The sequence below is a fragment of the Pseudorasbora parva genome, chromosome 9, assembly GCF_024679245.1.
Source record: "Pseudorasbora parva isolate DD20220531a chromosome 9, ASM2467924v1, whole genome shotgun sequence".
NCBI lineage: Eukaryota > Metazoa > Chordata > Actinopteri > Cypriniformes > Gobionidae > Pseudorasbora > Pseudorasbora parva.
The window spans coordinates 16,031,794-16,089,061 of NC_090180.1; the positions used below are offsets into that span (position 1 = coordinate 16,031,794).

A 57,268-nucleotide genomic window follows, 5' to 3' on the forward strand; every position below is an offset into this window, starting at 1 on the left:
AAAAAAATAAAAAGTTGAGTTAACTTAAAAAAATAAAAAGTTGAGTTAACTTAAAAAAATAAAGCAACCAGCTGCAAAGCTTTTTTGAGTTTACTGAACTTCAGGTCCATACAGTTGTGTGTACTGATTTCTTAAAGTTTGCTCAACCTCCTATTCAACTTTCAACAAACTCATAATGACTAGTTAAATGTACTTACTGAGGAAGGTTTACTCAACTTAAGCCAATAGTTTCAGTGAACTTTGAAAAATTAGTTTGCACAACTGCAACCACTGAAGTTGAGTAAACTCAAAAATGCTTTGCAGCTGGTTGCTTTATTTTTTTAAGTTAACTCAACTTTTTTTTTTTTACAGTGTGTGCTGAATTCTCCTCTCTGAAGAATGCCCTCGGGGGCTGGAAAGCGGGTGGCGGATTGCCTGTGGCGGGCGATGCAATGCAAAAGGCAAAAAGGTGAGGGTCACATTGGTACTTGTAGATCAGGTAGAGTGCCGCCCATTTCCTGGATGGTCCAATCGATCTCAGCGTTTTCGGCGCGAAACAAAGTTCTTTGTTCGGCTGAGTTCCTCCACCTGGCTATTATCCGGGGAAGATATGCTCATTCATTTTTCTTTACAACGCTGGTATTTTTGTAATAATGCATGTTCTGTAAATTCTTTTACAAGATTCGGTACAATCGAATTTTTCTGATTACAAGGATACCATGGATCATAAGTCTGAGATCTGGGAATACACAAATACAGGCTTTCCACTGTCTGTTGGCCTACACAGCTTGAGTTACATTCATATAATCCTCCTAATTATTCCAGACACATATAAAAACACTTCAAGCAGAAAAGTATACATTTAATAAGTTTTTGGGGTGGCTTTTAATCATACATTCCTCTGATACTAGTGGAACTCTCTATGTGTGTGTGTGGGGTGTCAGATATCGTGCAGGGCCATTTGGGGGGCAATAAAAGTCACTACGGGGCCTGCTTGTTATCTCCCAAGGGAGATCAAAGAGTGGTTTCAGACATCGTGGTGCCATTTCGGTCATCAATCGTATTAACCTGATCTGATAACGCGCCTCACGAGAGACGAGAGACATCTGGCCGTCTGCCAGATGAACAGACATCGTCATTGTGGCTACAAAAGGTAAACTAAAACAGTTATAAAAAGAATAAAAAAAATGATGCATAGATAAGATGCAATCAGTCGGACGTGGCACAGTGCTCATTCAGTAAACGCACAGCTAAACAGATGTTTTCAGTCTGGATTTGAATGTGGCTACTGTTGGAGCGCATCTGATCTGTTCAGGAAGCTGGTTCCAACTGTGGCTGGCATAAAAGCAGACTCTCCTTGCTTTGAGTAAACTCTTGGTATTTCTAACTGATTTGATCCTGCTGATCTGAGTGATCTGTTGGGTTTGTATTTAATCAGCATATCTGCAATATATTGAGGTCCTAGCTCATTGAGAGATTTATAATCTATAGTAGTACTTTAAAATCGATCCTAGATGTAACTGGAAGCCAGTGTAAAGACCTGAGGACTGGTGTGATATGGTCATATTTTCTGGTTCTGCTCAGAATCCTGGCAGCAGCGTTCTGAATGAGTGGCAGCTGTCTAATGGTCTTTTTGGGAAGGCCGGTGAGAAGGCCATTACAATAGTCCACCCTACTGGTGATGAAAGCATGAACCAGTTTCTCTAAGTCTTGCCTGAAAACAAAGCATCTAATTCTTGCAATATTTTTCAGATGATAGTATGCTGATTTAGTTATTGCTTTGACATGACTACTGAAACTCAGGTCTGACTCCAAAATCACTCCAATATTCCTGACTTGATTTTTTGTTATCAGACCTTTAGCCTCAAGATATGCGTTCACCTTGAGAATTTCATCTTTGTTCCCAAATGTAGTGATTTCAGTTTTGTCTTTGTTTAACTGAAGATAGTTTTGGCACATCCAGTTGTTAACTTCATCAATGCATTTGCACAGGGAGTCAATTGGGCTGTAGTGCAATTAGGTGATAGTGCTAAGTAGAGCTGGGTGTCTTCAGCATAGCTGTGGTAAGCAATATTGTTATTTTTCATTATTTGGCTCAGTGGCAGCATATACAGGTTAAACAGGAGTGGTGCAAGAATTGATCCTTGTGGGACTACTCATGTCATGGACGTTCACTCAGACTTATGGTCACCTATACTCACATAATAACCTCTCCCTTCTAAGTATGATCTTAACCATTTGAGGACCATCCCAGAAAGCCTGACCCAGTTTTCCAGCCTGTCAAGAAGTATGTTGTGGTCAACAGTATCGAATGCAGCACTGGGGTCGAGTAGAACCAGAATTGATGTTTTGGCTGTATCAGTATTTAAGCGAATATCATTTATAATCTATGAGCGCTGTCTCTATGCTGTGATGCGGTCGGAAACCAGATTGAAAATTGTCAAAGAATCCGTTTGAGTTTAAGAATTTGTTCAGTTGATTGAAAACAACTTTTTCAATGATCTTGCCAATGAAGGGGAGATTTGAGATTGGTCTGTAGTTGCTCAATATGGAGTTATCCAGATTTTTCTTTTTCAGAAGAGGCTTAACTATTGCAGTTTTAAGGGCGGTTGGAAAAGTCCCATAGAGAAGTGAGGAGTTCACCACTTCTAGGAGATCTGCTTCCAAACAGTTAAACACACTTTTGAAAAAAGAAGTGGGGAGTGCGTCAAGAGCGCAGGTTGATGTTTAAAGCACCTTACACACTAAAATACTGTGTCTTCTAAAATTTTTCCGTCAATTGTTTCGAAATTAGACATAGTAATTTTCTGAGGTTTTGGTCTGATCTGTCTGACCCCAGAGCAACTCAAGGATGTGCTGATTGCCTTTCTGATATTTTTGATTTTCTCTCAGAAGAAGGAAGCAAACTCGCTGCATTTGCTTTCTGAGAGCATTTCTCTTGGAATGTGACTCGGGGGGTTTGTTAGTCTGCCTACAGTAGCAAAAAGAGTGCGTGTGTTGTTTATGTGTCTGTTTATAATATTTGAGAAGAAGGTCTGTCTAGCTTTGCCTAGTTCAACATTGAAAGCATGAAGGCTGTGTTTATAGATGTTATAATGGACTATAAGTTTTGTCTTCCGTTCAGATTTTCTGCATTGTCTTTTCATTATTTGAACTGCTGTTGAGTTTCTCCATGGTGCCTTTTGTTTGCCACTCTTTTTCCTGACTTTCATAGGAGCAATATCATCAATTACACTCTTAACTTTTGAGTTAAAGAAGTCAAGGAGAAAATCAACAGAGTCTGCAGATATGCTTGGTGTTAGAGATAAAGCCTTCATAAACAGCACATTAGTGTTCTCTTTTAAGCATATCTTTTTGACAGAGACAGATCTAGCTTCAGTGGCAGGAGAGATTGATATGTCAAAGAAAATACAGAAATGATCAGACAGTGCCACATCCTTAATAACAATCGATGAAATTTTAGACCCTTACTAATAAGTAAATCTAGAGTGTGTCCACGATTGTGTGTGGGTCCATTTACATGCTGTGTCAAATCAAAAGTGTTAAGAACAGTCATGAGCTCTTTTGTTGTACTGGATTCAATATTGTCTATGTGAATGTTAAAATCCCCAGCAATAGCAAAACAGTCAAACTCGGAGGAAATGATTGATAACAGTTCTGTAAATTCCTCAATAAAGGCTGGAGAGTACTTTGGAGGCCTGTAAACAATGATAAGCAGGATGCGTGGAGCACCTTTTAACACAATACCCAGATATTCTAGAGACAAATATTCACCAAATGACACTTGCTTACATTGAAAGACATCTTTAAAAAGAGAAGCAACACCCCCACCTCTCCTAACTGCTCTACAAACACTCATAAAAGTAAAGTTAGTAGGGGCTGCTTCATTTAGGACTGTTGCACTACAGTTTTCTTCTAACCACGTTTCATTTAGAAGCAAAAAATCAAGGTTGTTTGTGGTTATTAAGTTGCTGAATAGAAATGATTTGTTCTTAAGTGAACCGATGTTTAAAAGTGCTAACTTAACAGTATTAATTTTTTCACCCACATTAGTCTTAGTTTGACAAGTGACAGGCAGCAGATTATATTGGTTTGTTAAACGGCTTGACAAGGCCTTAGACTTTCTTTCACGTAACAGAACAGAGATAGAGAAAGAGGCAGGCACACTGGCTTCCCACTTGTTTTATAAACATTTGATAAAGTTACTGTTATCATAGCGGGGACCCAAAACACATTACTGAGAGCTGGAATCAATTATTTTTGGTTCACCAAAAACAGATGGAGGAGGGTGTGGGCCCTGGCGTTGTGACCGAAGAAATCTCACAGGAGGAGGGGGAGCTGGGCCCACAGGCTTTGGTGGGTGTGGGGCTCGACGCTTTTTGGTTGATGTCTGGGGGCTCGCAGCAAGCGAGTGTGATAGTCTAGTTCCAACAAAAGAAAACTAGACTATCACACTCGATTGCTGCGAGCAATCGAGTTTAAAGAGACTCTTTAAGAAACAGTTTAAAGAGTTGCCCAGAACCATCATGTGCTGAAAAAAAATGAACCCCTCCCCCAAAAAAAACATGACAATCTGTTAATTAGACCTTTTATCCCATCGTTTTGCAGGGATTGTTTGTTGCTCTCTATGTCTTGCCAGTACTGGATCATCTCATTAGGTTGAAGCCCATGTGAAGTGATCAGGTTGCTGTACTTACAGCGGGAGTAGGGCACTCGCCAGTTATTAAACAGATCATTTGGTGTTGCTTCTGGCACTATCTTTAGTTTAGCTAGACAAATACCCACATAAACATCTTCTAAATGTATCCTGGGTATGATCAGAGACGCCACATATACCCTCTGAGCCACGTCACCTGAGAAAACATACCCAGTTCCCGAACAAAATATAGGGTAATAGCTGCAAGAGTACTCTTCTGGGGACATATACCATTTGCTGTCTTTGTATCGAACTGGAGAGAAGCCACTCATGATATATCCTGTGAAATAGTTTTTTGTGTGTTGTCCTTTGGGCTTGAGTAATTTCTGTATGAGATATTCGGTATTGACAAACATGTCAGTATCTGTCTTCATGACATATTTGGCCTCTGGACAATACTTTGTGATCCAATACATCCCCATCAGCGTCTTGAGGGTGAGGTTGTTGTAAGTGTCCATGTAATCTTGCTGAATGATGTCATGATGCTGTCGACTTTCATCCTCTATTTTCTTTCTTTCTGTGTCATCATTTACACCTAAGAAGAAAAGACGGATGAAACCCAAATCTCCTGCCATACTTTCATTGCCCCACGTCTTCCTGATGGCGTCCCTGGCTTCTGATTTTTTGGGCTCAACTGCAATCAAAAGCACTAAGAAAGGAGCTTGCAGCAGACATGCGTTCGGCTCATTAAGGATGTACTCATAAGGCTCAACTTTAAGTGACCTCTCGTCTCTCATCTCTTCACTTGAACTGATCTTCAAAACATCCGAAGCTGAGATTACATTTTCATTTGATATTAGTGTAGGGGCCACTTTTAACTCTCTCAGCCTGTTTGGATATAACGTGGAGTTGAAGGTTTTCAAGGTTTGGAGCCATTGAGTAGCAAACCCATCCTGGTAGATTTGACAGGGCTGCTGCTGGCCCTGAATAATGAAGCTTCCCACAACCACAAGCAGAAGAAGGAAAAGGGCAACCTTGCAGTATCTGCTCTTCCTCTTCCATCGCATCATCTCTTTGGGTTCTTTGGATTTGTCAAAACTCTTTATGATTCCAGATATGCATAAACCTGCAAACAAACAAAAAAAGAAAGAGGATGATTTTTTATTTATTTAATGTTACTACACTGTAAAAATAAATTTGTCTCCAATTAAAAATGTTCTAGTGATTTATCACATCTAAATATTTCAGTTGGCCAAATTAAATTTCTGTGAATTGATGCACTAGAAATTGACAATTTTCAATTGGAGACCTGATTTATTTTTTACAGTGTACAGAAAATATGCAATATATTTTACAAATTTATATTATGGGTTTATACATGGAATGTTTTTTAAAAGAGCTAAGTGTACTATAATCTCGGTGTCAAAGTGTGTTTTGGGTTGTTTCATGTTCATGTTTTTAAGTTTGCCATGTTCACTGTCATGTACTTCAAGGTTTTGTTGTGTATTCTTTTGTCATGTGATTCCCATGCCCTCATGTGTTCTTTGTGTCCAGTCATTAGTACTTGAGTATTTAAGCCCTCATCTTTGTCATTGTCCTTTTATGAAAGGAAGAAAAACAAAGACATTGAGTTATCAGTTAGTTTGAGTAAGAATGAAATCAAGAGTATTATTAAGAAAAGGTTGAAGGAAAGATGGCAAAAACAATGAGATCAGGAGAAGAAAGGTCAATGGTTTTACAGGATTCAAAGGAAAGTTGGAGAGATGAGAAGTGCAGGGAAAAATTGGAGAGATGAGATGATATCAAGGATGAGATTTAGACACACAAGTTGGTAACACTTTATAATAACCTTGTGAATGTTTTTGCTGGGGTTGGGGCCTTAAATTTGAGTATATAAATAAAACTAGGACAAGGACAAATAATGATACATATTATCAAATTTGCTGCAAATGCAGAAAAACTTAATATTGCTTTTTTGTCATTCATAAATGTCCCTGGCAGTAAAGCATTGATGATTTTGAGCTAGGATGCAGTAAATTTACTTCTTTTAAATGCTGTCATTATTTACTCACTCTCGTGTCATTCCAAACCTGTATGACTTCTATGAAACACAAAATAAGATGATTTGAAGAATGTTGGCAACCAAGCCATTTTGGTTAGGCTACCATTTGAATATTGTATGAACAAAAAATTATTTTATTTTATGCTACATAGAAATAAATTCATTTAGGTTTGGAATGACATTAGGGTGAGTAAATGATCACATTTTTGGGTTGACCAATCATATTTTTCAAGAGTTAACACATCATTTAAGTAAGACACTGATATCTATCTTTCATGAGGCTATTCAATTTCATTAAATCTATTAAACAAAGTTAATACAACTTTTAAAGAGGAATATATATATATATATATATATATATATATATATATATATATATATATATATATATATATATATAGATATATATATATATATATATATATATATATATATATATATATATATATATATATTTGTCCTTAATTCATGGGATCCAGACTTTAAAACAGTTTTATAGACTATAGTTTAACTTTAGGCCAGTTTCATTTAAATGTAAGATCATGGTAGTCACAGGGTAAAAAACTTAGACTGTACAAACCATGCTTCTCATAATATGGCTATATGGTTTCTAAAACTATAGAAAACATATATAATAAACTATTATATTTGTAAGTAAAAAAAACACCTGTAGAAAATATGAAAACAGCCTCTATAAAAGTGATTTATATTCTGCAATATTAATTTAAGTAATATAGCAACATTTTTAATAAATGTTTCTTCCAAAACACCATATTTATTCGCTGTTAGTAGCTGCAATGTAAATTGGGGTTCTGCTAAAGTGAAACGTTAGTGTGTATTGCCGTTTTCCACTTTACCTCGTCATTAATGTATGCTCGCGGCTGTTTTCAGCTGATTCAACACAGAACCTGTAATGTTCCCATATCACACAATTGTACAAAACAAAAGTCGGAGTCAAAATGCCGTATAGAGCAGCATTTAAACGCAGCGTACATTCGTCAGCGGCTGCGTTGTGCGGATATTCACCTTTTGCAGTTCCATGTGCTCAAATAATAAATAAATAAATAAATAAATAAAAGCGCCTAATATAGAGGGGAGGTCTCTCGCGCTTCGGCTTGTCAATTCAGAAGACAAACCAATGGGCCGCTGTCGCTGCATGTTGTCAGTGGTACAGTTTTTTTTTTTTTTAAAACACTAAAAGTACGTCGGCCCACCGGGCAAATGCCCGGTATGCCAGATTACCAGTCCAGCCCTGTTTGTATATATTAATGTGGTAGCCTGCTGTGTTTGGTGAAAGACACATTTAGTTAAGCCAAGTAAAGTCTAGCCAAGTTTTTTTGTTTGTTTTTGTCAAGCCAAGTCTTTGTTTTATGTTTAGGGATATTTTGGGTAACGCTTTAGATTACCGCCCAGAAACTACTGCATAATTAAAGTGAATTTACAGCATAATTTTCCGTAATTATAGTGTAACTATAAAGTAAGTACATGTAGGTATAAGAGAACAATATGTAATATTCGGGGAATAAAGGGGTACTATCAGGAAAATTAACAAATGATTTATTTAATGAGTATTTTTTTAAATTAAGAGGTAATTATCCATGTAGTTTTGGGGTAGTTTTTCAGAGTTTTGACCAGAGTTTTTCAGGGCGTGCACGTCACGCTTCAAACTAATGTGTTAAAAGAGTGAAATCAACTCTCGAATGCACACGCAGATGACTGCTGCTCAGAAGTGATATAGTCTAAAGTTTAAAAAATGTAAAATCTTGTTATTTTTCTTACAAACACTTATCGTGTCCCAGACACGCCAGGCTCCCACGTCACAGGCACACAGCGATCACTATCACCTGAGTATTAATCACCCACACCTGCAATCCATCATTACGCCAATCACCAGTAGCACAAAAGGCACACACACGCACCAAGTCACTGTCCGGTCTCGTTTGCAATAGGTACTAACCTCTTATGCTTACCTTAAGGACTCCCTTGAAGATACTTACCCGTCTCCGGTGTCTTCTTCCCAGTCTCCAGCGATCTCCAGTGTCCAGCGTGTGTGTGTTTAGTGTTCTCCATCGTTCCTCTCCAGAGCCCTCTCCTACGATCTCCAAGTGCACCCTGAGAACTCAAACCAAGATCCATCACCAGCATATCAGCATTCTGTCAAGTTATTAGTCTACTGGTTGCTCAATAAACCTGATTCTCTGTAGACTCTGTACCCCGTAACAGAAGACCGGACCATAACCGCGAGCACCAGTATGAGTCAGCCGGATCCCTTTCAAGATCTGTTGGATGCAGTATGTTTATCGTGTCCCAATTGAGCGGCAAGGCACTGCGCTGGGCGGAAACACTGTATTCACAGGATAATGCCATCGTGCGATCGCTGTCCAGTTTCATTGCCCACTTCAAAGATGTATTCCGAAAGCCAGCCTGGGATGCTTCAGTGGGTGAGCAATTGTATCACTTAAAGCAACATGACATGTCTGTGAATGAATATGCCCTACAGTTTCGGACCTTGGCCGCCGCCAGCGGGTGGAACGAGCAGTCTCTTCTAACAACCTATCGCCAAGGGCTAGATCCACGTGTGCGGTTGCATCTCGCTGCATACGAGGATACCACCGGGCTTGAACGCTTCATCCAGTTATCCATCTGCTTCGCCACTCGTATGCAGTCGTGTCTCGAAGAACACCAGGGCCAGTACATGAGCCTGCCATCCCTCTGCCGACCAGAATCCGTCAGCCCTCTAGAACCAGTATCCGAATCCATGCAAGTGGAGAACGCACGGTTAACCCCAGCGGAACGGAGGAGACGGCTTGGGCAAGGGTTATGTTTATATTGTGTAGCGATCACTACATCACCAAGTGTCCCACACGTCCTCCTCGTCCTTTGGTGAGTGTGATCTATCCTTCTTCTTACAAGAGTCAGCCACTGACCACAGTTGTGAACCTCATTACTGCCGATGTCTCATTGCCAGTCACTGCCCTCCTCGACTCCGGTTCCGCTGGGAACTTCATCTCCGGTGCACTCTGCCGTCAGCTCCACCTCAAGATGACTCACACTCCGTCCAACTACCAGGTTGAATCCATAACCGGGAAGCCACTAAGTAGACGCAAGGTTGGCCTTCTCGCTGGTCCCCTGCAGCTCCAGATCGGCATTCTTCATGTGGAAGACATCCATCTACTGGTTCTGGAGGATTCCACTGCTGACGTGATCTTAGGGCGCCCATGGCTGGAGCAGCATAACCCTGTCATCTCTTGGAAGTCCGGTGAGATCCTAAAATGGGGCGATCAGTGCTTCTCCAGCTGCTTGTCTGCACTCCCTGTTCCTTCCACGTCTCGTTCCAGGAGTCTTCCCTTCTGTGTGAAGTCCATCGAAAGCCCAATCGAGCAGTGGTCAGTAAAGATTCCACCCTGCTACGCCCCCCTTAGCGATGTGTTCTGCCCTCATCGGGCTTCCAAGCTACCTCCCCATCGGCCATGGGACTGTGCCATCGATCTGCTTCCAGGTGAGCCAGTGCCCAAGGGGAAGATCTATCCCCTATCCCTGCCGAAGGAGAAGGCCATGGAGTTCAGAAGGCACTCGACCAGGGCTACATCCAACCGTCTACGTACCCTACTGTGTCCAGCTTTGCGGCTTGCGACCCTGCATTGATTACCGGGTATTAAACAAGATCACAGTGAAAATTCCGTTATCCCCTTCCTCTCGTCTCAACAGCGCTGGAACATCTCCGTGGTGCCACTGTTTTCACCAAGATGGACCTCCACAGCGAGTATAACCTCATCCGGATACGTGAGGGGGATGAATGGAAGACCGCCTTTGTGACCCCTACTGGCCACTACGAGTAATTGGTCATGCCCTACGGCCTGGCCAACGCCCCCTCCGTATTCCAGGACTTCATACACAAGGTGCTCCGGGAGTTTCTCCACAAGTCCATATTGGTGTACATCGACGACATCCTGATTTACTCCCGGAGCTTGGCTGACCATCGCCACCACGTTGCAGAGGTCCTGCAACGCCTGAGGGAGTTCCAGCTATACTTGAAAGCCGAGAAGTGTTTCTTCCACCAGCCCTCAGTGCAGTTCCTTGGATACAACATCGATAGCAGTGGCATCCGGATGGATGAGGGGAACGTGGAAGCCATCAGGACCTGGCCAACTCCATCCACGATTAAAGAACTCCAACATTTCCTAGGTTTTGCCAATTTCTATAGAAGATTCATCCAGAACTACAGTATCATCTCCAGTCCACTTACCCACCTCCTGCGCAATAAGCCCATGTCTCTGTCCTGGAACCCTGCGGCCACAAAGGCGTTTGAGGACCTGAAGGAAGCCTTCACCACCGGTCCCCTCCTAGTACATCCAGATCCTACAAAGGCCTTCGTCGTGGAAGTCGATGCATCCACCACAGGAGCGGGAGCGGTACTCTCGCAGCAACAGGGGACACCCAGTCGACTCACCCATGTGCCTTCTTCTCCCGGAAGTTCAACCCGCCGGAGGTTAACTACGACATCGGGAACAGGGAGCTGCTTGCCATCAAGCTGGCCCTGGAAGAGTGGAGACATTGGCTGGAGGGGGTGAGCCCCATCACCTGGTCAGAGGAAATCCTTCCCCCCTCCAATGCCTCCGCCAACCCCCGCCGGGTTGCACACCAGGACTCCAGTACATCCCACGGACACAGCGCACTCCACTGATTCACTCCGCTCACACATCATTGGGCACTGGCCACCCAGGGATCAATGAAACCCTCTCGCTGCTACGAGACTGCTTCTGGTGGCCCAATATGGCAGGAGAGGTCAGAAGGTATGTGAGAGGGTGCTGGGAGTGTGCCATTTCGAAGAGTCACCTCCCTGCCGGTAAGCTCCTTCCTCTGCCCGTTCCTAATCGGCCATGGTCCCACCTAAGGGTGGATTTTATCACAGACCTCCCTGTGTCCGATGGCTACACCTGCATCCTTGTTGTTGTGGACAGATTCTCCAAGTCCTGTTGGCTCATTCCCCTGAAGGGCCTGCCCACGGCCATGGAAACCACCGAGTTAATGTTTAATGTGATTTTCAGATATTACGGAATACCAGAGGATATCGTGTCGGACTGAGGACCACAGTTCATTTCCCGGGTCTGGAAAGCATTCCTGTCGCTCCTAGGTGTGACCGTAAGTCTCTCTTCTGGTTATCATCCACAGACAAACGGGCAGACGGAAAGGAAGCTCCAGGAGATCGGCAGATTCCTCCGTACCTTCTGCCACGGCCACCAGAACTCCTGGACCCAGTTCCTGGGTTGGGCCGAGTACGCCCAGAACTCCCTTCGTCAGGCTACCACCGGACCTTACGCCCTTCCAGTGCGTACCCGGATACCAACCCCCCACTGTTCCCCTGGTCAGGGGAACCATCGGATGTCCCAGCGGTCGACTAATGTCACAGACACGCCAGGCTCCACGCCAGGCTCCCAATAAATATCGTACCGTAAGGTCAATATCGAAATTGAATCGTACCGTGAGATTTTGATATTGTTACATCCCTAATAATTACCCCTTAATTAAAAAATAATACAGTATAAACAATTTGTTTATTTTCCTGATTGAACCCCTTTATTCCCCCAATATTACATATTGTTCCCATATACAAGTATACTTACTTTATAGTTACACTATAATTACCGAAAGTTATGCTGTAAATTCACATTAATTATGCAGTACTTTCTGGGCTGTAATCTAAAGCGTTACCATATTTTGTTCATAAAAACTGCGCTTGGGTTCTTCAAGCTTGTCTCCAGGGGACTTGTTACATTAAGAATTACAAAATCTATTCATCAAAATCTTATTTGCTGTGTAACATGGAGTGTTATGGAATTTGGCAAGTTTTGGATGAATGAATCAAAAGTTGGTCTATACACTTAATCAAATTGTAATCTGTCATCTACACATATTAAACCACAAAAAGACTATTTAAATATGAAGTCTGTGTGAATGCATATTTGTTATCATACAGACAGCACATTCTCTTTTAATAATTGTTTTAAACATATTGTTCTGTTATTGCAAATCTGTTGCTATAATTACCTTGAACAAAGCTGACAAACATTTCCTTTATTTCCTACATTTCCAAACATTACATTAGACCTTTATTTCAAAATATATTGAATAGTTTTAGCAAATCTTATTTGCTAGTTAAATCTACAACACTTGCCAAATATTAGATCAAATGAGAGCAGAATCAACTTTGCTCTGCTGTCTGCAATCGTGTCAAAGATCAGACACATTTCTACGTGCATCTTGAAAAGCAGACGTTTTTAAGTGTGAGGTAAGGATTGCTTTGTTTTAAATTGTTTAAAACATGGTTGCAGAGTTGATCATGAACTGGTTGTTTACCATACCAAGATAAACATTAGCTACTATTTTCATTCAATCAGTTATTATCCATTTATTTCCATTGTTATTCTGTGAAAGGGGTGGCCACTTTGCTCTGTCTTTCCTTAAAATGCTAATTCTTTTAAAAATTCTGTATAGAGTTATTTTCCTAGTGATATAACTTTTATATAAATCACGGGTGCCCAGTGCTGCTCCTGTAGGGTCACTGCGCTAGACATTTTCACTTTAACCCCAATTAAACACTCCTGAACCAGCTAATCAAGCTCTCAGCATACTGGAAAATCCCAAGCAGGTGTATTGCAATTTAAGTTACACTCTGCAGGACAGTGACCTTTCTAAGATATATATATATATAGGAAAGTTCAACTGCAGTAGCCACTCAGATACAGCATTTTACACTACAGCATTGTAGAATTAAAACACTTCATACCCAGATGTCAAATGTAACAAAAATGACTATGTGAGTTTAATGTCTCGGGGAATAATTAACTCAAAAGGGATTTAATATTCATGAATTTATGAATATAATTTGCTAGTCGTTCATTACGTATTAAAATTTTCCGATAGGGAAATATGTTTAATTAAATACAAGTAACCCTTTACGGAATTGCTTGAAATTATCTTACTAAGTTTGTCCTGCAAATTAGTTATAGACTTTCAAATCAATTCTCAATAAGGGATTACTGCTTTACGAGCGCATAAGAAACATTAACTTTACTGATCAGGACAAAATCAATATTTCAAATGGTCGTACAAGTTACTTTACTAGAATAGTAGCATAAGCAGTTAGGTAACGTTAAGGATCGTAAGTTTCATTGACTTTGTGTATGTGGAAGAGTAACAGACTCAATTCATTAAATGTCTCTTGGAAGTTTAATAAACACAGACTAAAAATAATAACACTACAATTCACACAGAAAGTACACACTAAATATGCAACAAGAGAGTAGGAATATAGATAGTAAACGAAAGAATATGGTACATAAACGAAAATAATTAATAGACTAAAATTAGAGAGCTAAAGAGGGAGAGAGAGGGAGAGAGAGAGAGAAAGAGAGAGAGAGAGAGAGAGAGAGAGAGAGAGAGAGAGAGAGAGAGAGAGAGAGAGAGAGAGAGAGAGAGAGAGAGAGAGGCAGCTTCACTTCAGTTACACAGAGATCTCACGGAGTTAACTTGTCCCAACGGGAAAATAACACGACCCTTTTAACAGCCGTTTGGATTTTAGAAATAATAATACTTGCTTTAGTTTTGGCTTCTCGCGTGTGTTCCGAGTTCAAATGTCCTGCATGTCCGGCGGTTCTTTCCGAGGTCGGTGTGGAGCGGCTGGTCGCTCTAGAAATGGGCTGCGTTCTCCCCTCCGAAAATGCCCTAGGAAGTTGGTAGATCGCTCTGAGGCGTTCGATGCGACGAAGAAGAGAGACCAAAGAAATGTTTCCACTTGTCTTTTAAGAGAATTAATCCACACCCCTTCTGGGTTAGTTTACCCAATCCAGAGGGTGAATTCTGAGCGGGAAAAATTCTCTTTGTCTCGGTTTACGACCTGCTTTGCATGTTTATGAGGTGTCGTAAAGGGTGTCGATTTTGATTCGGCCACAAACCTGTCGAAGATGTCACTTGCCCAGACTCGTTGGCATCGGGCCCCTAATTTATATGCGGCTAAAAGCTATCCACCCTTTACATCAACATTGACTCATCTTTGATCCTCATGTGAGAGACCACAGACGCTACACAAACAATTTACTCAAGTCAATGAACAGCAATAATAAAGCCTCAGTCTTGCAGATTATTAACTAATAAAAGTTTTTTAGGGTTTAGTTACCCTTTAAAAGTAAATTACAGAATATATTACAATTTTTAGTTTTGGTTGGATCTCTTTAACACCAACTGTAAATACGACCACAGATGAGGGTTTTAATTTTTTTCTTGTCTCCTACTTCTATATCATAATCAGCTTTATTGGCAAGTACAGTGGGTTCACAAAACGTCACATGTACTATACATTTGTCTAGTATACTAAGGAATTTGTCTAGCTCTTGTGTACACTAGACTAGAGCCTTTCTCTTGTCACTAGCTAATTGTGAATACACACATCACAGACTGAATGATTTTTCATGTTTAGCCAGAAATAAAAGTAAATTCGTGTTGGCATCCACACACACACACACACCAAATTAGTTTGACTTACTTCATTTAAACCAGGATTGCTGGAAAGAATGGGATAGACCAAGCGTCAGATGATATCTGGTTTGACGGTTTGGATAAATGTTGTTTGTCTGCTCCAGCAGTCCCACACCTTTTTTATAGCTTCCCCATTTCATTCTCTTCCTCCTCCTATGGTTTGCCACTCCTTTACTTCTCATCGCTTCAGTTTGCAGCTTGTCGTCCTGTAGATTTCATAGATGTGTGATTTTAGGAGGTCAACGATTGACCTTGCTTTAGATGTTTCCCTCATTCATAATTTCAATTTCTAAAACCAAAATAACTGCCTCTCTTGACAAACCCTGACTAAGACATGATGGGATCCAGAGTGAATGAAGCCACTTTAGGATGTTCTCATGTTGCTAAAAACCTCTTGCCTGTAACTTACAGCGATGATGCTGTGCAGCTTTCTTCTTTTGTGCTGTGCTGCTCTGCTGTTCTGATCATTAGGAGGAAAAAAGCTGGGGGAAGGGAGGTGAAAATGTGCAAATGCTAGATCCGCACACACACATTATACCTTGTGATTACAGAGCTCTCAAGTCTCGACACACGCATTTCAACCCGTTCACACGCCACACCTAGAGGAATCAAGCGAGTTCCCCATAGAGTTCTAACGGCCCTGCCACCGCCACGCACCAGTTAATCTAATAAAAATAGAGACCGAACAGCCAATCATAAAATAGATTTGCTGTATCTGGGTAAGATATAGATATTCCCTCCACCCAAGAACGTCACATTCTGTGATTCACTCCACGGCCTCGCTCATTGAATCAAATGCTCGCTGAAGTACCGTTAGTTGGCAACAAAACTTAAAGGAAACATTGTCTCAATCATGATTTGAAAAAAATCATATAAAATTTACAATGCAATATGCAAAATGGCAATGCAATATGTAAAATGGCAATGCATTTCAGTATTTAAATTTACATTTTCCACATTTTCCATACCATGTGTGCAACATTTGGAACAAAATGATAATTCAAATTGAATAATATAATTTACATTTGCTATTTCCTACACTAGTTTTAACATATAATTTAAAAAAAAATGTATATTGTAATACTTTATATAAGTTGCAAAATTAAAATTAAAATGTATTACAGAAATAATTAGATGTTATTAAAATGTTCAAGCAAAAATTGTAGCAAAATGATCATTTAAATGTTATTTTTCTAAATTGCATTTAAACTCCCATTTAAGATTATATATCCCGCAATGAATGAAGCAAAATTCAATGTGGAATTGAAAATGCAAAACTCCATCTGGCCTAGGGCAAGCAAAGAGCTAGAGCCGGCCCTGCCGCTGTCATAAAAAGAGGAAAAAATACAACCATACTGATATAGCAAACAATAATCATAGGCAGCTTGTCTAAGATTATTTGAGAGTAAAATAAAATGTTGTAAACCACAGCTCACTTCAGCGCAACTGTGCTCATGTTAAGGTGCCACCAACCTCTGGGCTGAAGGCCTCAAAAACCTGCTACCAACACCAATAAACAACACTAACCATTCTCTCTCTCTCTCTCTCTCTCTCTCTCTCTCTCTCTCTCTCTCTCTCTCTCTCTCTCTCTCTCTCTCTCTCTCTCTCTCTCTCTCTCTCTCTCTCTCTCTCTCCCCTCCCTCTCCCTCCCTCTCCCTCTCTCTGTCTCTGTCTCTCTCTCCGCCACGGCCGAAATCTCACTCTGATAGCCCTGGATTTTGTCATCTAGAGTTTTTGCTTTAAAACGATGTGAATGTATCCTGCTCACTCATTCACATAAAACAATATATTGATTTAAAATTGGGATGCAAGACATGTTTTAGGTTATAAAAGCCATATGCTAGAATGCACAAATGATCCTGAATATTGATGTTTTACACCTGGGAAGATGGACACTCTCCTAATGAGTTTATCAGGGTGAAATGTACTCCCTGTGAACTAGAAAAAAAGAATGTGAGAAGATTACATTAATGTTTTTTTTTTTTGTTTTTTTATCACATGAAGGATATTTTCATTTATTTCAAGGATATGTTCATTATTTTTATGTAGTCGCATATTATGCTATGAAGTATTAGTCATGTGGCTTATTATGATTCACAGTATAAAGCATTGAGTATACAGTATTAATTGTGTTTTTCACCATGAAGTATTAATGATTGAGTGTGATATTCCTTATGAATGGAATTGTTCTTGAATTTGCTTATGATGATTTAACTTGCAAATGTACAGAAGATTAGGAAATGTGCTGAGATTTTTGCAGGACGCTATAAAGAGTGTGAAACGAAACTAAGGATAAGGATAGTTGGTACGACATGGTACGAGGTCAAGCAAGGGTTAGACAGAAGGGGTAGGGGATCTCTAAGATGGAAAAATACCAGAGCTGTACTTTCTTTGTGTGTGTGTGTGTGTGTGTGTGTATGTGTTAACCTATGTTCATAGAAATGCTGCCAGGAGACTGATGACGCGGGACACCCCAATTGGAGGAGACAGTACAGAAGAAGAAGGGGACGAAGAACAAGAATATAAAATATGCATGATAAAGTTGTGAATTCATTCAAGAGCAGCCATAGTGAAGCCATCAGGACTTTCTTGATGCTGGTCTTTGCTGGTCTGGATCCTGAGCTCAGAAACCTTTTTTTACTCGCTGTTACTTTAATAAATGTATACTTTTGATTGATAACTCGACTCCTGGCCGATCATTGAACTTGGGGAGGACTTAGGGGGAAAAAAGTCCAACACACAACGAATTTCAAAGGCACATTAAGCAAAATGATCTTAACCCAGAGACTTGAACAGTCACATGCCTTTGTGCCAATTTTGAAACAGTTCCTGTTCAAAATGCTTAGTCATTTCCAAGGTGTATGCTTTTGCTTTCACCATTCATTGAATAATGCCCTGTGCCTCTGTCCCGTGTTAAGTGAAGTTTCTAACAGCACTTTGTGTTTTCTGTTCTTAAACCCTCAACAGGTCTTAAAGGAAGCATATTTCTCGATCATTTTGCTACAATATAAGTTATCTCCCTCTCACTCGGGGTACATCTGTGCTTAATTGCACTCATAATGCAGTCATGATATTATGATAACCCATTTATTCATTTTTATTAAAATTAACTCCATTTTGTGGTCATTTAAAATTGTCTTCTAAGTAATTCCAAACATCGCGAGGCAGATGGCGACATTGTGATCAAATGAAAAAACATATTGAAGTCCTCATAAAATCAAAATTCACCCTATTTACTTTGTTAGCACATATTAAGGTCTTAGAGTGAACAAATACATGTGAAAAGTCACATATACCTTTAAAAAGTGAAAAGTAACGTCCCTTCTTCGATGGGAAGGTAAAATGGCTTCTACGGGACCGATAGTGGAAAATACAAGGTAGCCTTTAAGATAGATGGAGGAAAGTGAAGTCAATTAAAATACTCACTTCCCGATGGCTGAGTGTGCTGTGCAGGCTCCGACTGAGCTTGACGATGTAGATGTGATGTGTGCAACCTGTCTGACAGTTGTAAGTCTAGTAGTTGTGAAAAGTGAAATCTGAATCAGATTGTTGAAATATTTTGTCCCGTTGCTTTTGGCTCTCTATTGGCTTCTCCCTTGACTCTATCCCAGATTTTATGCCTCCACATTCCCCCAATTGCCTCATAGACAGTACAAAATTGCCTGCGAGCTTCTCCTCCTGTCTTTACAGTAATTTATCTACTGCGCGACAGAGAGTTTCATGGTTATGATGCAATCGTTAGCCTATTTTTACAAAAATTGCTTCGTGGCCGAGAGTAGAAAATACAAGGTAATTGAGCCTTTTATACACTGTTGTGTTTCTTTAGAAAGAAACAATGGACAAATGGAGTCTTTAAGCGCCTGAGATGTATTTTTCTCCCCTAAATTTCCTAACCACGTCTATTATTCATGTACATTTTATGGGTTTCCAAATCGAGCTGCAAATGCTGCTGTGTGTATATGTATGTGTATATACACTGTAAAAAACACAACTTGAAAAAAGTTGAAATGACTGAATTTGTTGTGTTACAATGTGATATTTTTTGTAACAAAATATCACACATTGTAAAAAACACAAATTGAAAAAAGTTGAGAAGACTGATTTTGTTTTGTTGGTTCAGCAAAAAATCCATACTCTAAAAATCTCATACAACAAAAAATGTTGTAGCTTTTTCTTGTTGACTCAACTTTGGTAAATAACACCCTTACGAAAGGAAAATATATTTACCAATATATTACTTGAAATATATTATAATATATTGTAAATACATGGAATAATATATTAATGGTATTATACAATATATTATATATTCCTGTAATATATTGCAAAATATACAAATGATTGCCGCTTTCATATATTGCAATATATTGGAGAATATAAATATTAAATCCCATATATGTGAATATATTGCCTAATGTATTACATGATATTTTCCAATATACTGCAATATATTTTTGTTTCGTTAGGGCAGTTATACGAACTAAAAATAAGTTGTCTGTGACACACAAAAAAAATGTTTAGTTGAGTCAACGAGACATTATTTGTTTTCTGGAGAGATGCAACTAATCTCTAACAAATCTTTTGTAGTTGAGCCAAATCAGCATTTTGTGTCTTTTGGAAACAGAAGTTCTTATCAAGAATGAACCGGTCCAGATGTAGACTTTTTTATTGAAAAAGTTTGGTTACCATTTTGGTGATGAGTGTTTTCTTTAGTTGGGCAGTTTGAGTCTAAGCTAGTGATGGGCAGACCGAGGCTTCATGAAGCACTGAAACAGTTGAAGTAAATGTGCCGAAGCTTCGAAACAACACCCGACACCTGTCTCCATGACGCCATCTAGTGGACACTTGCGTGTATTTATCTGAAATAACCTTGACAGTGATCTACTACTAAACAAAACAAAACACGGGGTGGGGGGCAATACGAATATACGGTATTGTTGCATTTGTCACAATTATGCGCCGGCGAGTTAGCCCTAGACACAGACACAGACAGTAACATTAAAAGCGAGTCAATGGAGGGAGAGTGAGGCGTTAGACCTAATTTGTATATGGGGAGATGCTTCAATTTAAGCTAAACTAGAATGATCTTGCTGTAACCGCTCCGTTTTTGAAAAATAGCACACAAAAGGAAAGAACGGGGACACAGAAGAACGTGGCTTCAGTGCCAAAGGAAGGAGACAAAAGGCCAAAATAACCAATTTTGCTCTCTTTATTTTTCTTCTCCTCTTCAGCACCTGCTTATTACTGTTATGGCTTCCATTACACAAACATTGGCTGCGTTCGGAACCGAATACTTCCCTACTATTTAGTATGGAAAAAGCAGTAGGCGAGCAAAGTATGTCCGAATCCTTGGTATTAATAAAAGAGTAGGCGAGAACTACCAGGTGTTTGGACTATTTCTTGCGAGATTCGGACGTGCGTATACTTAAGTTGCGTCCGAATATGCTTACTACTATGTAGTAGGCAAAAACATTACGCGAAAGGAGTAGTATGTTCGAAACCTCAGTAATCATAAAAGAGTAGGCGAGAAATCCCCAATATGACCTACTGCGCTCCGATTGTGAAGCACTCATCGTTGGATACTTTTCTATCCCTGCCTTCCCATAAGGCCACAGGAAAGGATACATCAGGTGGAGGAAAGTGATTCGGGTGTTTTCAAACGTGAGTATTTTTAAACCAAAATCATGATTCCCTTTTGTTCAAATAACATTTGTTGAGCTTCTATAGAGTAAACAACAAGTTGATCTTGTTTTTTAGCTGTAAAAACAAGTTTTATTGTGTATAGCTATGGGCGAGCTCCAGTAACACATATAGCCTACGTCTCCAAAGTGGATTATATACATCTTAAAGATACTTACTTAATGTTTATTTAACATCTGACAGGAATAAGCACACCACAACATGAAATAGACATCTGATACATCTGAACAGATCAGAATGATGTGTGTGTGTGTGTGTGTGTACTATAATGTAGAGTTCACTGTTGTCAACTCTGCTTACTTAACATGAACCTCAGCAATGTAAATAAACAAATCTACATAAAGTAACTAAACATAAGTGATCTATTTAATTTGTCCATTAGTACTGTTGATAAACTGAGGAAAATTAACACATCAGCAACTACATTTAAATGTAGTGTTGAAGATAAATCACATGGGTAACATTAATCTTGTCTGATGTTACAGGGACGGAAGAGCTTGTGTGTGTGTGTGTGTGTGTGTGTGTGTGTGTGTGTGTGTGTGTGTGTGTGTGTGTGTGTGTGTGTGTGTGTGTGTGTGTGTGTGTGTGTTTATCTGGAGAGCGGCTGATGAAGGAATGCTGTCATCAAAGGCTTTGAGTCAGTATACTACAGAAATGAATAAAACATCTATTGAAATCTTAAGTTGTATTTTATTTCAAACAGAGTTATTTCAGCACTTTTCTGATTCTTGATGTATGTGCATTTGCTGCAAAGCTTTTGTGGTGGAGCAGTGCCTGAGAGACATGGGTATGGTGGCATGTGTGGGGAAAACCTGAAACAAAAATAAAGTAAGATCATTTAGTTACTTCTAATACAGAAATCAAATGACATTATGCTGTTATAATGAGTGATTTTTGTATTATGTTTGTGCATTTTTGTAGGATCTGAGATGTTTGCAGATGGGTGTGAGCACCTGGACCCTCCATCACTTCACCTGCCCTTAGTGCCTCATCTGGCCCAGATGTCGCTGTGGTCTCTTCATCCTCAGTAAACCCAAAGCCAGTGAGACTTCTAGAAAAAGACCAAAAGTGACTAACAGTGCACTTATTACAGGGACGATCCCCCTCGAGCTAAGAGCCTTGCTCAAGGACAGACTGATGGTGACGGCTACGGAGATCAAACCGGAAAACTTCTGCTTATCAGTTCAGTGCTTTAGCCCACTACACCGCAAAAGTCAAAACGCTATGAGGGACAAAATGGCTAGGACAGGTGAAGGTGTTCATGGTGGTCAACTGCTTCATCAATATAAAGCTGCAGAACTGGCACAGCAGTGTTGAGACGGCAGCAGATGTGGCGTTCACCGACTGTAAATGTGTGCTCGTTAGAACAATATGTTTAAATAAAGCTTTGTTTGATGTGTTAACTTTTATTCATTTATTGTCATGTTTACTTTTATTAATTCTTTTACCCATTTATTCATGTTTCCTATTGTTGTCAGTAAATAAAACTATTCACATCGTATTCACATTTGTCGAATGCATTTGCATGTGTATTTGTGGCATGCATCGCTATGTCATATGACAAGTTGACTTTTGCTTGTTTTACTAAAATTATATAAAAAAGTAATATTTGAAGTATTGGTCAGCATTTGTCATTATTATTGTAAGTGTTTGTGGGTGGGCTAGCAGTGCAGTTCATTCTGGGGGAAATCTTAATTTTTTTATAGTGATACTTAGATTTTGCGAGTATACAATCAACAGTTTCCTCCAAAGGCGAGATCTTCGAGCAGCTGAAAGATATCTCTGAGCAGACATTACAAACACTGAGGGAAACCGTACAGGTCAGGCTGTAGAGTTACTGATGCTATGAGCTCTTACTGCACCTGTCACTCACATATTTTCTTTTATTTGTTTTATAATTACATGGTGGCATATTTAACAACGAAGAGTCATAATGGTTTTCACGAGAATAAAAAAGGATGAAAGTGTCCGATTAGTAGGGTTAAAATGTATTTCTTATGCTACAATGATAAAATAAATGGGCAGCTGTTTCTTAAACAAGACCACAAAATTAGCAAGTTTAAACCAATATTAATATATAGAAGATAGATGAATCTATGAATCTGTCACACGAGTTTTTGCGTTTGTGATATCGTCATGGGTCACATGATAACGTCAACATGGCACATAAAGTGCGGATCGCATTCATACTTAACGAGATCTGGATATATAGTACCTACTCTTTTAGCGCTCGTTAAGTAAGTACTTATTGAAATTGAGTACCTTCTCAATGAGCATGCGGTTCCGAACGCAGCCATTTTTAAATAAAAGCAAAAATGCTTACTTCCTCCATAACCTCCCGAACTTTAGTGCAACAACGTGCTGCGTCTGATGTCATTGATATTGTTCTTTTGCGCATGTGGGTTAGTTTGAAACCTCAAAAAGTTCACACTGGAATCTGATATAGGCAACATTTTAAAAGGTAATGTGAACAGCCAAACAAAAACAAAAAAAAACAAAACAAAAAAATAATTGGATCTGAGCAAAAAAAATCAGAATTGAGCATTAAGACTTGCAGTGTGAATGGGGCCTTACATTCAGGAAAAGCAGAATTGGTTTTACCGTGAATGCTGATGGAAGTGGCCGAAATGGCTTAGAACTCTGTAATGCCTGGTTCAGACTACACGATATTAGCCCGAATTTGGCACAATCTGTTTAACGCAAGGTGGTGGGGATTCGTAAACGATAATGGACGTCGGGACGCAATAATCGATCGTTTCTAAACATAAAACAGCCAAAACACGCTGCTTCAGACATTGTTTGTTTACACTCTTGTTTCTGAAAGTCAATGACGTCACGCACATCGTGACAACAAGCGATGATTGGTCGAGTAGCAACGTGTAGTCTGATGTTTCTAGTCCAGGACACAATAAGATTTTAGGAGTCAAAATCGCGTAATCTGACACAATGACTATCGTAACAGAAAAATATTGTGTAGTCTGAACCAGGCATTAGGGAAAAAAATTAGCATTGTAGAATTGCTTCGAGCTGTTTGAACAATCCAATCTATACAACGTGGGCGGGCGAGGCAACCAGCCGGAAAATCCATCAATGCTAAAATGAAAATGGTCAACGAAAGAGGGTAAATCTGCTGTATATATAACACACCTCTTATCATTGATTAGCTTGATGTGATGATGATCTTAATCTTCATCGTATTTGAATTCAAAGAAAAACGACTCAATTTGGAATGCATGAGCAAACACTTTAGACATTTAATGACGAAGACATGTCCATAAAATGTTGTAATAACGTGTACATCACAAACAAGAACACATTATTTGTGGGCATAAGCAAAAAAGCAGCATGTTCTGATTTAGCACAACATTTTATTGTTTGAACAGCCACATTTTTTTTTTCATTCATTAATATTTAACATCTGTTAAAGGGATAGTTCACCCCTAATTATTTTTTTTTAATTCTGTCACACACTCTCATGTTGCAAATGTTCTGCTGAACACAAATATATTTGGAAGAATGTTTGTAACCAAGTAGATCTCACCAACCCATTAACTACCATTGTAGGAAACAAATTATGATAGTTAATGGGAGGTTAGATCTGCTTGGTGACATAAACATTCTTCCAAATATCTTTGTGTTTAGCAGAACATAGAAAGGTATACAGGTTTAAAACACGAGGGTAAGAAAATTATGACAATTTTCATTTTTGGGTGAACTATCCCTTAAACACATTAAAGTTGTTTATTTACCCCCCAGCTGTTCTTGAAAGTGCTTTAGGTGTTCCGCCATCGCTGTATCAGTCTCAGAGTCTGTAGCAGTTGGGCTACACCTCTTCACAGCATCTGAGGGAAGAGAATATATTTATTTATAAAATAAATAAAAGAAAAAAATTTGAGGTAAATTACATGCACTTATTTTCAAAATATCTTTATGGTCTACAGCTAAAAAACAAAAACAACAAGAAAAACAACCCCCCCTTGAACAAGACGAATGAAACATTAGAAAAACATACATTACATTTAATTTTAATCTAAAAAAAGATGTTCTGCTTTAAGTAAGTGTTAGATCAGTTGGGGGAAAACAGCAGTTGCCCCCTCCCTTTTCAATACCACTGTGGTGCCCTTGAGAACAACCCTTAACTAGGTGTGTAAAAACCTAGTGAGAAAGTGAAAGACAAGTGGGCTGTAATGTCCCCTGAATAAAAAAAGGGAACCAATAAAAATGACATCAATATACAAGGTACAAGAGATTTTTTTTTTTTATTGGCATTTGCCCTTGGTTACCTTGAACTACATTATATATAGGCTACAATTACAGTAATAACTTTGACTGTATTATTAAAGGCCCACTGAAGTGCCTTGAAACGCGCTACATTATCAATGTGCCAGTGAAAGTTGGAACATTGCCTAATTATTTATGATACCAATGTGTCAAAAAGACCGAAGTCCTCTGATACAGGAAAGATAAGGAATAAGGGGATAAAGACAGAGGTAAAGTGATGAAATGAATGAACAGTTTATCTAAATGCATTATCTAATTATGAATGTTTGCTAATTAATTCCAGTTCTTTTAATCTTAAACTTTATGTAAGCAGCTGTTCTGGGTGATCAGAATCTATAAAAAAATCATGTCAATTGTTTATAAACATATATAATTTTTTTTTTAATAGCATAATGTTTTTACTCAGTTGTGCAATTTTAAGGGGACATATGGCGTTTGTAAAATTTATTTTCTGAAATTAGTAAGGATATTTATATACAGGTTTATCTAAAATAGCTAAAAAATAAAATAAAATGCACACTAAATATAAAAATGTCTTAAAAAGTTTAATCCATGTTTTCAACATGAGCATGCATTTAGTGTAGGATATACGTATACACACATTTTTGTATGTGTGTGTGTGTGTCCTTGTTTATATTACATTGTGGGGACAAAATGTCCCCATAAGGATAGTAATAGCTGATAGTAGTCACTTTTCAACTGGCTCATTGAAAAGTGAGCCGGTCCCCACTTTTCAAAAGGCTTATAAATCATACAGGATAAGTTTTTTTTTTGAGAAAGTAAAAATGCAGAATGTTTCATGTGATGTGTAGATTTAGGGGCTGTGTGTGTGTGTGTGTGTGTGTGTGTGTGCGTGCGTGCGTGCGTGCGTGCGTGCGTGCGTGCGTGCGTGCGTGCGTGCGTGCGTGTGTGTGTGATGGGTAGGTTTAGGGGCAGTGTAGGGGGATAGAAAATTTTATACCGGTTTGTGCGGTATAAAAACCATTATGCCTATGGAGAGTCCCCACAAAGATAGTGAACCAGATGTGTGTGTGTGTGTTTGTTTATTTTTTATTTTTTATTATAAAAACACAACCAACATATAAAAACCTTGATACAAGGGGCACCAAGTAAAATCTTGCCTAGGGCAGCAAATTGGTCAGGGTCGGCCCTGGTATTTTCCCCTGAAATGTCTCCAGCTGTTAGCAGCTCCTCCCCTTTTTTGAAACAGCCAGTAGCGTAACAATCAAAAGTTTCAAAGTTATACATGCAACCCCTAAGAACTGCAGACATGGACATGTATCTGAATGCACTTTTAGGAAATGTTCTGTGTTACATATTTGTACCGATTTTTGGCCAGGGACACGACGTTGCTGTTGGACCAATGTTTACTGGGTTGTGTGTGCGTTGCTGGTATTAGTGCAAAGAAAAATCTCAAAGATCTCCCAAATACTATTGAATGATATAAAAAAATGCTTGGATGTTCAAATTGGCAAGATTTAAAAGGATGCAAGTGATTTCCATCAGATGTCCCAAAACACATATGAAAGTTGGCGCAATGTCTTTTGAAGTCAGAAGTAATTTACCCATTTTGAGAGATCGAGAGGGGAGATGTGGAGTATTGATGAAACTACATTTTATAATTTCTGATTTGATAATCTGTATTGATTAATTTACTAATAAACATCTCCGGAAATGTTCTGCTTTATAAACGCGAAACCTGGTAGTGAGTAAAATCATGCACAATACCTGCGGCAAAATTCAGACCCTGTATGGTATTGATTAAATATTGATACTTCAGTATTCGATTGTGGTACCGTACCGAAAGTCAAAATTGTGGTATTGAGCCATTCCTAAATGCTACACTTGTGGTCCTCATGGATCGATAAGAAAGGTGACCTGATTTTCTTCATTAGGCATATAGCTGTAATATCTTACAAAACTTGTTTCTGCTTTTTTACAATCCTACACTGTAAAAAAAACAAATTGGTTGTTTTTTGTTGGTTTAACTTAAAAAAAGTAAGTAACCTGGTTGCCTTAACATTTTAAGTTTATTGAAATTAAAAATGTGAGTTGATCCAATGAAGGAAATTTGTTTAATAAATAGAAACTCAAAATATTATTGTATCTGAACCACATAAAATGTTTGATAAATCATGAAAATGGCACTATTTCGCATGTTTCACTGTCATCAGAACAACTACCCATATGCTTACAAAATCCTTTAATATTATTTTAATAAAGGTTGTTGAATCTCAAAAAATGTTAATTGTATTAACCCAAATTTTAATTTCAATGAACTCAAAATTTTAAGGCAACCAGGTAACTTTTTTTCTAAATATTTTTTTACAGTGTATAAGGTTGTTCCTAAAAATGAGCGTGACCGTTTAACCGAACCGTTGTTGATCTGTGCTCTGTATGTTTTTACACGTGATTCACAGATAAGTTGCAAGTTTAACCACAATAGAGTTAAAGGTTATATTTTGCACATGTATGGATGGACACATACACACAAATTATGGCAGTGAAAATACCTATCTCGGCAAGTATTCTTGTATTTTGGTTATGTCTTAAAGGGGTGATGAATTGAGAAATACATTTTTCTGTTAAGCCTTTAATATATACAAGTTCATTGTGATAATAATATTCTTTAAGTTTCAGAGCTGAAAACTTAATTGTTAGTCAAAGAAAAGCTTTGACGTCATAGTATGCAGAAACGGCCACTCATCATAAATATGCCTGATTCTGTAGCCCTGCCCACAGACCTGTGGAGCTATCGGATTGCGCTGAAGAGCAAAAAATAAAAAAATAAAAAACATTTATTACATGAATGAATAAAGCCACACACTAATGTGAGTAAAAAAAAGTTTTTATATGTGGTAGTATTGCATTGTTACGGATCAAATACAATGTTATATCGTGTACATGTCGAACTAAACATAACTTACCACTCCGTCACAGTGCTCGCAATGCCCAATGTCCTGAGGATGTGTGTTTGTAATGAAGTTCTTTGTTCAGGGAAGAAGGAGACGGGAACCAGCGAACATTTAAAAAACAATAAAAGACTTTAATCAAATAAATAAACAAAACGAAAGTAATGCGGGCAGCCCCTCATGGACGACTGCCCGCACAATAAAACATAAACAAAACCATAACATAAAATCCAGGCCTGGTCATCTCTAGTCCTTCACTGGTGTCGATTGTCCTTATATGCCTCCGAGCTCCCTTATGAGAGGACTCGAGGACTCGATGACTCGGTCCTTCTATGTCTCTCACTCAACTACCTTGCTACATACCCCCATCACCCCTTGCAGAACAGGAGACAGTTGGCAGCGAGTTCCATGCTCCCTGCTCCTACTCTTCATGGTGGATGGCAGCAGGCTCCGGCCCACAACGAACGGCAGTCACTCCTCCGCTCCCTCTCGGACGGCCGCCACCCCACCTCAACCCAGGGGCACGGCAACGAGCTCTCCGTCCCACCGGTCTTCACTCGCTCCAGCACCATTGCCTCGGGCAGCCACTTGTGGTTTTTCATCATCCACGCTGCCCAAACTCCTCAGCACCACAATCCCCCTCAGCAGCGAGGGCTCTCCGACAGCATGTCCCTCTTTCCTCCCGGGTTTTGGCACCAATGCAATGATTTTCGTATTTAGGAAAAAGGAGGTGGGAACTGGCAAAGGTTACCAAGACTTTAATAAATATATAAACACAAAATTAAAGTAAAAGCGGCAGCCCCTAACAGACAACTGCCGTGCACACACATAATTAAATGTAAACAAAACATAACATAAAGTCCAGGCCTGGTCCTCTCTCGCCTTTCACTGGTGCCACTCGTCCTTATGCCTCCGAACTCCCTCATGAGAGAACTCGAGACAGGTGTGCCTCATAGGTGACGCGTATCTTCAATCACGTACCGTTATCGCTCGCTCATCCCACATCTCTTGCTAGACTACCTCGCCACAGCGTTGTTCACTCTCTTGACTTGATATTTGGGAAAAATACAATTACAGAAGTGTTTGCTGTATGCAACATACTTGGCACAGGCATGCGCGCGTGTGATGCATGGTTCTCGCTTATATCCACCGTTTGGACGGGCCAAGAAATATAAAAAAAACATTCATATTAATATATAAATCATTGTTTGTTTGATAAAAACATTTTGCATGCCCTGAGATTTAAAGTTTCCCCACATGCTTTAAAACAATTCATCACACGTACTCACTGGGGAGCCGAAGCTCATTAAATATGCAAAGCTCATCCGATCATAGCAGTGGGTGTTTACATCCAAGTCTTCAGTGTGGCATGCCCATTAAAACTGAGTGTGTCTTGAGAGAGGGTCAAAACCTTGGAAGAAAATAGCCTATTACTTATTCTTTATGATGTTTTTGAATGTAAAAAACATCACAAATAGACCACAGAAAACAATATAAAAAATAAAAAAGCTAGTTCATGACACCTTTAAAGGTGCACTATGTGATATTTAGGAGGATCTGTGTTTTTATTTACATACACAACTGGTCCACTTACTGTAAAGTCGCCATTTTGCGGCACCATGCTTCTACAGTAAACCTAAACAGACAAACTGCTCTACAGAGCACTAGCTATTCTCTGCAGCCTCAGACGACGACATCTTTGTCCTGTGTCAGCCACTGTAGCTTTCCAATCAGCTATCTTTGTAAAAATAACCATTATTTTTATTGCATATTGAAAAATTATAATAAAAAAAAAAACACAGGTAAAGTTGTCCAGAAAGTTGACCGTCATGTGCTGGTAAAAAGAGAAGAAGTATGACAATCTGTTTATTGGACCTTTTATCTTATTGTCTAGCAGGGATTGTGTTTGTTGCTCTGTATGTCTTGCCAGAACTGGATCATCTCATTAGGTTGAAGCCCATGGGAAGTGATCAGGTTGCTGTACTTACAGCGGGAGTAGGGCACTCGCCAGTTATAAAACAGTTCGGTTGGTGTTGGCTCTGGCTCTATCTTTAGTTTAGCTAGACAAATACCCACATAAACATCTTCTAAATGTATCCTGGATATGCTCAAAGACACCACATATACCCTCTGAGCCACGTCACCTGAGAAAACATACCCAGTTCCCGAACAAAATGGGGGGTACTGGTTACCGGGGTACTCTTCTGGGGACATATACCATTTGCTGTCTTTGTTTCGAATTGGAGAAGCGCCCCTCATGATATATCCTGTGAAATAGTTTTGTGTGTGTTGTCCCTTGGGCTTGAGTAATTTCTGTATGAGATATTCGGTATTGACAAACATGTCAGTATCTGTCTTCATGACATATTTGGCCTCTGGACAATACTTTATGATCCAGTACATCCCCATCAGCGTCTTGAGGGTGAGGTTGTTGTAAGTGTCCATGTAATCTTGCTGGATGATGTCATGATGCTGTCGACTTTCATCCTCAATTTTCTTTCTTTCTGTGTCGTTATTTACACCTAAGAAGAAAAGACGGATGAAACCCAAGTCCCCTGCTATACTTTCATTGCCCCACGTTTTCCTGATGGCGTCCCTGGCTTCTGATTTCTTTGGCTCAACCTCAATCAAAAGCACTAAGAAAGGAGCTTGTGACCGACATGCGTTCGGCTCATTAAGGATGTACTCATAAGGCTCAACTTTAAGTGTCCTCGCTGCTCTCATCTCTTCACTTAAACTGATGTTGAAAATTTCCAAAGCTGAGGTTACATTTTCATTTGATATTAGTGTAGGGGTCGCTTCTTGCTCTCTCAGCCTGTTTGGATATTTCGTGGAGTTGAAGGTTTTCATGGTTTGGAGCCACTGAGTACCAAATACATCCTGGTAGATTTTATAGGGCCACTGTTGGCCCTGAATAATGAGGCTTCCCACAACCACAAGCAGAAGAAGGAAAAGGGCAACCCTGTAGTATCTGTTCTTCATCACATTATCTTTTTGGGTTCGTTGGATTTGTTAAGCCTCTTTACGAGTCTAAATATGCAGAAACCTGCAAAAAAAGAAAGGGAATTATTTATTTATTTAATGTTACTACACCACATTTGCAATATATTTTACAAATTTTTATTATGGGTTTATACATGTTGTATTTTTAAACAGAGCTCAGTGTACTATTCTCTGGGAATCACAAAATCCAGTCATAAAAATGTATTTTGCTGTGTAACAGAGTGTTATGAAATTTGGCAAGTTTTGGATGAATTCATCAAAAGTTGGTCTATACTTAATCTAATCATGATCTGTACTAGCATCTATGCATATTAAACAACAAAATGACTATTTAAATATAAAGTCTGTATGAATGCATATTTGTAATCATACAGACAGCACATTCTCATTTAAGAATTTCATTAAATTTTTTGTCTTCATTTAAAGCTAATTTGTGTTTTTGCAAGAAGAAAATTCTGCTAAATGCATAAATGTAAATTGCTGTAATACTATAATATAATACAAATAATTGTTATAAAATGATTGTTACAGAGTGTCTATTCACACTAAGTGCGTATGGCTAATCAAACATTGTTTTGACAAAATACACACAGTTTCAAATCCACCTTTTTTAGAGCTTGCTTTTCTCTCTTTTCTCATCAAAATCACATCGTAAAAGGCATTTACTTTCAATGCAAATTAAGAAAATGTTCTAAATTTGGATTTTAAAAAAATAAAAAAATAAAAGCATTTATTGGGTAGGGTTGGGGGTAGATGTAGGTAGTGTTTATAGTGTCCCTTTATGGCAGCATCCATTTAATTATTAATATAAAAATAATAATTTACACTGTGTTATTAATTGCATCCTGTTAATGTACAACAATACTGAGGTGCAAATAGTATGTATCTGTCAAAATAAAGAATAAATTACATGTAATTACTATTTACATATATTTCAAAGAACTGCTACTTTTATATGGTGTAAATATAATATATCACTATTTTCATTTAGTAAATAGCATCTACAGCTATTTTCACTTAGTTTAAATATTGCTAAGAAAATATGTTATTTTCACTTAGTGTAAGAGTCTAGTTGTTATTGTTGCCAACACTTGGTTTAAATAGTATTTATCACTATTTTCACTTGTAAATAGCAATTTTTATTAAAAAATATATATTATGTTTTCACTGAGTGTAAATAGAATATAGTTTCTATTTATATTTGGTGTAAATAGCATCTATCGCTATTTGCACTTAGTGAAAATTTGCTTTAAAGTTTGCAGGCATAGTGCACAATTAATATCTTGTTCTCGTACACTAGAAAGCTGTTAATGTTATCTGTACAAAACACAAAAAGAGATGATAATATATGTATTATTGTTTACTTAAATTTAAAAGTTTAAAGTTCTACAAAACGTTGCACATTAAACAACAGATCACACAAATAGTTTTAACTGTTAGGCCACATTTATTTATAAAAATAAAAGATAAATACAGATAAATATGCAGATGACAACTACATACTTATTTACATTTTTTGAATTCACGCCAATATGACGAACAACATGACATTTTCCTCATGACAGTAATTATGACATCAGCATGTATTCCTGTTTCTTTTTCATCAAACTATCCGTAAAGATTCAAAAGGTACTTTGCTGTAAAAATATAATTTTATTTTGAAAGGTACATTTTAATTGTATCACTTAATTATCCACATTAACCATTGGTGCTTAGTCCCTCTTGACCTTCATGGCACGTCTTTTTGAACAACCGAGTCTTCATTTACTTATGGAAATTGTTGCCAGGATATTCAGGAAAGTAAGTTTTGTAAATTAATTGTTAACTGACAGCAAGTTAACCATTTTCATTTTGGGGTGACATTCTAAGCGCTTTTTGTTAATATCAGTACATTTCCATATTTCATAATTGTATTATTATTAGTTGTCGACTAATCTTAGAGAGGGGTGGTGATATGCATAGTCTGTTAAAAACAAAAGCACATCAAATGCTCGGAGGAAATAGGTATTTTACTTGTTTACTAAATTAGAAAAATCCTTTGAGAATGACTTGTATGATTTTTTTTTTTTAATTATTTTGGTAAATGTTCCCAAATATACTTGGTTACCAATATTCTTAAAAGTAAATTACAGAATAAATTAAAATTTAAAGTTTGGATTGCACTATACCTTTAACACCAACTGTAAATGCGGACACAGGTGGCTGAAGTATTTTTTTTCCTTTTCTAGATCATAATCAGCTTTATTTCCAAAACAGTGTTCACATGTACAATACAATCGTCTAGTATACTATTTGTCTGTAAATAATTACACTTGATTAGAGCATTTCTGTTGTCATTAGATTAGTTTGAATGCACACATAAGAGACTGAATGTTTTTTTGTGTTTAGAAATAAAAAGTAATAATAGATTTTTATTTTATTTTATTTTTTGGTTTGCCATCCAAAAAAAGAAAACACACACTGAAAACAGCATTTTAGTTTGACTTACGTCGTTTAAACCAGGATTGCTGGAAAGAATGAATTACATCAGCACAGTGTCGGATAGACCAAGCGTCAGATGATATCTGGTTTGACGGTTGGGATTAATGTTCTTTGTCTGCTCCAGCAGTCCACACCTTTTTATAACTTCTGCCAAGTCAATCTCTCCCTCCTCCTATGGGTTGCCACTCCTTTGTTTCTTATCTCTTCAGTTTGTAGTTTGTCGCCCTGTAGATTTCATAGATGTGTTATTTTTTGGAGGCAACTGACCATGGCTTTAGATGGAGGTGAAAATGTGCAAATGCATGGCGCAGCCGGCCGTCCTCAACCACACACACCTATTTCTCCATGTGACACGTGTGAGCACCCGCCCTTCTGATGATGTATGATTACTGGTATTTTTGAACAGTTTTTTTTTAGCAAATTGCAACATTTGATTCCTTTGTCACAGCTATATGAATGTGTTAGGTTCAAAGTCTTTAAATTTGCTTTACCTATAACCATCTTTTCATAGAATAATTTTTTCTTTTAATCACCAGATTTCATGATTTACACTGTTTTTTTTTTTTTAATGATTAGGCACCAATTAATAATTTCAAGCATGGAACCTTATGCATTTAAAGAATCTGAGGTCAAACGGAGGTGGAATCTGAGGCTGATTGGTCTACCTGAAAAGGATGGAGAGGACGAGAGATATTGTCATCGGGAAACTGACAAGAGTTGTTCCAATGTATGTGGAGCAGCTGCAAGACACCGTAGACATTTCTCACCTGCTGGGAAGGAAAGGCGATGCCGCTACCTCAAATAACACACAGAGAGCAATCATCATTCAGTTTGGGGTGAGAACGGTGAGTAATGGCGTTTGGAAGATGTTGAAGGATGTAAGAATGTGTAGAGACATGCACATACGTTTCAGCAGACTTCACGAAAGAAGACCGGAAGGCGCTTGCAAAGCTATGGCCACCAGGGTGCGAACTACGGGGGAGCTAGGGGGAGCTCGGCTCCCCTAAATAAGACATGGGCTCCCCTGAAAACGTGATTTGTGAAATTTTGGGGGGTCTCAAAAATATTGACACTGTGTTATTTTGAGGTGCAATTTCATTTTTATGTAATGTAATCATTGTGGATTATTATTTGTAAAATTGCTAAAAATATATAATTAATTCATGCATGACGGCAGTTTAAATCTAATTCACTTCAATAAAGATAACTATACATGCTGTTCTTGTCATGACCATCAAGGTGTGGTGGCACTGCGGTGCAAATTCCACTCATGTTTAGTACATGTCAACGCAAAGATTCGCAGAAAAAACAAAAACGAATATCCACTTCTTGATCTTGGATTTCTGGAAGAACAGAAAAAGAGGCTGACCTCAAGCCGCTGTGGTCGCTTCTGTGTTAAGGCATGTTATTCCCAATTATGTGTTGTGGCTGGGTTGATATAGGTCTGCGCGACTATCGATTGAATTATGGTATTCTTCTGTAGCCTGACGAGTAACTTCAACCGTTGTTCATGTGAACTCAAAGACAGCCGGATGCTTTGTTTATAGATTTGTGGACTTTTTGACCTATCAATTCTTGTTTTTTTCTTCCTTCATTAAAATCAAAGATGTTCTTCAATGATTGTAAATTGTATATTAAGAGTCTCCGCAATGCATTAAGGAATAGATTGACTCGTTCGTCTGTGTGTGAAGTAATATACACGTCCTCTTTTGTGTATAGGGATGCACGCCCCCCCCCCCCCCCCCCGAAAAGTGGGCTCCCCCAAAGGCCACAGTATAGTTCGAACACTGATGGCCACCACTCCAAGAAACCAGAAAGGCGGGTAAAAGGGCATTCTTTAAGGAAGTATACGCACTGATCAATAACCGCAGAGTGGACCCAAACTGAACACTAATTTTCCTAGCATTTGACTGACAGAAACCCAGCCTGCACTCACGTTTGACTGAGCATTTTATTTTATTGCTTGGTTGACATAAACACTACGATATGTAAGTATAAACAATACCAGCACTTTGTTTATTGATGCATCACCAAATATCCGAAGTTAAATAACCCGATGTTACGATAGGAGCATGGTTAATGACACTTTGATGATCCTAAACATTTCTGCACGACAGCATATGGCAGATACTGAATGTTTGTTTACCTGTTTAAATGTTCTTAAAAACTGGTCATCATTTTTGCTTTGGTAGTCTACTAACAATAGCTTTATGGCTGCCAAAATCAAGAAAAACAGAACAAGGTAGAGGAAGCTGATCTCATATTTAAATAGATCTTTGATACAGTTGCTGTTCGGTCAGTAGTTTTCTGTTCTTCCCTCTATTGTGTTTAGAGGGTTAGTTACACTAACATGTTGATTTAGGAACAATTACTCATTCATGCACATCGTTACACTCTTTTGTGCATTGTTTATAGGTTATCTATCCACTTAAATGTTGTCCTTTATTTCTTTAAATATTAGGGGGTTGAAAGATTATGTAAAACGAAAGGCTAATTTTCTTTTCTGTAAGGAGTAAAGAGCTAAGAGTGTTTTTTTTTTGTGTGTGTGTGTGTGTTGTTGTTGCAAGAAACCCACTCAGCTGAGGCTGACACAAAGTTTTTGGAAATTGTAATGGGGAGACTCTATCTTTTTCAGCCATGGAACGTCACACTCAGTAGGAGTTATGATTTTATTGAATAGATTTCCCGGGAAAATTATTGACCACAAAAGTGACTGATCTGGCTAATGGTTAATTGGCGCAACAGAATTAAATTGTACAAACTACATTTTATTATGAGTGTATGGTTATAACAAAAAAGCACAGAATAAAAATATCTTCTCATCCTTAAATAAGTGCTTAGAAGAATGGAAAATATATTTTTTCAACTAAGAGAGTAATAATTGGGGGAGATTTTAACCTGGCCCCTGATCTTTGGCTAGCCCGCCTACCATCAAATACATTGATCACAAAGGCCAATCTAATTATTGGAGATTATTGGAGAATGATAAACCTAACCAGAAAACAATTTACCTGGTTTAATACTGCCTTCACATGCTATCGGAAGTTTCCTACTTCCCACTTCAGAAGTCGTGATTACGAGCATGTTGTGTTCAGGTGCTTTGTTGTCAGAAAGAATGGAGGACGCCAGGTTCATACTTTTGTGCGTCTTTGGAAAATGTTATTTTAACACCATAACCATTTCAGTCATTTCCCGGTCCCAGAAAATCATAGAATCACTGGCAAACATAGCAGCACAACATGAAAGCATATTGTTTATAATCACATTCACAATAAAGGCATAATTTTGATTATAAAGGCTACTTAAAGACTAAAATGGTAATAGTTTTCAGCCATATACATGATCCTTTTGTATAGCTACTTTTACCACACTATCTAGATTCTGGAATGATGGGAAATCCAGAATCATTCTACTAGATGATTTTCGATGTGTTTAAAATACACAATATGCTTCAAATGATTATTAATTTATGTAAATATGTACTACTTTAACGACAAGACAAGACAAGACAAAAAAACAAATTAAACACCTGCCACAGCAAAAATTCGTCTCCTATCTGCCATTTTAACAGTTATGCCACGCTCATCTCGGGAACTTGGTAAACACGACATCAGAGGATGTTCATGTGCAATTTTTACCTCGAAAACTCGTATTTACGATAATTCCGATAGTACGTGAAGGCAGCATATGTCACAGACACGCCAGGCTCCCACGTCACAGACACACAACACACGCTCTCACCTGAGTACTGATCACCCACACCTGCAGCCCATCATCACCCCAATCACCAGGAGCACAAAAAGCACAGGCACGCACTTATTCACTGTCCAGTCTCGTTTGTAAAAGGTATTAACCCTTCTGCTCACTTCAAGGACTTCGTCATGGTTACATACCTTAACTTTACCCCATTGCTTTTATATTTCCTTGTATCTGGCTGAAATTGTATCTTTTCTTCCCCTCTCAATAAAATGCTGTACTTTGGTTCTTGTCTGGCTGACATTTGGGGATTACGACGTTGGCGTGGGCCAGTTCTGGATCATTTCTGGGTAAATTGTAAAACTCTGGGTAAGTCTCGGTTTGCCTCCGGCATTGCTCAGGTTGGCTTTCGGCAAAAAGCTCTTGGGCCAACCTTGGACCGTAATCCCTTGCGGTATGTGGGCCAAAATCTCAGCCAAAATTAAGCCAGATCCGGCCCAAAGCCAATTTGCTATCTGGGTCCAGCGAATTCTTCCAAGTCTTCAACGTCCAGTGTTCCAGCGTGTGTTCCGTGTCTCCATCGCCAACCGCCTGATCTCCACGACAACCATCTGCAAGTACACACTGAGTATCAACCTCGAAAACCATCACTGGCAACTCTACACCTCAGCCAAGTTACTCACCTGCTGTTCACTCAATCACTCAAACTCCATCCTGTCTCTGTAGCTTCAGTATCAAAACAGTTTAACTCATCTAATAATAGCCAGTGCTTAAGATTGGATTATTGGTTAATATCAGACAATTTAGTTAATGAGGTCATTAGAGGTGAAATCTCAGCGTCACCCCTTACTGATCATTATGAAATATTTTTGACTCTTTCTCCAGGTGGAAGAGAGAATAATATAAACTCTATATGGAAATGAAGCAATACCCTTTTGAAAGATACTGAATTTTGTAATAAATTTAAACAACTGGTTAGAAAAGTAAATTAATTGGAAATGTGTTTTCTGAGTAAATGGGAATGTTCAAATTCAAAGTTAGACAGATAGCTATTATGACAAGTAAAGAAAACATTGGAAGAGCAGACTGAATTAAACAACTGAATTAAACAAAGTCCCATCTTGATTTTATTTATTTATATATATATATATATATATATATATATATATATATATATATATATATATATATGGAAAAGACAAAGGGTGCATTTATCCGTTCAAGGGCTTGCTGTATTAGGCCCCGTCCACACGAAGCCAGCGCTTTCCTAATCCGATCTTTTTTTTTCCTCACTTCTAGAAATATCTGCGTCCACACGAGATTAAGAAAACGGACTAAAAACGATGTAGTTTGCATGCCAGGCCAGTGTGTGGCGCTGTAATTCTGCCACAGAAATACACTAAAAACGGAGAAGAAGAGTTGTGGCTAGAAGGGGTAGAGCAGTGGTCGGAGGTGAGGCAAAATCTCACAATAAAATAACAATAAATACATTTGCTACATAACAGATGTGTTTTATTAATGCCTACACCTACCCCAACCCAAAACATACCCTTACAATAATGCAGATACGTTAATTAAATGACGCAATATTGATGTGCGCATGCCCAGTGCCCGTAGTTGTATCCCTAAACTCTTTCACCGTGCCGGACGTAGTGTGATGACATCACCGTTTCAGAAAATATACGGATTCGCTGTACACACGAAGACGGAAGATGATCGTTTTCAGATTTACCCACTTTGGGACCCGGTTTCGAAAAATATCGGATTCATGCTTTTAAAACGCCGGATCGATGTGGACGAAACGCCGATATGGTACAAAATGTATACGTATACAGCTAAACGCGTCTCCGTGTGGACCGGGCCTTAAAGAAGGGAAAAAAACCTCTTCCTATTTTTTTAGTGGGGACAAATAAATACAGGCTGTGGCGAGGGGGGCGTGGTTCTGCGAGGTCTACAGCGGGAGAGAGAGCACAGAGCGGAGCAGCAGGTAACTAGGTCAAGTACAGATGACCAACCCCTTTTTTATGATTGCAGTGATTGGCGTGGAGAGGGCGCATTGAAGCCGCGGCCAGGAGAGAGAGTTGGACTGGGACTTTGCGAGTATCAGCTGCCACGAAAAGAGAGAATGAGAAACTGAGCCTGTTGAGAGAGGAACGGAGCGATCCATATCGAGGATATAGAGAGATACGCATTGAGCGTCTGTTTGTTTATTTTGTTAAAGTCTGAAATAAAACAGAGCAAGTCCCAGTCAAAGCCAACCCTTGTCTTCTTCCTTCCTGATCATACTACGAACCCTTACTACACAGGTGAAGAAAAAAAATCAAAAGTTTAAAATCAATGATATTGTTGAAAATCAAGTAGTAGTAAACAAAAAAAAAAATTATATTTCTATTGTAATTTGTATAAATTACTTTTTTCTGAAGAAGATTGCTGTTTATTCTTGAATAATATTCAAGAAATAAGATAAGAGGTTTAAAAAGACAATTGATGATTACTTAAAACAATTTATGAAAGATGAGATAAGAATTAAGGAACAAGACTTGGCTGTCCGAAAGATGTCTAAGGAGAAAATCATCTGAAATAGATGGGATAACCATGGAGATTTTCTTTTTCTTTTGGAGTGATATTAGAAAAATGCTCTATAATGCCTATTTAGATTGTATATCAAAACATAATCTTTCTCCCACTATGAAACATGGTATCATTACTCTAATTCCTAAACCTAACAAAAATAATCTTTTATTAGATAATTGGAGACCAGTTTCCTTGTTATGTACGGATTTTAAATTACTGGCCATTGTCTATGCTAATCGTCTAAACGAGGGATTATCACATATTATTGATGAGTGTCAGTCAGCTTTCATGAGGGGCATCTAGCAACTCTCAATACACTTCTGAGCAGTAAAAACCAAACTCTGGTCAGGCCAATCACATTGTGTATAGAGTCGGTGGGAGAGATTAACGCAGTGATGGCAGAGTTGTGCTTGCGTGCTACTAGTAAACACAAAGGCTCTTTCGAATCAAGCTTTGACTCTGGAAGACTTGGAGTTAAGCTTTTCTCTGAGAAAAGAACAAAGAACGCCACTGAAGTCATTCTTAAAAAGGCATGATGTGTTCAGAGTTTTGCCGACCGGATACAGCTAATGTTTAATCTGTCAACGAGCTCCGCTTCACATTGCTCTGGTTGGTTGTAGAGATATCCAATTGTGTGCAGAGGGAGTTTGAAAGACAACCATTTATTCTGCCCCTCGGAATGAGCCTGTCAATGCTGAGTTTCCAGAGCAAACATCTTGATGTGGTTCTGGCTTGTCAGGCTAACTGATGCCTTTATTCTATTTCTAGATTTTTTACAAGGCATTTGACACCATTGAACATGCCTTTTTATTTGAAGTCTTATATTTTTTAGTTTTTGGGAACAAATTTGGTAAAATAATTAGGATGTTTTATACTGACATATATTGCTCTGTATCTCTGAATCCTGCTATAACTCCTAGGTTTGAGATGCTCCGTAGTATTAGACAAGGGTGCCCAATTTCTCCAAAACCGTTCATTCTAGCCACCCAATCACTTATCATGCTTCTTAATCATAACCCTGATTTGCATGGAATCTCGGTATTTGATAAGGAATATAAATTTAGTCAATTTGCAGATGACGTGCAATTTTAGGAATAAATTCATGGTTGATGTTACCCTTGATTCAGTTTCAATTTTCTCCAAAGCTTCAGGATTAATACTAAATATTAATGTGAGCTACTTCCAATTTTATCATCAACAGATTCTATAATATCTTCAATTGAGGTTAAATAAGAACTGAAATATCTTGGAATAGTTTTATCCAAAAATTCTATCAGAAGAGAAGATGTTAATTTTTCTAACCGATTAACAGATATGAAGCCATCCTTAAGTCGCTAGCTCACCAGAGACCCCACTTTTTTTGGTAGAGTTACCCTACATAGCTGTCAACCCTCCCATTTTTTCTGGGTTTCTCACGTATTTTAGCTCTTTTCCTGCTGTCTTCCCGTTTTAGGATTTTCCTGTAAAATATCCCGTATTTTTACACTCTGATTGTGTTAACTCAGAACATGCAACTATCTGTGTCTGTGAAGTGGCTTGCACTTGGGTTGCTAGACCTCCAGTCAAGTAAAGCTGAGCAATTTTAGCGATTCTGCGATATAAATCGATATTTTTCCCCAAGAAAGTTTTGATCCTTTAAGCCGCTATCGATACACAAGTCCCATTCAAATCAGCAGTGTTTACCCCATAGGGTAAAATCATGTTTTATTCCAAACTTACTTTATATCACTTTATACTTCGTGAGCGGAGTATTTTACATAACCTTCTGTTCAGTAATTCACAAAATTCACAATGATAAAAGCTATGTCGAATAGCATTGCATTATAGGCCTAATCTATTATGAAAACACCCAACATGGCATAAAGTACACAGACAAAGCATATATTGTTGCGATTGTGTGTTTATTGTCTTCAAACGTGTCTATCTGCATGTTAGCGATCTCTGGAAGCTGTTTGTTTATGTAAGGGAGTTCAATGGCCCGGTCCCAAATGGCATCCTAAACCCTCACTGTCTTCCTCCGAGTCCGCACTTTCACAACGTAATGCCGCTTTGCCTGCCGGGAAGAAGTCCGCTGCGTAACCCACAACAGTGCGGACTCGACAGAAGTGCGCATCGAGGGCACATAACGGCCGCAAAGGGGGCACTCACGAGCACCCTTCTGAGGCCTAAAATGACAAATGGGACATCCTGCGGTCTCGTGGACTTAGCAAACACGCGCACACAGCGGCCAATGTAAGTCCACAAGATCGAAAGTGCACATGAAGTGTGTCATTTGGGACAGGGCCTGCATAACATGGTTTGTCACTTCTTCTTCATTAGTTCCATATATGGACAGAATGTGCACAAGCACAGGTCATTGGAGCCCTCAGGCTGCCAGTATGAATTGAAAACTCAGCACATCAGAATATAGAGGATATGCATCTACGTCACTTTCCCGCCGGAACACACCCCCTCAGCCGGGGCTATATGGCAGAAGAGCTGCTGCGTGACTGAAAATATCAAAAACCACAATTTTATTCAGCATTGTCTTCTCCTCCATGTGCCTCCAAAAAGAATCAAACGGTTATTGAATCAGTGAATCGATCAATGATTCGGGTCGCCAATGTCACGTGATTTCAGCAGTTTGGCAGTTTGACGCAAACCGAACTACTGAAATCACGTGACAATGGCGACCCGAATCATTGATCGATTCACTGATTCATTAACTGTTTGATTCTTTTTGGAGGCACGTGGAGGAGAAGACAATGCTGAATAAAATCGTAGTTTTTGATATTTTTGGACCAAAATGTATTTTCAATGCTTCAAGAGATTTTAATCAACCAACTGATGTCACATATGGACTACTTTGATGATGTTTTTATTAGCTTTCTGGACATGGACAGTAAAGGGCATTGACTGCATTATGCTCTGGGACTAAAATATAAAATATCTTAAACTGTGTTCCGATGTTGAACGAAGGTCTTACGGGTGTGGAACGACATTACGGTGAGTCATTAATGACATCAATTTCAATTTTGGGTGAACTAAACCTTTAAGCTTTCAAAAGAAATGGAGCAATTGAGAAATATGAGTAAGTTGAATATTTCTAAATTTAAAGATTTGTTTGCTGGCATCTCTTGGGATGATCTGTATGAGGAATAGGATGCTGAAAGAGCAGATCAACAATTCATGACCATTATTACTTCTAGTTTTAATAAATGTTTTCCAGTTAGTAGTTCTGTTAAGAAACATAATCAAGACTTTAATAAGCCTTGGTATACAGTTAATTTAAAAAAAGATGTTGAAGGCGAAACATACACTTATTATTATTTTTATATGCTTTAATTAACTTGTGGCAGTTATTTGATCTCTATTTGCACTTTGAATATTGAGTACTTTGATTATCGTTATTATTTGAACTTGATATCTATGATCAATTTGTGGGAAGGAGTTCACTTAGGAGCAGGGCTGGACTGGGGCTAAAATTCGGCTCTGGCAAACCCAGCCCATCCGGCCCATGAGTTCCCCGTGAATGTTTTTGCTGGGGCTGGGGCCTTAAATTGGAGTATATAAATAAAACAAGGACAAGGACAAATAATGATAGATATTATCGAATTTGCAGCAAATGCTAATAAACTTAATATTGCTTTTTTTGTCACACAGAAATGCCCTTGGCAATAAAGCACTGATGATTTTGAGCTAGGATGCAGTAAAGTAAATTTACTTCTTTTAAATGCTGTCATCATCATTTACTCACTCTCGTGTCGTTCCAAACCTGTATGACTTCTGTGAAACACAAAATATGTTTTGAAGAATGTTGGCAACCAAGCCATTTTGGTTAGGCTACCTTTTGAATATTATATGAACAAAAAAACTGACTCAAATCATTTTATTTTATGCTACACAGAAATAAATTCATTTAGGTTGGGAAAGACATTAGGGTGAGTAAATGATCACATTTTTGGGTTGAACAATCATATTTTTCAAGAGTTAACACATCATTTAAGTAAGACACTGATATCCATCTTTCATGAGGCTATTCAATTTCATTAAATCTATTTAAAAAAGTTAATAAAACTTTTAAAGAGGAAAAAAAGCTTTGTCCTTAATTCATGGGATCCAGACTTTAAAGCTGTTTTATAGACTGTAGTTTAACTGTAGGCCAGTTTAATTTAAATGTAAGATCATGGTAGTCACAGGGTAAAAAACTTAGACTGCAAAAACCTTGCTCCTCATTATATGGCTATATGGTTTCCAAAACTATATAAAACATATATAATAAACGATTATATTTGTAAGTTAAAAAATGTAAACACCTGTAGAAAATACGAAAACAGTCTCTATAAAAGTGATTTATATTCTGCAATATTAATTTAAGTAGCCTAATATAGCAACATTTTTAACATGTTTTTTCCAAAACACCATATTTCTTCGCTGTTAGCTGCAATGTAAATTGGGGTTTTGCTAAAGTGAAACGTTTAAAGTAAAGTGTTTTGTTAGTTCGTTTTCCACTTTACCTCGTCATGAATACATGCTCGCGGCTGTTTTCAGCTGATTCAACACAGAACCTGTAATGTTTCCATATCATACGATTGTATAAAACTAAATTCAGAGTCAAAGTGCCGTATAGAGCAGTATTTAAACGCAGCGTACGTTCGTCAGCGGCTGCGCTGTGCGGATATTCGCCTTTTGCAGTTCCATCCGCTCAAATGCTAATGAATAAATAAATAAATAGAAAAAGTACCTAATATGGAGGGGAGGTCTCTCTTGCTTCGGCTTGTCAATTCAGAAGAAAAACCAATGGGCCGCTGTCGCTGCATGTTGTCACAGTGGTACAAAAAAATATATATATTAAAAACACTACCGGCCCCAAAGTGCGTCGGCCCACCGGGCAAATGCCCGGTATGCCAGATTACAAGTCCAGCCCTGGTTAGGAGGTCAAAAGAAGCTCATGTACAATTTTAAGATCTGAAGAGACAATCAGTTGAGTTTCTGGCAAAACCTTTACAGTGCTTATTGTATTTTACTATATATGATAATTCACACTCAGAAAGTAGAACTGAAATGACATTCATTAAAAGATGATGAGTTAAAACATTTCAAATGCACCTTCTAGTCATGTATTTCTTTATTGAGGATTTCTTAAAAATACTATGTAAAAATCTCATCTGGTTCTTGTGAACCCAATCTCGTGTCTTGTATTGTTGTCTTGTCTTGTGACATAAGTGTCTCATCACACCCCTAGAAAGTATGTACCCTTCAATGTGTGACACAGTTTACTAGTGTTGGTAATAGTAAGGTTCTGGAAAGAAAAAAACTGAATGTCAACCGGTTTTAGAAAAGAGGATTAAAAAAAGCAATACTCAAGTGCCTTGTCATTGTTCTTGCTCAGTGCTCTTTGGTCTTCACACAATGAGGACTGCTGCCACGGTACTCTGCTACAATAATATGTCAACAGCATGTATGTCATAGCTGTCAACATTGAACATTGAAAATAAGGGAGATTTCTCGGAATCCATCCCCAAAATAAGGGATTTTTTTTTTTTTTTTTTTTTACACGATTCTTACCCACAAACTTAAAAAAATTAAAATCACTAATCATAACAATCAGAGTTTATAACTACACAATATATATTATAGAATGACAGAACAATGGATATGTTTTAAGTTCTTTATGAACATTACTTCTGTAATTTTGTAAAACGTTCACATTTTAATCGGTACCGGTAGGCTACTGGTACAATTTTTCGGTAGTTAAGAGATACATACATCAATAACTGTAAAGAAACTGTAAGTCATTAATAGAAGTATTATTGACATTATGCAAGAGCTCTGCCATTGTCTGTGATGTTTGTTTACTGTAATATTTACCAGTAAAGAGTAGGCTATAGCTACTTAATTAATTGAATTCATAAAAACAACCATATTATTTTTTTTTTCTTTTTAATTCAATTTCTATGAAAATATTTGCCACAAATTCTGTGTTGTGTATTTTCTGGTAATCAAATGAAGACATAGCCTAAGATTAATTTATACTTAATGAAACTTTTGAAACTGAGCTTTATAATGTTAAAATAAAAAAAATGGAAGAAAATTTGATATATTAGTTAAAAAACTGGGTTTTGATAGTTTTTTAATTATAACATTAGTGTATTAGTATTTGTACAACAGTGATATATTTCTCAAGTAAAACCGAACTTTTATTTTGATGGGTTGCCGTGAATACCTTTGAGTTTCTGTGGGTTTATGACATGACGGTGGTTTTTCTCAAATTAAACGGTAAAATGTTAATGAAGTGAGTCAGAGTGGCTCTGGAGATGACAGACATGCGTTTATGTCCTCATATGTGATGAAAAAACGTGATTGTCATACGCAATTCTATGTAGGCCTATGTGTTTGAAGTAAACTGCGGGTCACGCCATTCATTCACACACACGCAGGACTCTTAGCCTTTATAGTCTTTTTGCTGTTTAATATTCACATACACTATCACCAGATGCGTTGGTCTAGCAAAAAGTGCAAGCCACTTCACAGACATAGATAGCTGCTTGTTCTGTTAACACAATCAGAGTAAAATACGGGATATTTCACTGGAAAATACTAAAACGGGAAGACAGCGGGATAAAAAACGTGAGGGTTGACAGCTATGATGTATGTAAACGATTGTAGTTTTGAAAAAATGGTGTTTATGCATGGTTATTGAAAACAATTAAGTCACTAAAAATAAGGCCATAAAACCCATACTGAATATTTGAGTACCTAGACTTTTAAGTACTGGATCGTGTAGCTTAGAGTTTTAGCTTTAAAGGGATCCCCTGGTGTTGAGACTTGTATGGCTTAATATAACATAAATGATGTCTCTTACTGAATTATGTAGTAGAAAACCCATGAAAGATCTACGTTATTTTAAAAAATCGATTTTATATTTGGACCATGGCGGCGCCATTTTGTTTGTGTTCTAGGTTGATGACGTAGATTGGTTGAACTCCTCAATCAGCTGGCATTACCCGTAGCTATTTTTACCACAACGCAACTCGAAAATTGTTTCAGAGTTAAACAAAACCAATGAATTGCTTTGTAATTGTACATAAAACACACTCAAACATGCATGTGCACACAAACTCACCTACACAAGTCACAAACAGATCGGCGGGCGCGCACACACACCTGACAGTGCTGTCTCAATCGAGATGTTGGGCTGCTCAGTCTCCACGACAGGGGCTGAATCTGAAATTGACCCCCTATACCTTGAAATAGGGCATTATTTGAAGGGACGGCCATTTGTAGTGTTGTCCGACACCATAGGGACATGTTCGAGTGCAGTCATTCAGTCTCACGTTCACCGCAATAACGAGTGTACAGCCGATTACACACAACAGCTGTCCGACTTCACGCACTCGATCGTCTTCATTCACTCCTTCAAGTTGTATTAGTGAACAAAAGTAGCGAAAGTAATTTGTGTCTTAAAAGTGAAAGTTTAAAGATTGAGGTTAATTCACTGAGCGTGCTCAAACTTTAATGCACAAACCAATCCCATGCATCATCACCAAAACATCCTGCCTCTCTTCCTCACGTTAACTTATCCCATCATCCTACCTAGATATTTCCCTCTGCTGGATACATTAGGCATTACAGTTAATCTACTGCATATGAACAGTCTATCTATGATATCAACACAGGGAATAGTGATGTATGCGCGCACGCAGTGCGTGTGTGTTCGCGCCGATCTGTTCGCGCCTCATATGTGTGTGTGTGTGTGTGTGTGTGTGTGTGTGTGTGTTCGCGCCGATCTGTTGGGGTGTGTGTGAGTCTGTGTGAGCGAGAGAGTTTGTGTCCACATGTATGTTTGGGTGCGTGAAGTCGGACAGCTGTTGTAAATCGGCTGTACACTGCGGTGCAACGTGAGACTGAATGACTGCACTCGAACATGTCCACTATGATGTCGGACAACACTACAAATGGCCGTCCCTTCAAATAATGCCCTATTTCAGGGTATAGGGGGTCGATTTCGGATTCAGCCCCTGTCATGGAGACTGAGCAGCCCAACATCTCAATTGAGGCAGAGCAGTCAGATGTGTGTGCGCGCCCGCCGATCTGTTTGTGACTTGTGTAGGTGAGTTTGTGTGCACATGTATGTTTGAGTGTGTTTTAAGTACAATTACAAAGCAATTCATTGGTTTTGTTTAACTCTGAAACAATTTTCGAGTTGCGTTGTGGTAAAAATAGCTACGGGTAGCGCCAGCTGATTGAGGAGTTCAACCAATCTACGTCATCAACCTAGAACGCAAACAAAATGGCGCCGCCCATGGTCCAAATATAAAATAGATTTTTTAAATAACGTAGATCTTTCATGGGTTTTCTACTACATAATTCAGTAAGAGACATCATTAATGTTATATTAAGCCATACAAGTCTCAACACCAGGGGATCCCTTTAAAACTATGTGAAATTATCCTGCTCACTCATTCACATAAAAGAATATTGATTTAAATTTGGTATGCAATAATTTTGTTTATATTATCAAGGACATATGCTAGGATGCATTAATGATTATGAATATTGATGTGTTTCACACCTGGGAAGATGGACACTCTTCTAATGGGCCTATCAAATGGACTGTCTGGGAACTAGAAGAAAGATTGTGAGTAGATTAAACAAATGTTTGTTTGTTTGTTTGTTTGTTTTTGTGATTATAATGAAGTTCAAAGGCACATTATTGAGCAAAATCATCTAAACCCAGAGACATTGAACAGTCACACACCACTTTGTATTGCTGAAACTGTGCCAGTTCAAAATGCCTGTCATTTCCAAGGTGTATGTTTTTTCTTTTGCAATGCATTGAATAAATAACTGCCATGCCTTGTGTTATAAGTGTGGGTGTGTTTTTGGTTTCTTTGTATTTTTTGGGTTTGTATTTCCTCGTTTTGTATGTGGCAGCGGCGATGCGGAACACCTGATTCAAATTTGTGGCGGAGGGGATGGGGGTTGTGGTATGAAGAGATAACATCTCTGGCTGCCATCTCATTCTTTGCTTATATGGGATCTATCGTCTGTCTGCATTTTGAGACTGTTCAAATGGCATAAACTTTCTTATTGCATTTAATGAAACCCTCTAGAATTATGTAATAAATCTTATTCATTATTGATAATATCTTTTGTTTTGAATTCCCTTGATTGTTGTGGCAACGAGCCGGCTGTAACACCTGTTTTAAGTAAAGTTTCCAACAGCACTTTTTGTTTTCTGTTCTTAAACCTTCAACCGAACTTAAAGGAAGCATATGTCTTGATCATTTTGCTATCATATAAGTTATCTCGCTCTCACTCGGGGTACAGCTGCGGTAATGCAAAGATCACACTGCCAGATTTTAGGCACAATTTGACTTGCCGACAGGTTGTGCGAAATCGCAGACAAATGCCAAAAATCATAGGCAAATGGGTGCTCGTGCAAGTTAAGCCCCGTTCCCACCAATATTACCCGGAACAATTTGTACCAGGAACTTTTTTTACAGGAACTTTTCTCCCCCCAGACCTGCAACTGTCTGCATTTCCACCGTGATCTAAAGTTCCGTGAAGATTAGGCAAATTAGTCCGGTGATGTAGGACTGTGCACGACTGCTCCTCCAAGTCAGTGACGGACAGTAATCATTTTTTCATGTACTGATTGAAAAATTTAGTGGACTGTTTACATGAGACTTTATCTAAACTGATCTGGTGTTTACATGTGATGACTTTCAATTGAAATCATTTTGTCACATGCAGTTTGTCTGCCACATCAAAAATGTCAACGCTGTTTTCTCCAGCAGCTGGAATGTGTTAACTGTAGCCATAGTAACTCTTAACGGTCACCACGACTAATACAGTATTATATAAGCTATTTATTTGTTGTAAAGTGTAATAATCATCTCAGAAAAAAAAAAATCTTCTGTCAGGCGCAGTTAAAGTAAAAACTGCCTGGGGCAATATACGCTGTGTCATTATTCCATCATTATATTCATAACTTACGAAATAAAAAGTTTACCCCTCAGAAAAATTAGCTTTCCTTTCTTGTCAACATGAGCGCAGCGCGTGCTGTCACGTCATATCAGGACGCACACTTATAGTAATCGGTCAGGTCGTTTACATGGTGAAAAATAGACTGTAAAAAAATGTATAACAAGTATGGAAGAGATTCAAGCTGTGCTGCTTTTGCTGGTTATGTATAGGTTTACTTAAGAGGTAATTAACAACGACAGAAAAGAGCACTAATATGCAGATTCAGCAGCATGCAGCATATTCAGAAAGCTTGTAAAGCTAGATTTAAAATGACAATGTATATTATTATCAGCTATTACGGACATTGCACGTGAGATGGCTGAGACGAACGCGCGCCATCAGACAGAGAGCAAGACTGATATTTACTGAACGTAGACCGAACCTCAAAAGACTTTAAAAAATGCCGGTTGAAATAAAATGCTAAACCAATCAGCATGTTCAGCGCCCAAGTCCCGCCCTCGAAAGTTCCTGAAGTTTGAAAAAGTACTACCTCGCGAGCAGGGTTGTTTGGAGGGGGAAATATTTACCAGGAACTTCATTTAGACCCTGGTTCCTGCGGTCAAAACACACCGAGTACCACCCAAAGTTCCTGGTTCCTGGGTAAAGTTCCTGCGGTGGAAACGCGGCTTTAGTGACAATCAAGCAGTGTGAATATCAACGACGCAATTTGAGAGAATACTGCTGTGCAAAATGTGTTCTGACTGAAAAATACATTGGCAATGAGCTACAGTCAATGGGTGCGTTTACATGCACACCAGTAAGCTGATAACTAAAAAAAAATCAGCTTACTTATTGAAATAATCAGTTTTCCCCGTTTACATGCAGACCAATAAACTGACAATGCAAGTAATCTGCGTTTACATGACATTATTAATAAAGCGGTTTGTTTCTTTGTAGTGACGTCAAAAATAATACTGTCCGTATCTCACTCAGAGTTTTTCAAATGTTACATCAGTTGTGATTTTAAATAAAGCGTGCAACGTGTCAGCGGGAGATTTACGGCTCACATTATACCTCATGCAGCGTTTTGACTGAACCTCTTCTTAAAAGAGTCTGTGTTTGTGATATTTTTTTCTTATTTCATGCGAAACGCTAGCTCACTCTGTCTGGATGCATTTAAATCTGCTCTAAGTTTGCGTTTTTTGTCACCTATCACACATGTTCACTTCAATTAGCCAACAGAAAGCAGGTTAATGTGTTTACATGCAGCGCGAAATTGGGTAGGAGGCAAAAAACTACCTGTGCCGACCAGTTTATGCTTACGCCGTTTATGACCTTACTCCGATAAAAGAAAATGGGTTACTGTGTTTACATGATCATGTTCATTGTCGGCTTATTAGGCATAATCGGCTTAAGAACGTGCATGTAAACGCACCCAATGAGAAAGCAAGATACAGGGCAGTGGGAGGAGTTAACATCTATCGTTGTCACAGATCTACCAGACACACATCTCCTGCACACAGCGATCACAGTCCCCTGAGTATCACCCGCACGTGTGTCTCATCACCGCTGACCTGTTTAACCTGTTCCCCAACGATCCTCTTCTCCCACGATCCTGTTCTCCCGAGTATCTTCCACGCTTCATCGGTTACCTTTCCATCGCCTGAGTGCTTTTATTAAGACAACTCTTATTTCAGAAATACAGAGTTTTTAAATAATTATTTTCTCAAGTGAATGCAATTCATCTCCGCAGGATCTAAACTGTTTGGCAACAAATAAAAATAATAAAAGCACATTTTACTCTTGGGGGTTTGGATACTTGTGGAGATCAGTGACTGTGGATTGAGGAAAGTAACATGTATTAGAATGTAAAATGTACTACAGCAATAGATTAAATACCAATATGTAACTTAGGGCTGCTCTGAAGGTGTCTGGTAGCCTGACAAGCCAGACTCACATGAAGATGTAGGGTCTGGGAACTCACCATTGACAGGGTTCAATCCGAGTGGTGGGATAAATGGTTGTCTTTTAAAATCCCTCTGCACGCAATTGGATAGCGCTATGTTGCCAGAATCATAATCATAAATTCTTAGTTTGTTTGGCCAGAGAAAAACTGGCAGCCTGACTGAGCCTGGTTTCTCCTAAGGTTTTTTTTTCCTTCTCTATTATGTCACCTGATGGAGTTTGGGTTCCTTGCCCCTATTACCTTAGGCCTCTGCCTATTATTTTCATATTACCATTGTGAAGCTGCTTTGAAACAATCTGTATAAAGTGATATATAAATAAAGGTGACTTGACTTGACTACTACAAATAGTGCACGTTTGACTTAAAAGGGTGGTTCCGTGTTTTTTTTCTAGGCTTGGTTGTATTTATGGGGTGGTTTTTCTCATATTTTACCTTTATTCCACACCACTGTCTCCACTGTCCTTTGAACGGCTCATTTGCTTCCTGCTTCTGAAGCCCATCCCTCTGAAAAACGCAATGGTCTTAGATTGGTTAGATGGCCAAATGTAGTTTCATGTATTTTTATTGGCTGAAGTGTCATGGACTGTTTGTGGACTGTTGCAACATCAACTTAACCTTTACTTTTTATCAACTGAATTTACACTTAGTCTACTTTGTATATCCTGATTTTTGGTGTAGATATTTGGAGGTCAACTGAGTACAATGAAAGATTTGAATACATGTTTTCACTTATACACTATGTACACAAGGTTATATATAATATGCAAGCAAGTTTAAAGGTTAAAATGAAAGTAATAAAAATGTGAACCATTATGTATTTATATTTGCAGCAAAGCTGCAAAGCTTAAAGTAGGTGGTGTTGCAAAAAGGTCCTCAGAAAAGAATAGAAAAAAAGAAAAAATAAGAAAAATCCTAAAAAAAGTACTTCCAGCAAAATGATTCACACAAAATGCCTGTCATTCACCCACTCACAATAAAAGCAGTTAAGCTTTAGCTGTCTTGCTCAAGGACAGACACTTTTTGCCATTAGAAGTCAATCCATAACTAGTTAGTTTACAAAGAAGATTCATAAACCCCTTTCTGAATCGACCCTCTTCATCAGCTTACTCCCACTGGTATTTTTGGTGCTAAAAAGAATAGTACTGGCATCATCAATGGTTTTTACTTTCAAAAGATAGATTACCAAATTTGAAAAATACAAATAATTTTGTAACTATAGAAATTAAGGACCCACTTTATATTAGGTGGCCTTAACTACAATGTACTAGCATTTTAATTAATCATTTGATACAACGCACTTATTGTGTACATACATGCTTTTACATTGTACTTACATTTTAAAAATACCTGCATGTAATTACGTCTGTCAATTAATCTCTGTAGTTACATTTGTAATTACACAGTTGGCACTTCGCTTACTCTTAACCCTACCCTTAAACTGACCCACACCACAACACCTGTCCCTAACTCTACCCTTAAACAGACCCACACCACCACACCTGTCCATAACTCTACCCTTAAACTGACCCACACCACCCCACCTGTCCCTAACTCTACCCTTAAACTAACCCACACCATCACACCTGTCCCTAACTCTACCCTTAAACAGACCCACACCACCACACCTGTCCATAACTCTACCCTTAAACTGACCCACACCACCCTACCTGTCCCTAACTCTACCCTTAAACTGACCCACACCACGACATCTGTCCCTAACTCCACCCTTAAACTGACCCACACCACAACACCTGTCCCTAACTCTACCCTTAAACTGACCCACACCACAACACCTGTCCCTAACTCTACCCTTAAGCTGACCCACACCACCACACCTGTCCCTAACTCTACCCTTAAACTGACCCACACCACCACATCTGTCCCTAACTCTACCCTTAAACTGACCCACACCACCACACCTGTCCCTAACTCTACCCTTAAACTGACCCACACCACAACACCTGTCCCTGTCCCTAACTCTACCCTTAAACTGACCCACACCACCACACCTGTCCCTAACTCTACCCTTAAACTGACCCACACCACAACACCTGTCCCTAACTCTACCCTTAAACTGACCCACACCACAACACCTGTCCCTAACTCTACCCTTAAACTGACCCACACCACCACACCTGTCCCTAACTCTACCCTTGAACTGACCCACACCACCACATCTGTCCCTAACTCTACCCTTAAACAGACCCACACCACCACACCTGTCCCTAACTCTACCCTTGAACTGACCCACACCACCACATCTGTCCATAACTCTACCCTTAAACTGACCCACACCACCACACCTGTCCCTAACTCTACCCTTAAACTGACCCACACCACCACATCTGTCCCTAACTCTACCCTTAAACTGACCCACACCACCACATCTGTCCCTAACTCTACCCTTGAACTGACCCACACCACGACACCTGTCCCTAACTCTACCCTTAAACTGACCCACACCACCACACCTGTCCCTAACTCTACCCTTAAACTGACCCACACCACAACACCTGTCCCTAACTCTACCCTTAAACTGACCCACACCACCACACCTGTCCCTAACCCTACCCTTAAACTGACCCACATCACCACACCTGTCCCTAACTTTACCCTTAAACTGCCCCACACCACCACACCTGTCCCTAACTCTACTCTTAATCTGACCCGCACCACCACACCTGTCCCTAACTCTACCCTTAAACTGACCCACACCACCACACCTGTCCCTAACTCTACCCGTATCCCAACTCAATATCAGCAAAAGTGCTTTGCAATACAATTTGAACACAGTAAGTACATTGTGCTTTTTTTAATATAAAAGTACATAGTACTTAAGGCCACCTAATATAAAGTGCGGCCGAAATTAATTACAGATGTAATTACATGCAGGTCATTTTTCAAATTTAAGTACAATGTAAAAACATATGTACACAATAACCATTGGAGTAAATGATTCATTGAAATCTAAGTACATAGTGGTTAAGGCCACCTAATTTAAAGTGGGTCCAAAATAACAATATAAATCCAAAAATAAATGTGGACATGGCCAAAATAATTATTATACTGTAATGCTGTTGTAACAAAGTTCGTAAATTTGAGAAGGAAGGAGGCAGGAACTGGCGAACAATCAACAACTTTAATTAAGTAAATAAACGAAACAAAATTAATGCGGGCAGCCCCTCACGGACGACTGCCCACACACATAGCAAAACATAAAAACCAGGGCTGGTCCTCTCTTGTCCTTCACTGGTGTCGCTCTCCTTATACGCCCCCGAGCACCCTCGTGAGAGGATTCGATATCGGTGAACCTCGCGGGTGATGCTCTTTCGCAATCACATCCACATACCTCCATTGCCCCTCGCACGCCATACCGGAGAGAGGAAAAAAAGGGAAAAAAAAGATCTGGTTCCCGGACACACTGACGCTTGGTCTTCAGGTAGCCGAGAGACTCTTCCTCGCAATGGTACTGGACGCTCGTTGGGCAGCTTGATCCTCCTCCGCCCCCTGACGTCTGGGGGTGGCTCCTCTGGTTGAGGGCAGTCAGCAGCGAGTCACACGCTCCCTAATCCTCTCCTTCATGGTGGATGGCAGCAGGCTCCAGCCCATGGAGAATTCCGGCGACTCCTGCGCTCCCTCCAGGATGGCCGCCTCCCCACCTTGACCCAGGGGCACAGCTCTCTGCCCCACCGGTCTTCACTCACTCCAGCACTATCGCTCCTCAGCACTGCAGTCCCCCTCAGCAGCGAGGGCTGTTCAACAGCATGTCCCCCTTTCTCCTGGGTTTCGGCACCAGTGTAACAAAGTTCGTAAATATGGGAAGGAAGAAAGGTGCCGCTGTCCTTATATGCCTTTGTGCACCCTCACGAGAGGATTCAAGACTGGTGTGCCTTGCAGACGATGCTCTTACGCAATTACATCCCCGGTCTCACTCGATCCTCCCACGTCTCTCGCTCGTCTATCGCACATAAGTTGTGTTGTGTACCTGAGGCAGTGTCACCTTTGGAGGTCGTGTCATATTTTTTGGGTGGCACAGGAAAAGTACAAACATTTACTTGAATGGAATATATATAAAATAACGTAAATATGTAAATACATATCCAAAATGTCATATTTCTTAAAGGGGTACTTCAGCGCTGGCAAGATGAATCTGTATTTAAACTGGGTCATCAATGTAGTAGAAATGTGAAATTATTTTTGAATTTGGTGCCTTCTAGACTGAGAAAAGACACAAAATGTATTTTTGTCTCATCGGGATGAAAGACTACAATTCCCAGAATGCTTTACTGCCCTGTGAGGCCATTCCCAAAGCCACCTACTTGATTACTGTGACTGAGTTGGAGAAGACACTACGATTAAAAACTGAACGTGTCTGTTCAATTTAATGTGAGTGAGTCACCACGCGAGTATCAGAGCACTGAGCACTAACTGCAGGAGTCAGATAAATGAGCTGATGAGCTCTCGTGTTGAGAGCTGAGGTAATCGCGACTACACTCGCGGCATACATTCACAACGCGAGTTCAGTCTGGCGCGTTTCAGTTCATTCCTTTGCAAGCTTAACACTCATAGAAATTAATTTGAGAAGTTAAAATACTTTCATTGCTCACCATAGCTCTGTTTAAATGAGTGCCTGCAGCTGAGCTGAGCTCTGAGTGTGATCTCCATCCCCCATGCGCGGGTTCCAAACATGCGGAAATGGCTCCCTCTGCTGGCTGTAGTCTTTAGCCTTTGGCCAAACAGTCCTCCTATGACGCAAATATCGTCAATTTGCATCATAGGAGGAATTTTTCCAGAAATAAAATGCATACATATCTTGTCTCAGGGGGATATGAGCGGGGAAAGCACAATCCTTTGAATATACTTCAGGGTTTCTACTGATACAAAGCCATATGCTAATAGCTGAAGTAACCCTTTAAAGCAATCATATTATATGCAAAAGCATTCAATGGAAGAACCACAGGAGTCTTACTGAAAGAACAGAACCTGGACTGCTCCTGAAATATGTTCCCATGCCATCCTATGAACTTTATTATGACAAATGAGATGATTAAAATAGACTAATTACAAATTTAAATGCATACAATTTTGTTATATTACATTTTTCATCATCTATTAAGTAGTAAAAATGAATACAACTAATAGTACAACTACCCTGGCGCTTCCGTGGTGGTGGGGATGTGAGCAAGAACTCCGATGAGCTAATGTCTAAAAAAATGTGCAATATGAGCATGGTATTATCAAATCAATCCTGAAGTTTTACCCTGCATCAACAAAGTTGTAGTGGAAACTGAAAGGTGAAACTGACACTTTTTTGGTGCATGCCTCAGTCCTTGAGACGTAATGGCATGTGGATTGATCAATTGAAAGATATGTAACTAACCTTAATCAAATACAAGAATGATTAAAAACTAGATTTTTTTTAGATTCACTGGCAGACGTGTCGGTATATTAATCGACATAGGCAATATTCTCACCCGGGAAAGTTAACTGAC

General features: G+C 38.9%; 2 protein-coding genes and 1 long non-coding RNA gene across 5 annotated transcripts; 1 reads left to right on the top strand and 2 right to left on the bottom strand.

Moving 5' to 3' along the window:
• Nucleotides 1-342: 342 nt before the first annotated feature.
• On the bottom strand, nt 343-15,862 carry LOC137090248 (beta-1,3-galactosyltransferase 2-like). 3 transcript variants are annotated; one of them, XM_067454119.1, is made up of 3 exons: nt 15,751-15,862; nt 15,220-15,418; nt 343-5,741 (listed from the first exon to the last, which is right to left on the bottom strand). In XM_067454119.1, the coding sequence occupies exon 3, from the start codon at nt 5,683-5,685 to the stop codon at nt 4,504-4,506; it is 1,182 nt and encodes a 393-aa protein (XP_067310220.1). In that variant the 5' UTR covers nt 5,686-5,741; nt 15,220-15,418; nt 15,751-15,862; the 3' UTR covers nt 343-4,503. The 3 variants fall into 3 exon arrangements, with proteins under 3 accessions (XP_067310220.1, XP_067310219.1, XP_067310218.1); XM_067454118.1 differs by having other exon boundaries at nt 15,622-15,856; XM_067454117.1 differs by having other exon boundaries at nt 15,220-15,856.
• Nucleotides 15,863-20,132: 4,270 nt separating this feature from the next.
• On the top strand, nt 20,133-22,351 carry LOC137089541 (uncharacterized). The gene is made up of 4 exons (XR_010907702.1): nt 20,133-20,873; nt 21,398-21,549; nt 21,667-21,740; nt 21,834-22,351. It is a non-coding gene; the product is annotated as an uncharacterized lncRNA (long non-coding RNA).
• Nucleotides 22,352-28,036: 5,685 nt separating this feature from the next.
• LOC137089542 (beta-1,3-galactosyltransferase 2-like) lies at nt 28,037-31,108 on the bottom strand (the record flags this gene model as incomplete). Its single annotated transcript, XM_067453141.1, has 1 exon — nt 28,037-31,108. A coding segment is annotated over one exon (1,113 nt), but the record flags the coding sequence as incomplete, so codon positions are not given.
• Nucleotides 31,109-57,268: the final 26,160 nt, after the last annotated feature.

What these genes read in the sequence shown, in the direction of transcription:
- LOC137090248 (XM_067454119.1), bottom strand. Translation starts at nt 5,685, where the DNA reads ATGATGCGATGGAAGAGGAAGAGCAGATACTGCAAGGTTGCCCTTTTC.